Source organism: Coptis chinensis, chromosome 6 (genome assembly GCF_015680905.1).
Source record: "Coptis chinensis isolate HL-2020 chromosome 6, ASM1568090v1, whole genome shotgun sequence".
In the NCBI taxonomy this organism is placed as follows: Eukaryota; Viridiplantae; Streptophyta; class Magnoliopsida; order Ranunculales; family Ranunculaceae; genus Coptis; species Coptis chinensis.
Genome location: NC_141461.1, coordinates 71,570,545 through 71,642,633, shown reverse-complemented (window position 1 = coordinate 71,642,633; position 72,089 = coordinate 71,570,545). Strand labels below are relative to the sequence as shown.

The 72,089-nt window shown below is 36.8% G+C and overlaps 1 protein-coding gene, 2 long non-coding RNA genes and 2 pseudogenes across 15 annotated transcripts in view; all 5 read left to right on the top strand.

Annotated features, from left to right (window-relative positions):
• LOC147494288 (uncharacterized) overlaps nucleotides 1–13,916 on the top strand; it is a 20,338-nt gene extending 6,422 nt beyond the window's left edge. For 9 of the 12 annotated variants that reach the window (XM_086567012.1, XM_086567015.1, XM_086567011.1 and 6 more), the window contains 3 exons: nucleotides 11,709–11,762; nucleotides 12,285–12,373; nucleotides 13,447–13,916. In XM_086567012.1, the coding sequence (XP_086423138.1) occupies nucleotides 11,709–11,762; nucleotides 12,285–12,373; nucleotides 13,447–13,585 (282 nt within the window). In that variant the 3' untranslated portion in view covers nucleotides 13,586–13,916. Of the gene's footprint in view, nucleotides 1–11,708; nucleotides 11,763–12,284; nucleotides 12,374–12,496; nucleotides 12,601–12,820; nucleotides 13,168–13,446 lie in introns of all 12 variants that reach the window. The other 3 variants (XR_015199359.1, XM_086567016.1, XM_086567013.1) reach the window with 3 other exon arrangements.
• A 32,711-nt stretch (nucleotides 13,917–46,627) lies between these two features.
• On the top strand, nucleotides 46,628–50,288 carry LOC147494287 (F-box protein At5g46170 pseudogene; annotated as a pseudogene). Its single transcript, XR_015199524.1, has 5 exons — nucleotides 46,628–46,634; nucleotides 48,419–49,259; nucleotides 49,844–49,866; nucleotides 49,956–50,032; nucleotides 50,216–50,288. The product of XR_015199524.1 is annotated as an F-box protein At5g46170 pseudogene (transcript).
• Nucleotides 50,289–55,876: 5,588 nt separating this feature from the next.
• Nucleotides 55,877–57,103, top strand: LOC147494286 (uncharacterized). The gene is made up of 3 exons (XR_015198065.1): nucleotides 55,877–55,949; nucleotides 56,146–56,286; nucleotides 56,976–57,103. It is a non-coding gene; the product is annotated as an uncharacterized LOC147494286 (long non-coding RNA).
• A 322-nt stretch (nucleotides 57,104–57,425) lies between these two features.
• LOC147494285 (uncharacterized) lies at nucleotides 57,426–58,687 on the top strand. The gene is made up of 2 exons (XR_015199207.1): nucleotides 57,426–57,736; nucleotides 57,948–58,687. It is a non-coding gene; the product is annotated as an uncharacterized LOC147494285 (long non-coding RNA).
• A 7,920-nt stretch (nucleotides 58,688–66,607) lies between these two features.
• LOC147494284 (U-box domain-containing protein 52-like) overlaps nucleotides 66,608–72,089 on the top strand; it is a 16,857-nt pseudogene continuing 11,375 nt past the window's right edge.

The window sequence follows — 72,089 nt, the reverse complement described above, 5'->3', positions numbered from 1 at the left end:
ACTATTGTTTTATTATTTATGTCTTAATTATCTATACATCTCACTAGCAATGAATACAAAATAATCAAGTCGAAATCTAAGCTAATATATGCATAATAATCAATCATATACGAATAAACATATACACAATGAGTAATACTATGAAATGCACTAACATGTCCGTTTTTGAAACTTTGGAATAGCGTCTTTAACTAGGTTCTCACATAAAAGTCAAAACAAAAACACTCTGATTTTTCCGCTCAAGTTTCGCAACTCCAGTGTGCAGTGGGCACACTTTACCTTGCAAACTCAATGATATATAAGGAAGCCGAAGTCGATCAAACACATCTGCTATTTACTATCACACTAACCTATTCATGCTAGAGGTCTTTATTATGTATTGCAGGGATTAGGTGATGGTTTAAGAATGAAGGAAATTAATATTAAAAAAGAAACAGTCTGAGATAATAGAATCTTCATATTCTGTAACTAGAGAAAACTTTGTTCTTTTGCTTCTACACTTTGTTTCCATATCTAGCTTTTATATTTTGGCTTTTTGGCTTTTTGACTCATTTTATTATATTTTTGGAGTTTGAGTTTGAGTTTTTATTTTTATTTTATTTTATTTTCTTTGGATGAAAACTTTTTTTTTTCTTTTCGGAAGCAACTAACTAATTTTTGTTTACACATATTTTTTTATTCTTTTTTTTTTCACTCATTCTATGTTCAGACTTGTTCTAAAATAGGTAGGTTGATTTTTTATTTTGTTTTGTTTTTGTAAAAGGGTAAAGGAATTGTGGTTTATGAAAAAATTTAAAGAAAGCGAGAGGAGGCTTACTAGCGGAAAATAATTCATAGGTTTGAATTTTTGGCTATATCGATCCAAAGAGGGTCTAAATTCTCGCTTAGGATATAGTATAGTGATCAAGCAAGTGGACGTGTGATTTCTTTATCCGGAATTTACTTCTCCCTTGTGTCATTTTTCAAATATTTCACTCGTATAAGACTTTAGGTTATATTCTCACAGGATTTGTGGAATAAGTATTCTAGCTGAAATTTCAGAAACTTACTGTCAAACAATCATGAATACTCATGTAATATATTTATAGAAAGATGCAAAATACCTACATATTAACCTAAGTTTCTAAAACTATTCTAATGCAAAAGCTAACGTGAGACTTCTAGATTATTAAAAGCATAGAGAAAGAAAACAATACCAATACTCCTAAGTGTATAGTATAATTTTTTATTTATTTATTTATTTTATTTTTATTTTTTATTTTTTTGAATTTTTGAATTTTTTACTAGAAAACAAGTACATATTGTACATATCTATATCCTAACAGGTGCTTTAATTTATGCGTGTTTCTATGCCACTCCCAAACAAAAACATGCTTTGTTTTCAAAATAAAGAATTAAGGAGGATATGAGTTACCATTGAAACGCGTGAAAATTTAGAACATCTGTAAAATAAAGTTAAAACATACTAATATAGATAAAAAAAAACAGACGCAACTCTATATGAGTTTCACCCGTTATGGGGATAACAAGAATCAAATTGTTTGGGATATAAACAGACACTAACTGAAACTAAAAAAAAAACTTACCTTAACTCTAGTGTTTAAGCGTCATCACTCTCCTCTTCATAGGACCAAGGTTTTTTTGCGTCCTGCCACACTATGATAATTTGCCAAGCCTTTCGCCGTGTTTCATCAACCCGTGCTAACCTGTCAAATGTTACTCGGTCTGATGGGGTGTAAGGAGCAACCAAATGAGGTCAGACCGCCATCCCGGCCAAGTCATAACTTCGAAATGAGCGAACCACGCAATTGGTGGGTCTCATGATTTCAACCCCAACCCAATCGCGGAACCGGGTACATAATTCGGTAAAAATAACAAGATAATGGGGAAAACCAAAACAGGCATAAGAAGATACTTATGCCTCATGCTATGGGCTCTCGCTAGACTAGCCACTAAAACTTTGAGAATGTTGTATAAGAAATGTCCCTCGGCTAAAGCAAGGAAAACGTCACCAGCTATATTATTTGCAGAAGTAAACCGCTACTCTCCTAAAATATTCATCAATATAAATAACATGGTGGTGCCTACGTTCAGAAACAGGCTACCAAGGGTTATGTTATATTGCCCTTGGTCCATTACACGAAACACCCCTCCCCTATAATACTCGTGAAAATATGCATAGTTATAAATGTATGCATTATTAGTCATATATCCCCACGTGTTTGTAGGATCAGGCAAATGCATTCCCACAACCAACGCTATCAAAGACTTACTAAATTCCATTATCGTGTCATTAACTACGACGGAGAATTTTTGTTATCCATCAGGTTGACAAAAGAATTTAGCATTATTATAGAAATATGCAGTAAGTTGAGGTGAATACGAGTCGTCAGGACTTACTAGTAGATGCCGCCATCCTAACTGCACGATCCTCTCGCGGAACGATCCTTCATAGGTCTCGCTTTCCAACAAGTTTTCGAAAGACTGCTCAAGTATGACTGTAGGAGATGTCATCACAATAACTACTCTCTAGAAGTGCTGCAAACAACCTTGGAACAACTAAAAAAAAATCAGAAATTTTAGTGGCTACGAGGGTAGGGCGCGGGGTGCGCTCCGAAATGGCCTTTGGCGCGGGTCGCGCTCCTTTCTAACTTTCAGCGTTCAGGCGTTTGTTGATAGGGCTTCGTAATTAGCCTATATAGTAGCGTTGGTGTGCTCTCGAAAGCGGGATGAAGTGAAAAACAAAAAGAAAAATTTAGAGGTTCAAGGTGAGAGATGCAAGTAAAATGTGTGGGTTGTGAGTGTAGAATGAATCAAGTATATATAGGGTTTTAGTTTCTAAAATGAATATCAACAAGTTGCCAAAAATTTTAAAGCAATTGCTGGAAACAAAATATTTTCAAAACCTAAAACGGAAACAACTTAGATTCATTATCCCAAAGCAAACCTAATATCTTTTGGATTGAATTTAGAATAACAACTTCCTAACTCATTGAAATTTCATCTTACCACAATATCTAATCCTAGCCATTCCAATATTGGCAACTTTCTCAACCAACTCATTGCAAAATTACTTCTAAAATGGTGTATCAGATAAAAGCAATGTTAAAAATAATAATATCACCCTCAAACAATTCGGGAAGGTGGGATTTATGCAAAACTCATCGCATGCTTAGACAAAACCCAATTTAAATTAAAATAGAAATTCAAATAACAATTAACTACAGAATTTAAATTTAACTACTGAATTTAACAACTTAACATCCAATCTACTAAAAATAATAAAAACATCAAAACAACAAATTTCCTAAACTACTAGCCACGAGATGAAGATGGGCCCTGGGATGAAGATGGGTCTGAGCCATCCGTCTTTCGGCGACGACGCTCATGCCTCACAGACTTCTCTGAGAAAGAACCCCTCATGGGTGGCATGTGTTCTAGAATTTCCACTTGGAACTGGCGTTGTGCCTCCATAAATGCCTTTATCTCTACCTAACGCTCATCCTCACATTGGACGATAGTCTCTTGTTTAGTTTGGAGATCATCCTCACACTGGACGATAGTCTCTTGTTAGCTTGGAGATCCGTTTGACCATTGTTGAGCAATTCAAAATTCGTCTGAAGGTTCTTTTGGTTACGTTGAATGTTAACTTGTTTAGTCCGTAAGTCTTCACAAATATTATTAAGGGAACGCAAGCCACGATGCTGCACTGACATGCATTCTACATCAGAAATACACCTTTCCAAGGCATTGACATCAAAATATGCCGTATCTTCCTCCTCATCATCTGAATCAACTACCTTATCCTCCGGCAACTTCCAAGTCTTCTAGATACACTCCGTATAAATAGTTGTATTTGAATGCAATTTTAACATAATACGATCAGATTTTGTAACAGCTCCAAAAGATATCAGGATCTTAGTGATCAATACAGGGAAGGGTGCAATACTTTTTCCAACTCCTCTAGTCATATTTAATATAAAATCGAGGATGCAGAATTTATACCTCTTCTCCTGCAATATCCAGAGAATGTGCAGACAGTTCAAACCGATGTCGTTGACTTTCTCTTTCCCAATGACGTTCTTACTAATCCATCGAGCTCTGAAATTTGGTTGGTTAGCAGAGACGTTGTGGACCACAATGTGAATTGGATTATCTTGTCCATGACAATGTCTCTCATCAATGTAGGAACTTTACCATACTAGGATTCCTGCAAGGTGGCTTCAAGATGACGTTTTGGCGTAATGTCTAAAATATCAGCCAACAACTCTCTAGAAACTTTTCTCCTTTTCCCAGTCACCTTCACAAAAAATTTCTGACCCTCCAACTCCTTATAGAATTGTTCGACCAAATCGGAGTGATAAAAGTCGTTCTCCGAATACCACAAACCTTTCCAATTCCGTTGAATCATTTCATTACTGTAAAACAACGCGAAGTGGTCGGCTTTAAAAGTTTGTTCCAGCAAAATTCTTCGTTTTTGAGCCATTGAAGTTTGGAGTCGATCTGTGGGCTTGAGTGCAATGTTGGGAATGAGTTTGAATCAAACTCACTCAAAATTTTGGAGTGGGCGCGGTGGTGGTTGGAATTTGTTGGTTTTTTCTTTTAATATATTTTTAGTGGTTTAAACTGTTGAGAATGGTGGTGGAGATGATGTGGAGAAGATTTGGAGTGGGGGAAACCTTTTTGGCGTGGTGGTATTTGGATTTTTTTTTTTTTTTTTATTTTTTATTTTTTTGTTAGGGTTTGGTTGATGCTAATGGTGGAATTGGAGAAACTCGTGATTTGTTTTCGTGTTTGAGGAAAGAGACGCACGTGCGCTGCACATGCGTCGAGATTTGGGCCCAAACCCAATTCGATTTTTAACAACTTCGTTTTTATGCGCGCAAACTTAAACTGAAATTCTTGATTCGTTACCGGTTCGATTTTTGCGAATGAGTTATGAAAACGATCAACAAAGGATTTCCAATCCAATGATCCATAAAACACTCTATTCTAACCGTGGTTGACATATAAAAATGGTAAAATATCTCGAAGTGCGTGAATAACGTAAATTATGCGAACAAATAAAATCTAAATTCATAGATAATGTCAACCCGAAGCAAAATATGATTAAACGGCATAAGCAACAAAAAGGGAAAGTTGAGCAATCAAGGATGGAAATGCCAATACCCCACCCCCAAACAAATTTTATAGAGGTAAAAAAATTGTAGTTTAAGTTTAAGTTTAAGTTTGTGCGCATAAAAACGAAATTGTTAAAAATCGAATTGGTCTTGGGCCCAAATCTTGCACGCATGTGTGTCTCCTTCCTCAAACACAAAACACAGATCGCGAGTTTCTCCAATTCCGCCATTAACATCAACCAAACCCTAACCAAGAAAAAGAAAAAAAAAGAAATCCAAATACCACCACGCCAAAAAGGTTTCCCCCACTCCAAATCTTCTCCACATCATCTCCACCACCATTCTCAACAGTTTAAATCACCGAAAATATATATATATATAAAAAAAGCAACAAATTCCAACCACCACCGCCCCTACTCCAAAATTTTGAGTGAGTTTGATTCAAACTCATTCCTCACATTGCACTCAAGCCCACAGATCGACTCCAAACTTCAATGACTAAAAAACGACGAATTTTGCCGGAACAAGTTTTTAAAGTCGACCACTTTGTGCTGTTTTACAGTAACAAAATGATTCAGCGGAATTGGAAAGGTTTGTGGTATTCGGAGAACGACTTTTATCACTCCGATTTGGTCGAACAATTCTATAAGAAGAGGGAGTTGGAGGGTCAGAATTTTTTTGTGAAGGTGACTGGGAAGAGGAGAGAAGTTTCTAGAGAGTTGTTGGTTGATATTTTAGGCATTACGCCAGAACACCATCTCGAAGCCACCTTGCAAGAATCCCAGTATGGTGGAGTTCCTACATTGATGAGAGACACTGTCATTGGAGGGACAGTACAATCCGAATTCATATTGTGGTCCGACAGTCATCTCTGCAAACCAACCAGCTGGTTGTAGCTCAGTGGATTGGCAAGAACGTCATTGGGAAAGAGAAAGTCAAAAAGATCGGTTTGAACTGTCTGCACGTTCTCTGGATATTGCAGGAGAAAAGGTATAAATTCTGCATCCTCGATAATATATTAAATATGATTAGACGAGTTGGAAAAAGTATTGCACCCTTCCCTGTATTGATCACTAAGATCATGATGTCTTTTGGGACTGTTACAAAATCTGATAATATTATGTTAAAGTTGCATTCAAATGCAACTATTTATATGGAGTGTATCCAGAAGACTTTGAAGGTTGCCGGAGGATAGGGTAGTTGATTTAGATGATGAGGAGGAGGATACGGCATGTTTTGAAGCCAATGCCTTGGAAAGGTGTATTTCTGATGTAGAACACATGTTAGTGCTGCATCGTGGTTTGCGTTCCCTTAATAATATTTGTGAAGACTTACAGACTAAGCAGGTTAACATTTAACGTAACCAAAAGAACCTTTAAACGAATTTTGAAATTCTCAACGATGGTCAAACGGATCTCCAGGCTAACATGGAGACTATTGTCCAGCTTGAGGATGAGCGTTGGGTAGAGATGAAGGCATTTATGGAGGCACAGTGCCGGTTCCAATTGGAAATTCTAGAACGCATGCCACTCATGGGGGGTTCTTCCTCAGAGGAGTCTGTGAGGCATGAGTGTCGTCGCCGAAGGACGGATGGCTCGGGCCCATCTTCATATCGTTGCTAGTAGTTTAGGAAATTTGTTGTTTTATTGTTTTTAGTAGATTGGATGTTAAGTTGTTAAATTCAGTAGTTAAATTTGAATTATGTAGTTAATTTATATTTGAATTTAATTTGGTTCTTGTCTAAGCATGCAATGATTTTTGAATGAATCCCACCTTCCCGAAGTGTTTGGGGGTGGTATTATTGTTTTTCGCATTGTTTTTATCTTGTCCACCGTTTTAGAAGTTAAATTTTGCAAATTATGGAAATATGAGTTGTTGGGAATGTTGCCGATATGGGTGTGCCTAAGATTAGATATTGTTGTAGAATGAAATTTCAATGAATAGAATTAGGAAGTTGCTATTTTGAAATTAACCAAAAAGCTATTGGTTTATATTTGGAATATGCACCTAACTTGTTTCCGTTTTGGTTTTAGAATATTTTGTTTCCGGCAATTGCCTTAAAATTTTTTGGCAACTTGTTGATATTCGTTTTAGAAACTAAAACCCTATATATACTTGATTCACTCTACACTTATAACCCACACCCCTCACTTGCTTCTCTCACCTTAAACTTCTAAATTTTTCTTTTTGTTTTTTACTTCATCCTTTCGAGTACATGGGCGTGCCCGCGCTTTTACACACCACCATAGAAGCGGCGCCAAAGCCTACCAAGCCAATTAAGGAGCGCGAGGAGGAGGTGCGCCTCGCTCTCATCGAAGCACCCGACCGACCCGTAGCCACTTTAATTTTCTGATTTTTTGTGAGTTTTTCCAGGGTTGTTTGCATCACTTTTAGAGAGTATTTATTGTGATGACATCTCCTACAGTCATACCTGATCTTTCGAAGACTTGTTGGGTAGCGAGACCTATGAAGGATCGTTCCGCGAGAGGATCGTGTAGTTAGGATGACGACATCTACTGGTAAGTCCTGACGACTCGTATTCACTTCAACTTACTGCATATTTCTATAATAATGCTAAATTCTTTTATCAACCTGATGGATAACAAAAATTATCCGTCGTAGTTAATAACAAGATAATGGAATTCAGTAAGTCTTTGGTAGCGTTGGTTGTGGGAATGCTTTTGCCTGATCCTACAAACACGTGGGGATATATGACTAATAATACATACCTCTATAACTATGTGTATTTTCACGAGTTTTATGGGGGAGGGGTGTTTCGTGTAATGGACCAAGGGCAATATAATATAGCCCTTGGTAACCTGTCCCTGAACGTAGGCACCACTATATTATTTATCTTGATAAATATTTTAGAGGAGTGGCGGTTTATACGCAAATAAATATAGGCGGTGGCGTTTTCTTTGCTTTAGCAAGGGGCGTTTCTTTATCTGACATTCGCAGAGTTTTAGTGGCTAGTCTAGCGAGAGCCCATAAGATAAGGCATAAGTATCATGCGCGGTTGTTTATTCAATTACCCGGTTCCGCGGATTGGGTTGGGGTTGAAATCATGAGACCCACCAATTGCGTGGTTCGTTCATTTCGAGTTATGACTTGGCCGGGGTGGCAGGTACAACCTCATTTGGTTGCTCCTTACACCCCATTAGACCGAGTAACATTTGACAGGTTAGCACGGGTTGATGATACACGGCGAAGGGCTTGGCAAATTATCATAGCGTGACAGGACGCAAAAAAACTTTGGTCCTATGAAGAGGAGAGTGATGACGCTTAAACGCTGGAGTTGAGATAAGTTTTTTTTTTAGTTTCAATTAGTGTCTGCTTATGTCCTAAGCAATTTGACTCTTGTTATCCTCATAACGGGTGGAACTCATATAGAGTTGCGTCTGTTTTTCTTTATCTATATTAGTATGTTTTAACTTTGTTTTGCAGATACTCTAAACTTTCACGCGTTTCATTGGTAACTCCTATCCTCTTTAATTCTTTACTTTGAGGACAAAACATGTTTTTGTTTGGGGGTGACATAGTAACACGCGTAAATTAAGGCACCTGTTAGGATATAGATATGTACAATATGCACTTGTTTTCTAGTAAAAAGTTCAAAAATTCAAAAAAATAAAAAATAAAAAAAATAAAAAGTTATGATATACACTTAGAAATATTGGTATTGTTTTCTTTCTCTATGCTTTTAGTAATCTAGAAGTCTCACGTTAGCTTTTGCATTAGAATAGTTTTTAGAAACTTAGGTTGATATATATGTAATAATCTTTGCATCTTTCTATAAATATATTACATGAATATTTATGATTGTTTGGCAGTAAGTTTATGAAATTTAGGCTAGAGTACTTATTCTACAAATCCTGTGAGAATATAGCCTAAAACCTTATATGAGTGAAATATTTGAGAAATGACACAAGGAAAAAGTAAATTCGGGATAGAGAAATCACACGTCCACTTGCTTGATCACTATACCATATCATAAGCGAGAATTTAGGCCATCTTTGGATCGATATAGCCAAAAATTGAAACCTATGAATTATTTTCCGCTAGTCGCCCCTCTGAGCCTTTCATAAACCACAATTCCTTTACCTTTTTACAAAAACAAAACAAAATAAAAAATCAACCCACCCATTTTAGAACGAGTCTGAGAATAGGATGAGTGAAAAAAAAAAATTGTGGAATAGGTTAGTTGCTTCCGAAAAGAAAAAGAAAAGAAGTTTTCATCCAAAGAAAAGAAAATAAAATAAAAATAAAAATAAAAATAAAAACAAAAAAAAAGCTCCAAAAATAGAATAAAAAGAGTCAAAAAGCCAAAATAAAAAGGCTAAAGATGGAAACAAAGTGTAGAAGCAAAAAAACAAGGTTTTCTCTAGTTATAAAATATGAAGATTCTATTATCTCAGACTGGTTTTTTTTTAATATCCATTTCCTTCATTATTAAACCATCACCTAATCCCGCAATATCTAATAAAGACCTTTAGCTCAATTAGGAATAGGTTAGTGTGATAGTAAGTGGCAGATGTGTTTGATCGACTTCGGCTTCCTTGTGTGTCATTGAGTTTGTAAGGTAAAGTGTACCACCCACATTACCACCTTTGGAATAAGCGTAACTTGGAGCGGAAAAATCGTGAGTGTTTTTTGTCTTGACTTTTATGTGAGGACATACTTAAGGACGCTTATTCCAAAGTTTCAAAACGGACTGTTAGTGCATTTCATAGTATTATTCATTGTATATATGTTTATTAAGTAGATGATTGATTATTGCATATATTAGCTTAGGTTTTGGCTTGATTATTACAGTATTCATTCTTAGTGAGATGTATAGATAATTGAGACATAAATAAGGAAATAATAGTTTTATTTCTTAGTCGTTATAGTATAGATGAAGTTTGTGAGTATCTTCTTTGGAAAACTCTTATGAGGCTATAACTTCGGCCCACTAGGGAATTCTTAATGGTTTAAGGTTTTGTTGCGATATGGTCAATACAATAATCGACTCGTGAAAACGAGATTAGTTAGAACTCCATTTTTGGTCACTTATTCTAATTTCTCATATTTGCTTGAGGACAAACAAAATCTTTGTTTGGAGGTGGTTTGATAAGAGCCAAAACCGTAGTTTTAACCCTTTAACAATATCGCTTTTGACCAATTATGTGATTAATAAGTAAAAGAGTTAAGTATTGTTATCGTGTTCTTATGTATTTCGGGCATTTATTTCGGGCATTGGAGTCAAAATATAATAAGAAATGCCTTTTTCTTGAGATAAAGGAGCAAAGGTTGGTTGCTAAGAAATTATATGATAAAAGGCCAAGATTCAAGGAGAAAAAACCTTTTAAAGCCCACGGTTAAAATTTGAAAAGTCAAAGATATAAAGCATGACTTCACAAAAGTTAGCAGAACTTCTAAAGGCCGTATCTTTAGACTCAGACTTCGGAATTGGGCCTACCTTATGTCAAAACGATCCGCTTGGAAAGAGGTTTCCAATGGTCCAAGTCTTGACCCAGTCAGAGGAGCAGAAGTGGACGAAAAGGGCTGTTGAAGTAATTTCTAGTTGAGAAGCCTTTGTGGATTGAAGTATTGAGGTTTTGGGCTCGATTTCAGCCCATGCACGAATTTGTGGATCTTGTCTCCTCCATATGAGAGACAAAGACTTAGCTCTTAAGATATAGAGTTTTTACTTAGTAATGATCCAATAACTTAGTTTTAGATCTAGTTTTTTTTTACATTCAGCTAATTAGTTTTAGAACAAAGAATGAGTTTTATTTTAGAATCAGATTTAGTTTTATAATAAAGAATTAGTTTTTCATTTCAATTTAGTTTTATGATTCAATTCTTGTTTAGCTTTAGTTTCTCCTAAATTCATACTTAGTTTGTTTTACTTTCATTTCCTAAATTCTGTTTTAATTTCAGTTTAATTCTTAGACTATTGTTAAATTAGATTTATAAAGTTTAATTGTTTATTCAATAATGAGTTGTTCTATTTGTTCTTGTGTTAGAAATGATAGTATAATGATTCAAGGCTAAAACCTCCATTAGAGGGGTTTGAGGAAGCCTTGATGAAATTTGATTGTTATTAGCATAGAATTATTGGTAATGATCTATTCCATTCTAAAAAGTAGTTAGTTTACCATTAGAATGAGTTTGATTGTTTCACATTTTAGTTGTTAGTTGGTAGAGATTACCATGAACAATTAGGGATTAGAAAGACCCAATTGTTATGCGAAAGCATTGCAATTCGAATTACGACAATTCTTGGTAGTTTAGTAAGTCGAATTAAGGTGGAATCAAATCCCCCTAATTCTTTATCTAGATTCGAACCTTAGTATTTTAATTGTCATATTATTGTTTAGAACATTTCGATTACGTTATTTCCCTCGTTGTTAGCATAATTACATTAATCCGTACTCATTGATTTTGATAGAATTGATAATCGTCGTTAATGTTAATTATAAATAACTAGGAGTAGAACGAATTCTCTACTCTACTTATTGCAATAGCATCGAGAGTGTAGAACTTTGATATATAGAATAGGAATTAGCTTTAGTTTTACTTACCTTGTCGTAATTGTATTTGTAGGTAAAATTTTTGAGCCCTGGAATATGTGAGAAGCAGCCATTGCATGTGCTGATGGTAAGGAAATGAACATAGCCATCATCCTAGATTGATCTACTTATACTATCTCTTTTGGCTCTGGATCAAAACAGAAATTTTTTAATTTCAAATAAAAAGTTAAACCAAGATAATTTGAACTTTATTGCAATTTTGATTGTTTTTGTTCTAATATTCTCGAATGAATTTATGAAATGAAACCGGAATTGTTCTAACATCTTTTTCAGTTTTGTTGATAATAAAACTTATTTTTTGTGGTTCCGAAAAATAACGGACAAGATAAATGAATTTTTTTGTGCGGTTTTGTACTTTTATTTAAATTCCAAATACTGCTAGGGTGAACTGGAACCTTGATATTTGAAATTTATTCCTAATCAAAAGTTCAAAACCTTGTGGTTCTTGTTCCATTTCTTGAAAAGATTCCCCCGTGATGGTGTTTTTATACAAGGGCCTGGAAGAATCACTAATATTTGTTGTTCGCGCTGTCATATTGCTTCATCTCTTAACTGGGATACTCATCTTATATACCTTTTCACTTATTAGGTTGATCCTAAAGCATCAAACTGTTCAACACGCTTTGCTCAAGAGCTCATCTCCACTCTTATGTTTACAGTCGTCGTTGGCTTGATGTGGTATGTCCTTCCTATGTCCCTACTTATATGTAGTTTTTAGTTCTGTTTTTTTTTTTTTTTTGGAATGATTATGAGGTTAGGCAGACCTCAACCAGTATTGATCAAATTCTGTCATAGATACAGCCATTTGCATCCTCCTCCAACCACAATACATAACAACCTATCATCTCGGGGAGGGGAGTAATACTTATAGACCAACAAGTTCTATTGCGCTCATGATTTGCACGGTGAGACATGATGGCATTTCTTTGATTTTGAATCTTGGCATCTGCCTTTTGAGACTCACTCACTTGCCAATAAGACCTTAAAATGTTATATGGTATCACCAATTTGCCAAATGACAATCTTGAAAACTGAATCGGATGGGAACTTAAACCCACCCATTGACCACTAGACTAAACAACTGAATGATTTTTTTTTTTTTTCTTTTCTTTTCTTTTTGAAAAGTTAAGCTGAGGTTAAGGCAGACCCCCACCTGTATATTAAACCAAAGCTTGAAGCTTACATTCCTCCCTAAGAGTATAATCATTAGAGGGAGATACAAAACAAAGATGCAACATGAGTACAAGGCCTGACCCGAAGGCACAATTCCTACAAGCTATTGTACTTACAGGAAAGTACAACTCAAAACATGATGTGTTTCCTTTTCAAGAGTAAGAAAGTAGTCATAGGGATGCTCTCATTCTGCTACTTTCTAGTCATGAGTTGCTTCACTGTCTTAGGATGATCTCCTAAGATGAAGCTGCGCTTTTTCATAAGTACAAAAGAAACACCCGCAACATCAACACCCGCAGGTGAGTCCTAAAGTGTCATCCCAAAAGTCTTTGGTACATTCCTCAAGATTCTTCATCTTTTTGTTTTTCATTAATAACTTTACTTTCTTAATCCTTGCGAGGGTAGGCTCTATCCCTCCTAAATGAGATGTTATTCATTGAAAAAGCCTTTAAAACAGATCTCCCCCCCCCCCCCAGGAGCAGTAGAAAACATATCTATTGTTGACTGACTTTGGCATGAATGAAAATGTTTTATATAGTAATTGGTCCAAATTTTATTTTGGATGGTGGCTATGACAGGGGAACAAGCAGGGGAGCAGCAGCATCATTGTGTAGAAGACAAGTTGGTAGAATATACTTGGAACAGTCTATGGCAAGTTCAGGTGTCAGACTGCCCTTCAAACAGAATGTGTTAGATCAGAACTTGTTGCAGTCTTAGCAAAGAAGCTGCAGACAACCAACAAAGTGGATATAGGAGATAAGCAGCAACTGATGAAAGCTCTATAGCAGCAAAGAATGAGAATCTAGACTGGAAGCTTGAAGACAACCACAGCAGGATACATACAGGTTTTGCTGATTGTACTACAATTGCTACTTTTTTTTTTTAAAAAAAAAGAAGTTTTTCTGGATTTCCAGTTCTTGTAATAGGGAGGCTTATAAATTAGCAATATGGGCCAATAGGTATGCAGGAATTAGTCCTCCTACTTGGACCTATGATCTATTAGAACATTTGTTTAAAGTTTAATTTTAATAGAAATTTCTTATAGAAAGGGGAAATTATTTGTTGGTCAGAATCCAGATTCCAGAAGGCCTTTACTCCCTTTAGTCCTTTACCAACAAACAAAATAGAAAGCCCCGGGATTTAACCAGTTGGCAACAAACAAAAGAATGGGTTTTGACCTCATTTGTTGTTGGGCGTATTGAAGACAGGTTTTTCTCAAAGCATTCTTTTCAAATACTCACAATAGACATAAACAAATAAACAATGCTTGCGAGCTGGCTGCTGGCGAAGTTCCCCAAGTGTTTGAACTTTGAACTGTAGACTTCCCTCTTTCACCGTGTATTACTTTCTTCCCATAAATCTAAACCTCTCTTCCTTAAGCCCATGCATCATTCGCAACGAGGGAAAACCAAGAATGTCGAATCCTCCACGTATCATTACAAACATCCTTTTGAGGCTTCCTGTGAAGCTCCTCTTGGGATTAGAAGTTCATCATTTGGCATGAAAATCTTGGTACTCTTTAATCAATGATCCTAACTTTGTTAAAATGCACTTCAGTCAAGCTTTTTGATGTGGATGTGCTGGGAGGTCACTTTTTATACTCAATGATTTTAATGAGATCCGATCAGATGTATGGGTGGTGAAGGAATATGGTGTAAAAAGTTAACGGACAAAATTGTTTTCCATCTCTGAGACGCTTAAAGATCTAGGATTGCTATGCTTTTCTAGGGACGAACAAATTTGATCTTGTTTTGTACGACCTAGAACTTGAAAAGGCAGAGACTCTTGAGTTTCATGGTGTTACAGATTGGTCTAGTGCAGGGGTATATGTGGGGAGCCTTATATCGCAAACTGGTATGTATGTGGGGCAAGAACAGGGAAAATGATATATATATAGCATAAGAACAACGGATATACTTATTATGTACTTTTTCCTCCAATGTAAATAGGATAATATTTGCTATTCTGCAAGGTTTTAGTCTATCTATTGCCCTTGTTAGATCAAGAAGGTGGGCTTAATCGAAATGATCATTGTTCTCCAGAGACACTCATCACATGCTGTATTTGCTTCATCCTTTATCACTAGATCTGTGCTGAAGTATGTTGCTGCTGGTAAGTCCCAGAATTTCCGCATAAACAACAGAATAGACGCATATAGAAGAGTAGAACAAGAAGGTTATGCTGCTGCTCTATCAAGGTTAACTGAAGCCTGCCTTCCACGAGAACTTGAAGGTTATGCTGCTGCTCTTTTACAGTGTTACGCATTGCAAAAATGAAATAGGTTGGATCCTCTTCCTCTATGACTTCAGATTCCATGGGAACACTTCTTACCAGTTTTTGTTCGTACTCATCATAGAGAAACAATAAATATCTAATGCGACCCTCTTCCAAAACACTGGATGATCTCATGATCCTCTTCAACAAATCAAGATCCAAGAGTTACATTGTTGTCCCAAGACGTAATCTTGGTTCGCTTTGAGCAAGAACTTGGTTGGCTTTTACTAGTTCTCTTACGCAGGCACTGCAGTAAAAACCTTGGCCGGTGAGACCTCGTTCTTGGTCTGCAGCCACTTCAGCTGCAGAGGCTGCCAGGATTCCTGACTCTGCTAACATTCCCCCCTCTGCAACTGCAGCTGCAGCAGCCACAATTCTGGCTCATTGTTCCCTCTAACTTGACACCTGATTATCTTGCAATAGACGGCAAAACACAAGAGTTGTGTGATTCTTTTGTTTGGGGCAGCTCCCTCCTCAAACAAGGGCCAAACTTCCATCGTATACTTATGCTCAAGGCAATCGTTCTGGTACCGATAATTGGTTCTGTGCCCGAGTAGTTGATTTTCGTTGTTAAATATTGACTTCCTCTCTGTTGTCCACCTCCAATAACCACCAAATTCATCGTTACATCTGAACCTGTGAGCACCGGTACTCGATGTACGTGTAAAAGTACTCCCCCACTTGAATGATGTAATCAGGTCAGGTCAAGTAGATACTCACAGGGGAATTGATAATGTACGGGGATTGGGACAGAATCTCTCTTCCTCAGAAACAACAGACAGTATTCATCTCTAATGAGGAACGCGACTCCTTCAGATGCAAGAATGGGCATCTCCAACAAGCACTTAAAAAATTAAACTCCATAGCAAAATGTCTTTAAAATTATCTGAAATTAAGTACTTAAATCACTGGGTGCTCGTGTTCAATTGGATTTAATTAATATCAATCAGATGCAAATTTAACATATTAGTAAAATTATATACTAGCTATTGAAAAAGAGAACAAGAACAAGAAAGTCTGAAGAAGACAAAAAAAGAGAGCATATAAGGCCTTAATTAGTTTTGGTCTTTTCTCACATATATCTATCTCTACACTATATGAGAGGCGGGTCTTTCGGAATCCTCCTCAACTCTCGATTAGGCAAATTGCAAACTCTCTTTTGTTATTATTTAGCCATTTCTCATTTTTTTTTGTTATTATTTAGCCATTCCTCCCTTATGTCTTACAATCGAAATCAAACACATGTTCCTTTGCAATCGAAATCAAACACCAATTCCTCAATGTCCAACTCCACACCCTTTATGTCTTGCAATCGAAATCAAACACTGGTGTTCTCTTGCAATCGAAATCAAACACCAATTCCTCAATGTCTCTATATATATTCTTGAGAGGTATAAGGTTTTTTGAAGCGATTATCAAGACAAGGTTCTTTCTTGCGAATAAGGATAGATTGGAGGAAGAGTCATATAAGGTTAGCTAGAATTTTTTATTTTTCATTTTATTTTTTTTTAAAGTTTGATGTGTATTATTTACTATAAAACGTAAGATATGATTAGAATTTGTCAACAGAATGACTCATGTTCTTGATATAACACAATATTAACTAGGAAGTAGGACTTGGATTCTAAATATGTTACTCTAAATTCTAAATATTTTGAGATGTGTTGTTCGAAGTATGTGTGATCAATATGTTAATGTTGCGATACCGTATTTGAATAATGGTACTTGAACTTGCAGGAACTTCCTAAGGATATATAGTATTAAAATTAATTTAAAAAATCCATATAGAAACAGAATCAGGAACAATGACAAGCCCTACCTTTGTTTCAGGCCTCGTTAGATATACCAACTGACTCCATGTCTCTGTCAAAATTTTGGTATGTCTGAGCAGCAACTTGCAACTTTTCTATCAGCCATTCAAATTCAGAATGATCTGCAAGAAAAGAAAAGAGAACAATAATGTATACATAAAACAATAAGTTTCAAGCATGCTAATTCCTAGGAAGATATCCACAGATAAACCACTCACTAAATTCTGCTTACTTTGTTTTCTTCATACAAAGCCCCACAGTGATGTACAAACAAATGTGTTTATGTCCCCGAGTAAAGGAGTATCAAATGTCAACCATAGTCGTAATGCCAAGGCTTAGTTTGCAATGAACTAAGCTTTGACATTACATTATGCTTTAAAAGTAAAACCATTCTTTACTGAGTCGGACCTGCAATTGGTTGAATGAACTATACTCTTCAGAAGGCAATTTGTTGATTTGGGTGCACTTGCCTATGGTATGACTCATCCTCAAATGTAGGCCCAACCACCTCCGAAAACGTATGCAACACCATTGCCTTATGGAGCTGAAAGAAATGGAGATAATAGCATTGCTCCTGCAAGCAGTGTCACTGGCTCCACTGTGCGGGAAGGGGCTCATGCTCAAAGCTGAAAGTATAGTGTCTTTAACAGTTTAACCAACATTTTTTGGGGTTAGAACTATTCCATAGACTGTTTTAGGAAATCGTTTTGTGGTCATAGAGTGATGGGCATGGTGCTGACCATAGACTAAGCAAGATTAGCACCAACTTTTTTATGGGATGCATGCATTTTAAAAGGATCAGAACATGGCATTGTTAATAGTTGAAAAAACAGTCATGTTTCTTCTTTTATTGGGTTCATATAACAGCAGAACAATCTATGTTGGCAGTTTAAATATGGTAGACCTAAACCTTGCATCTAGGACGAAACTACAATACTGAGTGGTATGCTTCTCAGATGATTCAATTCAGTGAAATGAACACATTTGTTTTTTTTATCGTGCTAAGATATTTTTTATTTCTAGGATTTTTGTGTTTTGTTTATTTTCAAAGTGGCAATTTGTAGCCATTCTGGAGATGTTGTTTGATTTGTCTATCACATATTTATTCTCTATCCATTGCCGCGGAAGGATACTTATTTTCTACTTCTTCTCTGTGCATCATGCTCTGAGTGTTACTGCTTGACTTCATGAGCATCGTATCATTACTTAAGTAATTCCTTTTCTTATCTTTTTTGTTGAGGGCGGCTGAGAGGGCTGCGACTCTTTTGTTTTGGACACTTCCATTTGAGGGGTTCGCCTTTGCCTCAGACAGAAGAACAACGGATTGAACAGGATAGGACAATCGGGAAGGGATGGCTGACATAGATATTGATTTGAACAAAGGAACTAAAACCTGTACCAGAAACCAAACAAGAGATGGAATTCCAGATAGATGACCGACCTAGCTAGGAAGTAGAGCTAACCTAAGAAAGAAAAGATGTTTACTTACAGAGGGGACCGGTGAGGGAGTGGGAAGAAAAAAGAGGGAATTGTATAGAAAATATGGAAACATATAGGAATTAGGAAGCATATGGGAATGCCACAACAGAGATCAACTAGACCTTATGCCTTGCGAATGAGTGTCATAGTAGTGTACAAGTATGCAAACTGTGCTACGCACCGAGGTTTTTTTTCCTGAAGTCTTGAAACCTGTCATTGAGATCGATAATTAGTATGGTTTCTTTGGATTCTAATTGTAATTACATAGGGGAGGCTCATCTAATATATATATATATATATATAGTGCCACTCTTATTGTGCCACTCTTATCTCACACTCCTCCTGGTCCGTCAGATCTCAAGATGAGATTGATAAGCACCCAAAAGTGTATTATGAAACCCCATTGAGACATATAAATTTGGTTCATTATGTGTTTAATAATCATGAAATAAATATGTTTTCATACTTTTGCGTGTATTTGCATTAAACATGGAAATATTGGTTAAACTCGCAATAAAGCCACGAGGAACGGCGTATATATGAATTCTCCCAAATCCACGTTGAAGCATCAAACTTCCAAAGCTCCTACCCTCTCGAACCCGGGACTCGAATCGACAAGAGAGCTGCTTTCGGACAATCGTAGGGCGATGAACTCTACGCGATAGGGGGAAGTTGTAAACCGCCCAAAATACCGGATCGCCATCGATCGCACATGGACCCACTATATGGGGGCCACAAGATTGGATGAGTCATCAATCATGGAGCATGTCAAGACAAAGATAACAAATTATTGGTGCAAAGTTGACACCTTGCATGTAATAAATTAGATTAGGTGTTAATAGTGAAAAAAAGGCAAGGTGTCACTTTGTTTTAATGTGGTAGATAAAAATGAATCAATGTGGTTTGATAATTCACGTGGGAGGAAATGAGATTTCTCTCAAATGGAGAAGAAATTAGACAAATGTGGGGACACTCCAATTACTCCCTTGACTTATTTTTCTCACATGACATTATTTTAGTTCCTTAGTGAAAATGAGAAGTTAGTTTTGGATTTTATTGAAAAAAGCTTGTAATAGTTTTAATGGAGGAACACTTGTTCTTCTAAGAAATAATAGAAGTGAGTTGGTTGTGGATTTTCTTCTCTCTCTCTCTCTTTCTCTTTTGAGTTTTCATTAGTTCATAAGTCCTTGTCCCAAGGATCATGAGCTAACTTCCCTTTTGGGGAGTTAATCCAACTCATGTGAGGGAAAAACATTGGTTGTGAGTTTGGTAGGTTCTTAGGATGAACAACTAACACTACATCCTATCCCAAAATGATAGTTGGTGTAGTGTCTAGTTAGGAATCAAACAATGAGCTTAGAGATAAGTCATTGTTTGGTTTCACTTGCTAGCATGTATGAGCTCTTAAGTGAGCCATGCATGCTAGGGATCAATTCTATTTTTCCATGAGGGACTTGTCTATGAGTCTAGGAAGAATCAAAACCTTTTTCAAATAAACAACTAATGATAGTTTCACATGAGGAGGATTAACTCTCCACCTTTCTTTTTTCAGAATTGTATTTTGTTTAAGTGCATGATTTCAAACTTAAATGTTTTGCTTTAATGTTTGTTAGGAAGAAACCTAGTATTATAACCTTACTCCTTAGTTCCTTTATTGTAACATCCAATTTGTAGTTGTTCTATACTTTAGGTAGTTCGAATCCTTATTCTAACTCTACTCAACGAAGATCGTGAGTAAGGTACTTTGAGTGCTTTTACATCAAACTTAGAGAGTTCAAATCTCTAAGTAGTGTTCTCCAAGCGTATATCAAATGGCGCCGCTGCTGTTCTAAAGCCATAGAACTTGTGCTAAAGATCGGAAGTTGCATCAAGGGGGAACTCCCATTCTCTTTCTTCCTTTACGTTTCATTTGTTTTTACGTTTTTTTTTTTTTTTTTTCGTATTTTTTGCCTCGTAAACAACCTGTTCGCTAAAAAAATTTTCGTTCCACTGCCAGGTTCCAAAAGTTAGGACTGGGAAACATCATTGCAGCAAATTATAAGACTTCTGTGAAAATTCGAAGTCATTCTGAAAAAAAAGACCCGCGTGCGCCTGGGTGGAGTCGCGTGCGCGAGTGGGACCCGCGTCCTCGGGTGAATTTCTTCTGTTATTGCTCATTTTCAGCCACCAGCATCTCCTGATCCACCTTGATCCATTTCCAGGCCTAAATATTTGGTCCAGTACCGGAAAAATTCGATAATCCTTTGGGATTAATCGCGTCGACGGATCGAAACGTCTGTTTCATATCTTTTTTAATTGGGAAGCTACTGAGGTTCTAATTTTCAGTATTATTGTAATTTATTTATATTATTATTATTATGTTTTTCTGCATGTATGCCATGTATATAGTATTAGGAAAAATTTATGGATTATTATTTAAGCTTTAGCCTCGAATTATGCATGAATCAAATTCGTATACCGGTAAATATTTATATACGATTACACGGACATGAATTGCATATGAATGTATATTTACATATTAATGGTATTGTATTGCATGGGTATATGTCTTTTTACATTATAAATGTTGCTTGTTAAATGTTTGATATTTTTCACGATATCGCATTACCGGTATTGTCTAATATGTCGATTTTGTCAAGAAAGAGGAGAACATTCCAACGAGGGTTAAAATCTTAGTTGGGTAAGTTGTTTCTAAACCCTACGGGGTAAAGCTGCTCTCTCTATAGGACATTCGCGAAATCTCAATGAGTATTGTCGAAATCGATTTATTATGCAATACAAGAGTCGATTTTAGTTTAGGTATAAAACTTTGCATGTTTAGTTTTGTCATCTATTCTAGCATTATGTATAATTGTATTTGGTATGCTAATGTATTTAGATAATTATGAGTGATTCAAATTCACATTCTTGTTGATATACATTTACGTAATATCGATTTACAAATTAGCGTACATATCATTATTCTTATCGATGTATATTTGCCATGCATTATGGAAATATTTATCGATGACACAAGTTTGCCTATTCGTATAGCTATACGTATGAGTAGAGTACCTTCACATGCTACTGCACCTAGTATTGTATGAGTAGATCGTATTTGTATGTTTGTATTTTAAACCTTGCATAAATCTTAAAAAAAAAAAAAAAAAAAAAAAAAAAAAATAAATAAATAAATAAATTAAATTAAATTAAAATTAATTTAATACCACCTTTGCATAAATTTTAATTCCATAAATCTTAATCATATTCCAATGGTGTCTAGGAAACTTGAAAGATTGAGGTTACTTAATTAGAACCGTGCTTGCACGGAAATCCTCCCTCATATCTATCTTGTGACCTGGCTGTTGGTTTATGCACACGTATTCCTAGCTTCACTGCTACGTTAGTAGCAACTTAGGCATATGTTGTTCAACCCTAATGCTTAAGATAATAATAAAATTCGAGTCCTCATAATTCCTTCTGTAAGTTAGATCTAATTTTATGCTTGCATGAGATTAAGGTCTGGTTCCACTAAAGAAATTGAACAAACCTATCGTCGAAAAAAATACGATAAGCAATTGCGTAAGTTCTCACATAAAAATTGTTCTTCTTCTGCTAATTACCTTCATCACAATCCTTCGTCGCCATCAACTTCGTCATTATGGCCGACGATCCTCCACCAGCAGAGAGAAGCCCCTCTCGGACTTCTATCTTTGCATTACGGGAAGGACCTTCTTCCCCGCATCAAACTTGAGGACATTGTCGGTGATTTTCGTATCCCACCAAACGTCTTCAGTTTGTTACCAATATATCATGGTTTGGAGCACGAAAAACTGTACAATCATCTTCGTAGACTTCAACAAGTGGCAACAACATTTCATCATCCAGCAGTCTCTAAGGAACAACTCTTGCTTCGATTGTTTCCATTCACTTTAGCGGAAAAAGCATCAATCTGGCTAGCAGGACAACAATCACAATCCATAGACACATGGAATAAACTAGTTCAAGCTTTTATGCTTCAATTTTACACTCAGAAAAAAACAACTGAAATGCTTCAGAAAATTCAATTCTTCCGTCAAAATCCTCATGAATCCTTTACGGAAGCATGGAGTCGTTTTACTGATCTGCTCTGTTAGAATGTCCTCACCACCAACTAGAAAAAGTCGTCCTTGTTCGTTCATTCTTTAATGGTGCGTGCGATCATCAAAAAAGAAACTCTTGATATAATGAGCGGAGGTTGCTTCATGGACAAAGGAGCTCCGGAAGCTTATACTTTTCTTGAAAAACAAAGCGAAAAAAGGTACACTTTGGGGTAACACCGAGCCGCCTAGATCATCAAAGGATCCGTTACAAAAGCCACATCTATTTTTGAGGTAAAACCCGATCCCGAAATAAAAATTTGATAGAATCCCTAACTAAAAAGTAGATGCCCTTGCGGTTCAAGTAAGCGATCAACTACCAAAAACCGGTCATGAGCGTTGACACCACTCCTTGTGTCCTTTGTCTTAGTCCCGATAATCCCGATGCATATTGTCCTTTGTTATATGCTTCCCTACTCAACAAGCGGAGGAGGCATGTGCATTCAAAATTCCCAATGCACCGTGGAGACAACATCCAATTTAAAGCGGCGTCAAAAATAACCAACAAATGGGGGCTCCTCCGGTTTCGCTAATCAACTTTGTTCGACCTACCAATAATTTTATTCCATACCGCCAAGGAAATAATCAACAATACCAACAAGGTCAATTTCAAAATAATTCTAATGCTAATTATCGGACCAACCGCTGAGCTTGTTCGGCTAATCCAAATCCCAACTATAATCAACAACTTCTAAGCAATAATCGAGACCTACTACTACCTGTTGCACAACCGCCAACCATTTACGGATAGGACAAATGAGACTTTCCCGGCTTACATGAACCAACAATCTCAAATTTTAACGCGTCTATCCAACAATCACTTCAAAGCAATTGGCGCAAGAAAAGAGTCGAAGAAGCGTGTTTCTGCTGCAAGCGGTTCCAAACCCTAAACCGGCAAACACGACCTTTGAACTCACCAATGCCCTCGGTACAAGCACCCCAACCAAGGTGAGGTGCATGCAATCACTACTTTACGATCGGAAAACCGCCGACAATCGATACGTATGCGGATAATCAACCAAAAGAACGGAGAGGGTTCCAAGGAATCTATTTCTAATAATGAACCTACGGAAGATTCCCTAGATTCAACAGAGTCAACACCTCGAATGTAGGAACCAAGCAGGTAGACCCTTTTTTGCCAAATTCGCCCTAAGGCACGTTTCAAAAAGACGCTTTAGCAAAGAATAAACCCCGATGACATTTTTTTGAAATTCGAGAGACTTTTCAAAATTTAACAATAAACTTACCTTTTTCTCGATGCCTTAAAATTATTACCAAAACATGCAAAATTTCTGAAAGATATGTGCACCACAAAAGGAGAACTAATGTTCCTCAACAAAGCGTTCCTCACTGAGCGGTTTCCCTCCATCACCGAACACAATGGTATAGTAAAATACAAGGACCCGGTAGACCAAGCGGTTCCATGCACCTTAGGTGACAAATACACCGCGGCCATCTTGCTCTACTAGACCTAGGAGCTAGTGTGAACTTACTTCCATATTATTTATTTAAACAACTAGGTCTTCATGAACTTAAACCTACCACCATGACTCTACGGTTAGCGGATCATTCCATAAAGTATCCAAAAGGAATTGTGGAAAACGCCCTTGTAAAAGTCCAAGATTTCTTCTATCCCGTAGACTTTGTTATTTTGGATCTGAGAGGTTGCATGTGATTCCATTCCTATCATCTTAGGACGTCCGTTCCTTGCCACTGCTAATGCTCTTATTAATTGTCGAGATGGTTCCATGACCATGTCCTTCGGAAATCTTTCGGTCGAGGTGAATGTGTTCAAGTTGATGAAACAACTTCCAGAGCCTGACATTGATGGTGAGGTTAATGGGGGTTGACAAAGATTCCATAAAGAGTATTTTACAAACTCTTTTCCTGAAGATGAAGTGTACCAATTTCTTTCCTTTAGCGACTCTGAGTTTGAGGACGATGATTATACACAAGAAGTAAATGAGTTATTAGAGTCAGTACCATTATTTGACCCTACAACAGTGATGTCAAGTAACTTGGATGATCATCAATCTGTTTACTACATGGATGATGACCTTCCTCAAGAATCTTTAATACCCAATCCACCACCCCTGAATTAAAACCACTTCCTTCGAATTAAAATACGTCTGACTTGATCTTTGATGGTCGTCCACCCGGTTATTATTTCTTCACAATTAACTGACGATCAAGAAGCTCGTTTAATTAATGTCATTCAACAACATCGTTCTGCTATTGGATGGTCCCTCGATGACATTAAAGGCATTGAACCTAATGTGTGCACCCATCGCGATACACGGAAGAAAATGCAAAGACGTCGCGTGAACCACAGCGTCGCCTAAACCCTACCATGAAAGATGTGGTCCGAGAGGAAGTGTTCAAATTACTAGATGCGGGTATTATTTACCCTATCTCTGATAGTGTTTGGGTGAGTCCCTGTACCGCGTAGTTCCAAAGAAATCGGCATTACGGTTGTGCGAAATGATAAAGATGAATGCATTTCGCCGTATCCCAAGAAATGGCTTAATATGCATTGACTATCGCAAACTTAATGCCGTTACTCGTAAGGATCACTTTCCACTTCCATTCATCGATCGGATGCTTTCGAACGTTTTAGCCGGTCATGCCTATTACTGCTTTCTTGATGGTTATTCCGGTTATTTTCAGATAGTCATAGACCCTGCTGATCAAGAAAAGACAACGTTCACCTGTCCATTTGGTACATTTGCATATAGACGAATGCCTTTTGGCCTTTGCAATGCACCTGGTACTTTCCAACGCTGCATGCTTCATATTTTCAGTGATATGGTTGAACGGTTTATGGAGGTATTCATGGACGACTTCTCAATTTATGGAGATTCTTTCGATAGCTGTTTATCAAATCTTGAAAAAGTATTTACACGTTGTGAAGAGAAAAACCTTGTTCTTAATTGGGAAAAATGCCATTTCATGGTTACTAAAGGAATAGTTTTAGGACATATCGTTTCAAAGGACGGAATCGAAGTCGACAAAGCTAAGATAGAAAAAATTGCTTCACTTCCTATACCAAAAACAGTTCGAGACATTCGCGCATTCTTAGGACACGCTGGTTTCTATAGGAGATTTATTCAAGATTTCTCAAAGGTTGCTAGACCTTTAACCAATCTCCCGCTTAAAGATGCCGCTTTTGATTTTCGGCCGGTTGCAAACAAGCCTTTGAGGTATTAAAACCGCATTAACTACCGCTCCCATAATTCAACCCACGATTGGTCTAAACCTTTTGAATTAATGTGTGAAGCGGCGACTATGCTATTGAGCTGTACTAGGGCAACACCGGAAGATAAGCCAGTTGTCATTTACTATGCAAGTAAAACCCTTAATGAAGCTCAACGAAACTATACCACCACCGAGAAAGAGTTTCGCCGTTGTATATCGTTAGATAAGTTTCGATCCTTACCTAGTGGGTTCTCCAACTATTGTCTACATCGACCATGCGGCACCGTTATCTATTAGCGAAAAAAGATGCAAAACAAAGGTTGATCCGATGGATTCTCCTTTTGCAAGAGTTTTACTCGAAATTAGAGATAAAAAGGTAGCGAAATGTGGTTGCGGACCATTTATCAAGACTTGTCGATTGATGTTGATATCGACATCTTGAACCTATCTCGTGATTCCTTTCCGGATGAACACTTGTACTCTATTTTTTTCGTCCCCTGGTGGTACGACATAGTAAATTACTTAGTTACCGAGGAAGTTCCTTTATCTTGGTCTCGTAATGACCGGAAAAAGTTTTTTATCCACTTTGTGAAATTCTATTTCGGGATGATCCCTACCTCTTCAAGTATTGTTCGGACCAACTAATCCGCCGTTGCATCCCGACCGGGAACACAACGATGTGTTATCCTTCCGCCATGAACAATCTTGTGGTGGTCATTTTAGTGGTAAGAAAACTGCGGAAAAGGTTCTACAATGTGGTTTCTATTGGCCAACACCTTTGTTTAGAGATGCACATGAGCATTGCAAAGCATGCAATCGCTTGCCCGCCAAAATTAGGTCGCATTACTCAACGTAATATGATGCCCTTAAATCCCATTCTAATTGTGGAAATCTTTGATGTATGTATGGGGCATCGACTTCATGGGTCCATTTCCAAATTCTCATGGCTTCCTATACATACTTGTAGCAGTTGACTATGTGTCAAAATGGATTGAGGCATTGGCATGTCGTGCTAACGATCATAAAACGGTCGTTTTGTTTGTAAAAGAAAATATTTTTCTCGATTTGGTATTCCAAAAGCTATAATTAGTGATGGGGAAAACATTTCTGCAATAAAATTTTGAATCATTAGTAAAGAAATATGGAGTCACGCACAAAGTGGCAACTCCGTATCATCCTCAAACCAAATTGGTCAAGTAGAAGTCTCTAATCGAGAAATAAAATCCATTTTGGAAAAACTGTCAATCCATCTAGGAAAGATCGGGTTCTACGATTATCGATGCCTTGTGGGCATCTGAGCAAGCGACTTTTAAGACACCTATAGGGATGTCTCCGTATCGCCTCGTTTTTGGAAAACCTTGTCATCTGCCGGTTGAACTTGAGCACCGCGGCTCTATGGGCCATCAAAAGCCAAATTATAACACTAACATGGCAGGCGAAAAAAGAAAATTGCAGTTAAATGAGCTTGAGGAAATTCGGAGTGATGCCTATGATCTCTCGAAATCCTATAAAGCCAACATGAAAAGAGTGCATGACAAGCACATATTGCGAAAAGAGTTCAAAGTCGGTCAAAAAGTTTTGATGTACAACTCAAGATTACACATTTTTCCAGGAAAATTAAAAACTCGATGGTCTGGTCCTTTTACTGTCTCTGCTGTCACCCCTTATGGGGCTATCTCTGTGAACAACGAAAATGATGGTAGCGAATTCCAAGTAAATGGCCAGCGCCTTAAACATTATCATGAGTTGCGCTCTCCAGATGTCGAAGAGACTCTTCTCAATGATCCAGTCTACACAGACTAATAGATTCGCTGGTGTACTTCTTTCCATGTATTTAAACAGGAAAAGTATGCCATTAGGGTAGCCGGGCCCTCTTCTATTTTCTTTTCTAAAATTCCTTAGAGTGTGTGGTTGCAAGCGCCGGAACCTTAGTCCACGAAAACTCTACTTCAGAACTGAGTATAAATGTCTTCTGATAATCGAGCAAACGTGCCTCCAGGAAAACAATGGGTACCAAAATTTCAACTCCTTCTTTTTCTCCTCCCCTTTTCTATTCTCTTCCTCGCGAACTCCAACTCATCATTTGGTCCAAATCTCACCCATCTCGAATTGGTAATGGTCGTAGTACTTTTGCTCGAAAGCGACGAGCGAAAAGGATGGGGTGGTGTATGAACTGTCAAACTCCTTTCTGTCCAGGTCTTGATCTTTTATCCGAGATGAGCCGGTATAAGGTATATTATTGTCTGACACCAGCTCAACAGGATAAACTTCGTCGTCGTCCCGTTGCTCCCACAGGTTGGGATTCGTCTTGAGGATCTGACGTTAAAAGACTCACATTCGTCTTGAGGATCTGACGTTAAAAGACTCAACATGTATATACACGTTTTGTTTTATTAGCACCCCAGCATGGTGCCCAAAGAGAGTCGTGATATGCACCATCGGATATTTCATAGTTAAATGACGGGCAATGGATTCCCCAGTGCCAACCCATTCAGTTTTCTATGTGACTGTTTCGGGCGGTTTGAGGCTATACCATATGTACTAAGGGTAATATTATTATTAGACCATTGCACATTGGTCAAGGATGGTACCGCCCTAAACCCTAGGCCCCCAAAACATAAAGGATAAGCCACGCGATCGGCTGGATTGGGTTCACCCGAAGCTGACATGAAAGTTGCCTGAGTTAAGCTGTTTGTGATGTGTTGTTTTATTTGGATTTCCGGTGTTGTCGACACGTTCTTCTCGACTTGTACATTTGTATATAAAGGATAAATAAATAAAAACCAAAGATTGTTAAAAATAAAAAAATAAAAAAATAAAAATAAATTGATGTTTGAATGTGATTTTTCATATTCTAGTGGATGACATTTTTAATATCGATCGTTTTCGATATCTCATCCGTTAAATTCGAGTTGAAACGAATCAATTTCCACGTTTTGAAATTTCGAACTTTTCGGGACATAAGAGGAATTTCTGTAATTCATTTGTACTTGGGCCAAAATTTTGACCCGACCCAAAACCCAAGATCGGAATTTACAAAGCCCCACGCGGGGCACCCACGCGTCCACCCCCCTCACTTCTTCTTCCACAAAAAACGGATCTTGGTCCCCTCACCATCCACTTTCGCATGCATACAAAGAGAATTAGACCAGCCAAGACGCGTGGGCCAAACTCCACCAACCTCAACCCCCTTCCTCCAGCACCACCTCCTCCACCTCCTCTTGCCATTTGCACCATCAAAATTTAAATTATACCGCGCTATGGCAGCACGAAGACGAATTTCAGTCGAGAGAAATTTCACAAATCTCTATAATTCCGGGATGTTTCACCCATTTTTTGATGAGGAAATTGAAAGTAGAGAGTGGGAATATCTATTGCATCGAATCCCAGCTCAATATTCTGAAGAATTGGTGTTGAAATTTTATAATAATGGAGGTTTCCGGGGTGACGAATTTTGGATTACGGCGGATGGGATAGAAGCGTGAACTCCTTATTTGGAGTTAATTTGAATACCGCGCGCAGATTCCGATTAACTCGATAGCCCGACCCGTTATTGTCGAGTATCCGACCACGAGGGATTTGATGTTTGACACGCTTCTCGAGGGGAGTACAACACTGGCTCGAATCGCGCGTATACCAAAGATTCGCCGACGTAACCAATTAGCGCCCACTCAATGGTTGGCGACAACGCGTCATTGGAACTTCAAAGGCGTCGGCGTGAACAAGACTTTCTTGCACCTACCGTGGATCCTACAGGAGAGGAAGCACACTTTCGTATGGTCCACTTCCGGGCCATATTCTTACGACGCGTCAAATAGGTCAGCTCCTCTTTGTGTACTTGTTACTTTCGGCTTATGCTTAACTTAGGGTTCCAAATCTGCTACTCCTTTCATTGAAACAAGGTCTTTCGAGAATTTTGGAATTTTTGAGACTTGTGTTTTAGACCATTGGGAAGGTAGCTAGAGATGACATTGAGCATGATAACGCACCTCCTCCTCCGCCTTCACCACCGATTTGTTTTAATGAAGATACCATCGCCCGAATCAATACTCCTATGGATGCCTTGAGGAACATGAATTCTAGTATCTTGCAGGATGTTTCTTCGCCAGGAAGAGATGATTACTTCCCCTGAATGAATTCCAAAGAAGAAATGAGAAATCGCCAAGGCCAATTCAGGAGAATGATGATGGCTAATCGCCAGCAATTCCAAGATCGGTTACTTCTGATCTATAGGCCACATTCCCTTGATCATTTCGGCTGAAGTTCGTCGTGGCGTCAAGACATAGAAACCGGGTTCTTCTTCTGCTAACCCGGAGGATTCCCAGTAGATGTTTATTTTCTTTGGTTTAGAAATGACTATGTCATTTATTTCCCTAATGCATTGTTTTTTTTAATTTTTAGTGCTAAATTATTATATATCGGTTGATTTCTCATAATTTTGTATCTCCAGACGGTTTAAATGAGAAATTATTTATGTTATGCGAATATAGTACTTTCAAAAATATGAGTTTGCTCCTTGATTCATTGGGCCTACTCTCAAAGCCCAACGGTCAGAACCCAACGGACTGATCCAAACGGTCACATGCCCAACGGTCAGAAACCAAGTTATAAATACAACTCTCCTTTCCTCTTTCACTCATTCCCTTCTCTCAATCTTCACAACTTCTTCTTCACAAATTTTCAATTTCTTGACAATAATGAATAAACTAGAGCGATGGGAAAAGGAGCAACGAGAATGGGCTATCACGTTAATCGTGATAACAGTGTTTATCATTATTCTCTTGTCACTCATGCATAACTTGATCCAGAACATCTAGATCTATGTAACCCTCCCTTTTTCTGTTTTTCATTTTGTATATTAGTATGGTGTGTTAAATAATTCTCACACATTTGTACGGGTTACGTATTAAATGGAGAAGTTCCGTATTAATTAGTTGTGTATATTAGTTGTCTTTTCCTCTCTAAAAAATATATATATATATATATATATATATAACAATAAAAATTAAATAAAAAAATAAAAAATAAAAAATAAAAAATAAAAAATAAAAAAAAATATAAAATATATATATATATATATATATATATATATATATAAATAAAATAAAAAATAAAAATAAAAATAAAAAATATTAATAATAATAATAAGTAAATAAATAAATAAACCATAACAAAGAAAGGCCATCCAGAACTCACCGAAATAATTAATGGATACACATAGTGTTCAGAGAAAATCACAAGACGCTACAAGGTACACATAACACTTGTCACACATGCACTCGATTATTCTATCCATATTCTATTCTTGAGTTATGATCATCATTTCTGAAATTACGTGTAAGTCTAACTACCCCTGTGAAACTTTCCTCCGTTATTTTCTAAACATTAAACCATCTCATTAATTGTATTTGGATATCGACATGACAAAGACTTACTGTGGATCCCCTATGATGCTGTTCATAATCACATGGGTCATTAAATACACTTGGACTCCAGATTGGTATAGCCTCATAGATTGCCTATAAATCTCTTCTTTTTAAGCCATTCTTATTCATACAATTTTCACTATCCTTCCCTCAGCAATGGCTCAACCAAGAAAAATAACGGCAGAGAAAGACTACCTAAAAACTTTCGAAGAAGGCCGGTTTTCTCCTTATTTTGACACTGAAATCATACGTCGAGGATGGACGCCTCTTCTATATCATTCAGCAGCTAGTTATTCCCGAGAATTGGTTTTGATGTTCTACCAATTTAGCGGTTATGAAGATGGGAAATTCTACTTCAATGCCTATGGACAACGATTGGAATTGAATAAGGAAATGATCTCCGACATACTTCAAATCCCAATAAAAACCCAGGAGTCCCTTGTTCAAGAGTCATCATTCGATTCGCAAAAAACTTTACTGCGAGCTACCGTATCTCATGGCGACGTCGAACATACACATCACATGGTTCTTCAACGCTCTTTGAAACAGAATCAACGTGTTGTGCTCCACTGGTTGGGACATAATGTGGTAGGTACATCACACCAAACTGAAGTCACAAAGCCTCAACTTCACCTACTTTGGATTTTGCAAACTCAAAGAGATGATTTTTGTCTGATCCAACACCTCTGGAACGTAATCACCAAGAAAACAAGAAGGTCAGCAGTTCTACCCACTTTGGTTACGCAGATTATGATTCGTTGGGGTTATCCAATAATATCTCCAGAGACACCCCTTCAAAGAGCATATATAAAGGTACTTCAAACAGACTACTCCGTTGGTTTTTGGACCCCTGATGCTCTGATAGATGAGCAGAACACCTCAAGCTCAAATTCTGACAGTTTATTTGATGAAAATGCCATGCTGAATATTATTAATCCCATGGAAGGCATTAAACTTCTTCATCAGGGTTTGAGGGAACTACACGCTCGTCAGAATATCATCATCACAACTCTTCAGGATTTCCAAGATCGTCAAGCAACGCATGATGTTGAACAGGGAGGAGATCTTGGAAAATCATTCTCAATTCTTGCAAAATCATGCTCTCTAATGGAAAATCAAAAACTACTCTCTGCCCGACCAAGGGGACATTCGGATGCAGCTTCGCCAACAAATAGATGACCTAAACGAAACAGGTGCAAAATATGCATCTCCTAGATCAATATCAGAATCCATGATATTACTAAGTCAATAAGTATATAATCATATATGTTATTACGTTTTTCCGTCGTACTATGTATTTTATCTTATCTTTTGTTTTATTTTGTATGAAATGCTTAGTAGGATTGTCATCATTTCCATTGTGACTAATATAATTTTAACATGTGCTTCTGGGGAGGGTCTATTTTCTTACATACTCATTTTTCCATCCAGTTGCGGTACCTAGTTTATTACTTCATCCACTATGGCATCTTCATCAAACACAAGACATCTTCATCATCCATGGTCCCTCCCAAAATCATTCCCCGAAAGCAATCTTTTTCGGTCTATGATGGATTCCAATGCCTATGGCCATCTCTTCCATGATTACATCACAAACATTGGGTGGTCTTCCCTAATTCTTCAACCCGACCAAACTTATTCTCCTAGTTTGGCTGCATACTTTTATGCTAATATGGATGACACACCAAAGATTCAACCATGCGCATGGTTTCTACTTAGACGGATTCACAATCCGAAGTTGGTGACACACCTCATATCTTTTTCGAACAACAACTTGCTCTAACTTTGGACCTTCCATATCACTTAACCGGCCGTGATCTTGGCATTACATCTTTCATAATTCTTACCGTTCCTTTTTCGGTGGCAAGCGTTTCGCGACTCTTATGGTGATGGTCTTGAGATCAAACGAGAAGGAGATGGCCATGTGCCATGGCGCAACATCACCATTCCATTAGCAAGCATGACCATGAACATGGGGACCGCCATGTTATTTGTACTCCTAAACATTATGGGAGATTGGCATTTTTACCGCCAATGAGGTCGCTTTGCGTTGTATTCAGTGCACTAGCTTCGGGGTCATGCATTATTTAACATTTTAGGTTGTGTTGTCTCCAACCAAACGAGCTCGCGACTTTTCAGGATAAGTATATACTTTTACGACCACCGCTTGCGAATCATGAAGACACATTTCCCACGGTTTGCGGCTACTTTTCATGATCGGGTCAAGGTGGATTCCATGTGCCCAAAAAACGTAATCATTTCGCTCATTAAGGTTTCGGCAATGGAAGCGTCCCGCTCGATACCTGAGGCATGTTCGATGTTACCCAAAGGACTAAAAGATGAAGACCAATTTGAGAGACTCCGGAGACAAGGAATGGGCAGAAATTTGGCGGACTATTATCTATTGGCGCGATGCTAAGGAAATGCATTTCCTTAAAGAGGGCCTTGAACCTTCACGATCCTTTGGATGGTAAACTTGAGTTTGCCATTGTACATATATCTAGCTAAACCTTCTATTTGGTGTGCTATTGTTTTTTCATGTTTAGGTATCTTTGTGGTTTATTATATCGCGGTGTGCTATGTTTAGTGTGCTATTGAACATTTTCTTGTTCTTTCTAAATAATATATTATGATCTCCAACCTCTCGTTTCTAGCAATCTAGCCCTAATTTTGCTCACGGTTCTCGGTGTACTTTCTCTCTTTAATTATTGATCCTTCGAGGACTAAGCATCATTCGTTTGGGGGTGCTTTAAACCTATAGCAAGAATTAGGCATCTTGTAGCCTATATATAGTTTTATTTTCATATTAATAATTGTACTTAGTGACAAAGTCTTGTTTCCTTTTCAATGATGAAAATTGTCTAGAAATCTCACATTAGTATCCGAATTAGGATTTGTTTTTAAGAAACTTTAGATAATAATGACGCAATAGTTTATACATCTTTTCATGAATATTCATGTATCGAGTATCATTGATTGTACATAGAAGTAAGTTTTCGGAAACAACGGTTAGTTACTTAAACTATAAACCCGTGGAGAATCTAACCAAAAGCCTTGATATGAGTGATTTGTGTGTGATGACACGGAGGAGTAGTTTTTCCGATTAGAGGAAATTACGATCTACTTACTTGATCACCACCAACCCTAGAGAATTTAGGCCTTCTTTGGATCGACATAGCTAAAAATTCTTACTGTTACAAATATTACCGCTAGTCACTCCAACTGAACCTTTCATCAAACCTTTCACTTTCACCACAAAAATTCCTTACCCATCTATTAAACCAAATAAAAGAACCTACCTAAGTGATGAGTATGATGAAGAAAGGATGAAATGTGGAAAGAATAAAGAGAAAGACTTGTCCCAAATATAAGTCAGTTACTTGCTTGAAAAGGAAAATAGAATCATGTTCTTAAGCCTTATAAAAAAAAAAAAAAAAAAAAATCCTTAGTATCCAGAGGCTTAAGAACAAGGTTGGAAAAACTCAGTTAGAAGAAGGAAAGGAAAAAAGGATTTCTCTAGTATAAATATATGAAGACCCTATTCTCTCATACTCGTAAATTTTGATTATCCATTTCCATTTTCTTGTACACTATCACCTATGCCCCACAATACCTAATAAAGACCTCTAGCTCAATTAGGAGTAGGGTGGTGTGATAATAAGTAGTAGACGTGATTGATCGACATCGGCTCCTCTGACTGTCATTGAGATGTAAGGAAACGTGTGCCCACTGCACACTGGAGTTAACAAAACCTGAGTGGAAAATTTTTGAGTGAATATGTGTTTCAACACATACCTGTGAGAACCCATTTAGGTATGCTCTCCAAGGATCCAGAAACAACCCTGCTAGTATATTTCAATGAAAAGTTCACTGCATGAATAATCATATGTAGATGTTTTAATTATTGAATACATATTAACTTGAGTTTCAAAGAAATAAATCCTCGTTCCCTGCTAAGGAGATGTATGGATATCTGAGATTAATTTAGGAAACAAGTTTCTGTCACTGAGTCGTTGTAGTATAAATAAAGTTTGTGAGTATCTTTTCTGGAAAACTCTCACGAGGCTATAACTCGTCCACTAGGGAATTCCTAGTGGTTTAAGGCCTTGTTGCATATGGTCAATGCAATCGCACTCTGCGAAACGAGAATTAGTTTAGGACTACACATTTTTGGCCACTTATCTATTTTAGTGTCTCTTCTTTGCTTGAGGACAAGCAAAGTGCTGTTTGGGGGTAGTGTGATAAGCACCCAAAAGTGTATTATGAAACCCCATTGAGACATATAAATTTGGTTCATTATGTGTTTAATAATCATGAAATAAATATGTTTTCATACTTTTGCAGGTATTTGCAGTAAACATGGAAATATTGGTTAAACCTGCAATAAAGCACGAGGAACGGCGTATATATGAATTCTCCCAAATCCACGTTGAAGCATCAAACTTCCAAAGCTCCTACCTCTCGAACCAGGACTCCGAATGCGACAAGAGAGCTGCTCAGACAATCAGGGCGATGAACTCTACGCATAGGCGGGAAGTTGTAAAACTGCCCAAAATACCGGATCGCCATCTGGCACATGGACCCACTATCTTGGGGCCACAAGATTGGATGAGTCATCAATCATGGAGCATGTCAAGACAAAGATAACAAATTATTGGTGCAAAGTTGACACCTTGCATGTAATAAATTAGATTAGGTGTTAATAGTGAAAAAAAAGGCAAGGTGTCACTTTGTTTTAATGTGGTAGATAAAAATGAATCAATGTGGTTTGATAATTCAATGGGAGGAAATGAGATTTCTCTCAAATGGAGAAGAAATTAGACAAATGTGGGGACACTCCAATTACTCCCTTGACTTACTTTTTTCTCACATGACATTATTTTAGTTCCTTAGTGAAAATGAGAAGTTAGTTTTGGATTTTATTGAAAAAAGCTTGTAATAGTTTTAATGGAGGAACACTTGTTCTTCTAAGAAATAATAGAAGTGAGTTGGTTGTGGATTTTCTTCTCTCTCTCTCTCTTTCTCTTTTGAGTTTTCATTAGTTCATAAGTCCTTGTCCCAAGGATCATGAGCTAACTTCCCTTTTGGGGAGTTAATCCAACTCATGTGAGGGAAAAACATTGGTTGTGAGTTTGGTAGGTTCTTAGGATGAACAACTAACACTACATCCTATCCCAAAATGATAGTTGGTGTAGTGTCTAGTTAGGAATCAAACAATGAGCTTAGAGATAAGTCATTGTTTGGTTTCACTTGCTAGCATGTATGAGCTCTTAAGTGAGCCATGCATGCTAGGGATCAATTCTATTTTTCCATTAGGGACTTGTCTATGAGTCTAGGAAGAATCAAAACCTTTTTCAAATAAACAACTAATGATAGTTTCACATGAGGAGGATTAACTCTCCACCTTTCTTTTTCGTAAATTGTATTTTGTTTAAGTGCATGATTTCAAACTTAAATGTTTTGCTTTAATGTTTGTTAGGAAGAAACCTAGTATTATAACCTTACTCCTTAGTTCCTTTATTGTAACATCCAATTTGTAGTTGTTCTATACTTTAGGTAGTTCGAATCCTTATTCTAACTCTACTCAACGAAGATCGTGAGTAAGGTACTTTGAGTGCTTTTACATCAAACTTAGAGAGTTCAAATCTCTAAGTAGTGTTCTCCAAGCGTATATCAGAGATCATCAGATCTAATTCTGATAAAAATGCGAAATTTCAAAATGTCGGAAACCAAAAAACGAAAAAATGTGAAATTTTTTATCATCTCTCATGGTCTTCTTCTTCTCCACTCCAGAAGCTCAAACCAAAATGTGAAATCAACTTGTTCAACTCTCACTACCACCGAACTAGGTTCTTCTTCATCTCCAATTGTTAAAAAAATATTCAAGGTCAATTTTATTTAAATCTCTGTTTGTTCTGTTTTTCAATTTTCAGTTCAGATCTAATTTCAACCAATCGTTTGTTATTTACAGGTAATTAGAAGGTGTTCATATCTACACTTGGATAGTTGTTTATACTTACTCTCATCATTGTAATAAATCTAACTTTATCTTATTTTTTTTTGGTTGGTAAGCTGGGTTTTTTAATTAAGAGGTCCCCTACCCCTTCCTCATAGAGGAGAAAAAATATTTTGAACTATTACAATCTTAAATACTCTTTCCCTCTAGCATCTTCAAACACAATTTTCTTTATATCTTCAGAAAAAGAGCTAGGGGTGAGTTGAATGAAATAAATAGCTGGGATAGCGGCAGCTAAGCTATCCGCTAACCTATTACATTCTCTAAACACATGCATTATAGAAAAATATTCTAACATACTAATCCTCTTCCTGATGTCTTCCAGTAGCTTCTTTATCCTCCATGGCTGCTGTCCAGTTTTTTTTAGGTAGCTCATAACATTTGTAGAGTCTGTTTGGGCTTTCACTCTCCTTATATTATTCCTCTTTGCTAGTTCTAACCCTTGCTGTAGCCCTTCAAGTTCAATGAATGCAATTGTAGTAAAGTGTGATTTGCCTCTTGCTACCGCCATGACCATACCTTGATTATCTCTGAGTGCTGCCGCCCACCCACCTTCTATCCCTTGAAGCGTTCCATCTGTGCTTAAGTTCACTATGTCTGGTCCCGCGCGCTCCCACTTTACCTTCTTAGCTGTTGATTCTGCTGTTCCCACAAACAAATTCCATCTTCCCATGAAATCATCTCTTTCCAATCCTGCTGGTATCTTTGTTGTGATTGAACTCAGCTTAGTTCTCACATCTCTTATGATTCGATGAACCACCTGATCCAAATATCGAGTTTCGCGTTTGAAAATTCTGATGCATCTTTCCCGCCAAATCCAGTATATGAATGCATTCATCGTCAACTTCAGAGCATCTTGCTTAATACCTTTCCCACTCGATTTCTGCACCAACCATTCCACTTCATCCTGCCATGTTGTTTGTCTCCTCCTAACATAACCTGCAAATGCCATAATCGACACCCAAATATTCAGAGAATAACTACACTCAAAAAACAGATGCGTCACCATCTCCACTTCTCTCCAACAGAGCACGCAGACATCTGAGTTCGTCACCTTCCATTGTTTCATCTTATCCCTCGTTTTCAGCCCCTTAGAGAAGAACATCCATCCTATAAATGAGTGTCGAGGTATTTTATTAGTAAACCAAACTAACCCATTCCATGCCGTGGCCTGTCTGATGCTCCTCATTCCTTCATAGGTTTCCTTCAGCGAAAATTCACCGCTCTGTGCAACAGCCCAAAATACTTCATCCTCACCCCCTTCTATTGGTACTTCCTCCTCCATTTGTTGTGCTATATCCATGATATGATGTCTAATGTGCTGAGGCACAGCCCAAACCCCATTCTCAATAAGATTCGCTACTGGTACCGAGATGTTACATGTGGAGTTATATCGAAGTGCTTGAGGGAACTTATCCTTTAATAGCCCTGATGGATGCCACGGTTCATGCCACATCTTTGTTCTTTCCCCATTCCCAATCTGATAAAGAATGAATGTGGTTGCTTCAGTTCTTAGCTTGAGTATATTCCTCCAGCTACTTGAGCAATCAGCTGGTATTGTCATGTGCCAGAATTCCTTGTTTTTGATGTGATTCTTCTTTACCCAATCCACCCATAAAGTCTTCTTGTCACTTACTATCTGCCATACATGCTTAAGTGTCGCAGCTTTGTTAGCAGTTCTGAGATCTCGGATCCCAAGCCCTCTCTCTTCATAGGGGTAACACATATCATCCCAACTAATTAGTGCATGAGATGTTTGCATGTCTGGTCCTTTCCAGAGGAAGTTCTTGCACAGTCTGTTTATATCTTCAATAGTCTTCATTGGCAGTATGAAAGAAGCAGTCCAATAGATGCTAAGATTATTCAGCACTGCCTTTACCAGTTGCAATCTGCCTGCATAAGATAGAGATTTCCCTCTCCAGCTTTGTATTCTTTTCTCCACCCTCGCATACAAGGCCACACAATCTGTTGCTCTCAGCCTTGTAGTTATAAGAGGCAATCCTAAGTACTTCACTGGCAAGTCCCCCGCTGGGAATTGTAAAGCATTATGAATTTCATTACATTCTGTCTGCCCTAGGCCTGCAAAAAATACTTGACTTTTGTTGACATTCACTTTTAGCCTTGAGCACTGCTTGAATTTTATCAGGTTCTGTTGTAAGCAAATAGCTGTCTCCTTTTCTCCATGCATAAAGGCTAGTAAGTCATCTGCAAATGAGAGATGAGTGATAATAGGATCATGACATTTATTGTGTAACTTGTACCTTCCATCCTCTACACTCTGCATCATAATATCAGTGAACAGATCCATAACCAGCACAAACAAGTATGGTGACATGGGGTCTCCTTGTCTTATTCCTCTAGTTCCTTTGAAGTGCCCATATGGTGAGCCATTCATCATGATAGAGTAGCTTGCAGTCTTCATACATTCCTTTACACACTCAATAAAAATGCCTGGTACCCCAATCCTTTGTAGAGCAAACAAAACAGCTTCCCATCTTACACAGTTATAAGCCTTCCTTAAATCGATCTTAGCCATACATCTTGGTGGGCCTGTGTCTCTGTGGTAATTATGAACCAGCTCATGAGACAATAGAATGTTGTCTTGTATACTTCTTCCAGTGATAAAAGCTGATTGGTTATGATGTATAACCCTTGGCATAAAAGCTTTCATTCTACTAGTAAGAGTCTTCGTTATGCACTTGTAAACAACAGAGCAACATGCAATAGGCCTATAATCACTAAGGGATAAAAGGCTTTGTGTTTTAGGAACTAAAGTAATACATGTAGTATTTACCTCAGAGAGCATTCGGCCAGACCTGAAGAAATTTTGGATAGCTTTAGTGAAGTCATCCCCCACAATTCTCCAACATGCCTTAAAGAACAAAGCACTAAACCCATCTATTCCCGGAGCTTTATCATTATCAATATCAGCCAATGCTTCAATGATCTCATCTCTGGTCACTTGCTCTTGCTCATGTTGTGTAATCCTCTCTGTAGGCTGTGCATTTGCAAAATCAGCAAAGCTAACATCTGGCAAATCAACAGGACTAAACAGCAGCTTATAGTACTTAACACACTCCTCACCTATGTCGCATAAATCTTCTATGACATTCCCACTTCCATCTTTCAAGCAAGTGATCCTATTTGTACTTCTTCTAGCCTTGATAGACTTAAAGAAATATTCTGTATTATTATCTCCCAAAACAATTACCTGATCTCTCGACTTTTGCTTATGCATTGATTCTTCTGACATGGCAGCTTTCACATACTCTCCAATAGCTCTCCTCTCCTCCAGTCCTAGATCATGATTTGTAGGGTCCATTTGCAAGTCAGTTTGAACCCTATCCATCACTTTCTTTGTGTCATCAGCTCTTGATTGCACATTACCCACTTGTTCTCTGTTCCACCCAATCAACTCAGCTTTGACTTGTTTCAACCTCCTCATGAAAGGTGTACATCGGGTTTCCTACTACCTCCACAGCCCAAGCATTTTTTACAACTTCCTTAAACCCCTCCTCCTCCACCCAGAAATTGAAGAATCTGAATGTTTTCTTCTTCTGATTTCTTTGAGTGCATGGGTACACCACCATAGGTGAGTGGTCAGATGTGGCGCCAGGGTTCAAGAATTCTGCCTCAGTGTCTTCAAACTCACTGATCCATTCTCCATTCACTAACACCCTGTCCAGCTTTCTCCAAACTCTTATGCGCTGCTTGTTATTCCACGTAAATCGGTGCCCTTTGTATCTCATATCAACCAGCCCTGCCATTGTTACACATTCAAGTAAATCTTGGTAATGAATCGTTCTTGTTTTAGTTCCTCCAATCCTTTCTTGTTCATTTAGCACTGAATTGTAATCTCCCATTGCTATCCACGGGAGTGTAGTAGCAGAGATATTGACAAGATTATTCCACAGTTCCCTTCTTTCATTCCTATCATTCGAGGCATACACTACAGTGATTATGAATTTCTTACCATTGGACAAAATGCCCTCCATCGTAATGCTTTGTCTATCCTTCAGAATCACCTGCATTTTACACAGCTGAGGATCCCAGACCACCCATATTCTGCCCAGCCTATCTTCACTGTAGTTATGTATCCGTTCCCATCCACTGCATACTTTATTAAGTATTCCCTCCATATTCTCTTCTTTCACTCTTGTTTCCAGCAGTCCCATAATTCCTAATTCAAACTTTCGAATCAGTTCCTTCACTTCATAGTGCTTAAAACCCATGCTAAACCCCCGCATGTTCCAGCATCCTAGTCTTATCATCATTCAGAGGAGTTTAGAGTGTCAAGGGAGTTAAACCGATTCCCTTCGTTTACAGTTCCTATCTCCGTCTTCTTATCTGTTATGTCATCTTCTCTATGTTCCCTCTTTCCTGATGCTGCCAGTTCCAGTTCAACTGTGGTGCTTCCCTTTGGCCTTTGTTCATTTCCATTGTTCACTCGTGCTTTATTTCCATTCAGTTCTCCTCTTCTGTCAGGCTCCTTTTTATTTTCAGCAGTGTTTTTGGCGTTGGCATTCTCTCCTACATTCTCATTTCGGTCCCTACATCTGTGTTTCTTGTTTGGTACCTGCCATTCTCCTTTATCTTCCACTTTATGTATCTCTTGTACATCCAATTCTGAAGCCGCATGTTGTGGCTGTTTTCCTACTGCCTAAACTTTCTCCTTTTTGATCCAAACTTCTGTTCTTGCTTGTGGTTTCTCTCTTCTTTGGTTTGCCTTAACACAATTGCTCAAAGTACGACCAAAAATCTTGCAATGGGACCAACAAGGCGGTCTCCAGTTATACTCGAATTCTATCTTTATTCCTCTCCTTCTGTCTATCACTACAGTTAAATCCTTCGGGTACGCACATTCTGCCTTAATCTCAATGCACACCCTCGCAAAACTTGTTCTTTTGCATTCTTCAGTAGGTTTATCAGTAAATAACGGTATCCCGATAGCACTAACCCCTCTTCATCCCATAATTCCATTGGGTATTTTTTCATCACCACCCAAATGGGCATTGTTTTCAGCACTGCGTCGTCGTCCTCCATGAACAGTTTCCATGGCCTGATTATTACTAGCTTGCTAGCAATATGGAAGGAGCCAATGTCCAAGACCTTCAGCCGATCCTCTTCACTTTTGAATTTAAAAGTGAACATAGTTTCCCCATATGGCAGCATGGTGAATCCATTCTGTAGTCTCCAAGTTCGACTAACCACCTCTCTGACATAAGAGAAATTTGGTCTCTTACCCACAAAACTACCCACCGCTAGCATTTCAAATCTCTTGTGCAGGTGAGCAAAGTTCTTTAATGTTGCTGAATTGCTTCAATGTATAATGTGGGTGTCATTTGAAATTCTAGTTTATGTTGTTTTTTGTCTGTGGATTTTTGGAATTTTTTGTTTTCATTGTTCATGTAGTACAAGTCATCCAGCATTTTATAGAGTAGTTCTTTCCCAGGACTAATGCTTTTCCAATTTGCCTTGCAAGCCACTTTCTCCTACATTTTACTTATTTTTTTGTCTTGAAGTATGGTATTGGACTATTAGTATTCTATCAATCTAAACTCAAGTTGCATGAATTCCCATAGAAAGATAAGTTTATATATTCATGGAACTGTAGCTTGTATTTGATCTTTGAATTAGGAATCTTAGCAGGTGCATCTTTTGAAGAAATGTGCTATATAAAAAAGAGAAAGAAAAAGATGAACATCTTTTGAAGCAATAACTAATCGACAAAGTAGCAGTTCCAACCAAAGTTTTAGATTGTCTATTTTCACTGATTTTGGTACCCGTAAACATCGTCCAACACCAACTCATATTGCATTGAGACTGTCATTTGGCGAGCCAGCTTTTTAAGTCTCTAGATTTGCTTGAATATTTTTTCTTGCTTTTAGTATATTGCTAATGAGAATTCTGATGCATTTACAGATTTCTCTATTGGAGTGGACAGATGAATACTTGAACTCTGTCAGAGTTTTAACTAGGATTTTTGGTGAACTCTGTCAGAGTTTTGAAAGGAAAACAAAGATGTTTTAGTTAATCACACTTGGACACTTGTCACGTACTATACATGCAGCTGGTTAGCCCCTAGAGAACTGCCCATTGGTATGTAGTTTCGTTTGGAATTCTTCTGATTTACTCTATTTTGGTGTCTTGGTAACTTGTGTTCTCGTCTAGGACTTTGGATTGGTTGGCCTGTCTACTTTGACTGTCAACATTTGTCGACTACTTACACTTCTTTTTTTGTATCTACAGATGCAGGGTATGGTGCAGAATCAAGTAAAGGTCCATTAGCAGAAGAAGATCACGAGATTGCTGCAAAAGTAACATTGCTTAATCACAAGATCTCCAGTAATATATCTGCAATGCCTAGTGCCTTGAAAAGGATGAATGATTGTAATTCCATGATGGAAAAGCTTGACACTTACAATGTAAACATACATCCTGCTTTTAAAAGGAAAGGGACACGCTGAACGTTATTTGTGCTGGATATGTGTCCATGTGGGTGGTAGTGTCATTTTTTTCTGTGTGAAGAAGTACATCTTGTTAAACATACACGAGGGAACAGTCGGCCTGATTGAAATGCAGAGACACAGTGTGACATTCTTCTTACTGGATTTATGTTGTTGTAGTTTGAAACACTATATAATTGTGTCATAATTTTTACTTTCATATATTTCTGAGCACAAAATAGCCAAGAAAGCTTAATAGAGGATCTTATCGAAGTTGTGTCATATTTTTAGCCAAGTATATAAAAGAGTTACATATGTACTTTATTTACCCTCTTTTCCTATTGCTAACTAACGAGAATGTTGTGGCTAAGGTTTCCAGCATTACTCTCATTGTCCATATGCAAGTTATATCTTTTGACGAACTCTTTACTCTTCATCTTGTATGTTGCTGGTGCTTAAAGACATCCGGGTGCTTGGGAAGTTGGATGTTGGGAATTTACTTGGGATAACAAGGGACCGTCAGTAATGTAATTGGGCATACAAAATCACTATTTTGTCCCAGAAAGCAATTCCTAATGACCTCGGTTCCCAAGGAGGCTTGAACCTCATTTACCTCCTTTAGGAGTAGTGGCTAATCCAAAGTTCCAAACAAGCTGCGACTGGTGTTGGTTACAAACTACGAGCATAATCATAGCAGCAACATCAGAGTCAAGACTCAAGACCATACTCTACCCACATATAATTTACAAAAAACAATCCCTACAAAGTCCGACAGAGTTCACTGAAAATGCTAGTTAAAACTCTGACAGAGTTCACTGAAAATGCTAGTTAAAACTCTGACAGAGTTCACTGAAAATGCTAGTTAAAACTCTGACAGAGTTCACCGAACAAGCTCATCAGTAATCCTTCGAGAGTTTCCAACAACTTATCAGTAATCCTTTGCACTTCAGGATACTCTGAAGATCTAGCAACACCAGTATCTTTACACCAATTATAAAACCCAACAAGCTCATCAATCTGTTTAGCAACACTAGCATAAGCTTTAAAAACTTTCACACATTCCACATACTCCATATTGAAAAATTTATCAAGTAACACTGACAACACTTCACATATATCTCCATACAACTTAAAACTTTCTTGAACAATTGGATACAATGCAATAAGCACCATTCGACAACTCTTCGCCATACCCATCGGTCTACAAGCTAAAAATCGATCAAGAAGAAGCTGCAAATTGGAAAAGCATTAGTCCTGGGAAAGAACTACTCTATAAAATGCTGGATGACTTGTACTACATGAACAATGAAAACAAAAAATTCCAAAAATCCACCGACAAAAACACCATAAACTAGAATTTCAAATGACACCCACATTATACATTGAAGCAATTCAGCAACATTAATAAGAGAAAGTTAGATTTATTACAATGATGAGAGTAAGTATAAACAGCTCTCCAAGTGTAGATATGAACACCTTCTAATTACCTGTAAATAACAAACGATTGGTTGAAATTAGATCTGAACTGAAAATTGAAAAACAGAACAAACAGAGATTTAAATAAAATTGACCTTGAATACTTTTTTAACAATTGGAGATGAAGAAGAAACTAGTTCGGTGGTAGTGAGAGTTGAACAAGTTGATTTCGCATTTTGGTCTAAGCTTCTGGAGTGGAAAAGAAGAAGACCATGAGAAATGATAAAAAATTTCGCGTTTTTTCGTTTTTTAGTTTCAGACATTTCAAAATTTTGCATTTTTATCAGAATTAGATCTGATGATTTCATCCTGAAATCTGACGGACCAGGAAGAGTATGAGATAAGAGTGGCACTCTAGCCTAACCGAGATATATATATATATATATATATATATATATATATATATATATATATATATATATATATATATATATATATATTAAATCTCCCTATTAAATCTCCCACAAGGGGTATTTTTCGAGCTCTATTAAAATTCCACGTCATCTCCTATTAAAACGAGAATTTCTCTCCTATTTGAAAAATAGGAATTCCTCTTCTATTATAACGAGAATTCTTATCCTATTAAAATAAATTCTAACACTTCTAATTAAAGCGGGAATCCTTCTCCTATTAAAACAAAATCTATTTTCCAATTGAAAAACGGGTTTAAAACTTAATTAAAATTTCATTTAAAACAATTTGTTAAAAAATTCAAACGGGTTATCGACTAAAACGATAATCAATGGGTTAGAAAAAAAATCTAAATGTTTTCAAAAGAGCTGGTGCGTATACACGGGCCTACAAGCTAGTCTTATCTTATATCTTATCAAAGACCATTAATACTGAGTAGTTGAGAATGCTCCCAGTGACCCACGTCAGCCTCCCTTTTTTCTTTGAGACTGACACATCAAATTTTTCATAAAAAAAAGAATTCTACGTCCTTTTTTGGCAATTTCAATTGTTCGTCACCCAAAATAGATAAAAACCTCTTTCCATACTTTTTTTTTTCAATTCTACAAAACACTCCGAACTCTCCAAAAAAAATTCGTCTCTTCAAACCCTCTCTCTTATTCAACTCTTCTTCCAAAATTAAACGAGGTCAAAAAGAATGATAGAGTGATGAAAGCATTCTCCAAAAAAAAATTCATCTCTTCAAACCCTCTCTTTTATTCTTCTCTTCTTCCAAGATCAATCTCATTTGGATCGTTTGTTCTCCTCAACAACACCAGCCTAACCTCAACAACAGCAGAGAAAACAGAAGAATTTTCGTTCTTTTTATCTTCTCCAAAGACTCTTCGTCAATTCTATATATTTTATTATCTATCTCATCAATTGTTTTCTTCTTCATATTCAAACAGTGAATTTTGCTCCATCAATCAAATACCCCGTGGTTGTATTGGATATCCAAACTATTTTTGTATCGTGAAGTGGTCCCTCACTTGCTACCACAAGAAGCCAATCGAGCAGAAGAATCAATAAAAAGCTAAGCAAAATGGATTGGTTCATTTTCAATAGCACATGGCGGGTAAGTATTGTGTGCTGTGACCACCGTGCAAAACTGGTTCGATGTTACCAAAAGGGTTCTCGATTACTTAATTAATGGATTTTCGATGGTGCTTTACTTCATCAAGTATTGAAGATAGAAAAAAAAAATATCTTTTGAACTTAGACTGTGTGCTAATCACTGTTATGTATGATATCAACCACGGTGGTGGCACGGATGACAGATCGTCAATTTTGCCTCACGCTTTTGTGTTTCATACTATGCCCGATTCCTTTACTTGATTGAATCGAATAGTTGCCGGTCTTTTGTCGGTTCCGATGTTGGGAACGGTATTCTAGCAACCCAACTTGAACTCTTTGATAGCCAACCTTCACTATTCACTTTTCTTTTGTAACTGTTTGCGGGTTCTCGATTATCTTCGACTCCATCACCACGACCGCATCGAAGAAGCGGCATCTACACTACGTAGCCTTTCTTTTAAAAGCGTGGAGAACCAGCTCAAGACAATGATGAACTCCTACAGCAAGATGACCCTGCGGGGGATCTTGAAATGGCATTTGTAGCACACATTTCCTTAACATGGGAGACACTTCTTTGTCGGTACATGCTACCGAGCACGAAAATCCCACTGTTACAACCATGTTGCTTTCGGCCAGTTCGTGTTCTATTATAGAGGTAACTTATGGCGAAGTTTTTTTTTTTTAACAGTTTCATTTCTTTTTTCTCTAAGACAAATGTTAGCTTTTTTGTTATAATAATGCCCTCCATCGAGCCCAGGCCGCACATAATAAGCATGTGCCGAGAATAGTGTTGCGACAGAAGAGCTAACTAAATCTTTTGGATGGGATCAGATGATTCTTCCATGCAAGCATGGCGTGCAATAACTCAATAGGGTTCTTAAAAGCTTGAAGACAAAATGAAGGTATTGTATTGTGGTTTTATCTTTGAGGGAATGTTTGAGATGGTCCAAGTTGCTTTGAGGTGTTATTGTGGCCTTGGGGGGTGTGGTTTGTAAGGTAGTATGAGATATTTGTTTATTGATGCAAGGAACTATTGCAGAGGGTACCATATAACGGTTATTTGAAGGGGATCTCATAAATTTTATTCAATCCATGAACGTGGATCACAGTTCTATGACGAAGGAGTCATTTATGGTATTCTTTCTAGGCTAAAATCATATGCTAGGTGTGGCGACACCATATGGCATATGCTAACTTTTTCATTTTGAATGTCAATCGAGGTATGCCTTATAATTAATGCACATTTCCTATCAAAAGATGTTGCATAAGTGATGGCATAGCAATATGTTAGGATTTGGATTGGCATCTATATCTATTTAGGATTCTATATCAAAATTGTCAATTGGAAGCCCATGTCAGGTCTATAACTGGGTATCCGGCTATCACTTTAGATAGTCCCATTATTTGATCATCCACGAAGGGATGTGCGCATGCATGATTCAGTGAAAGCATATGTATAAGGGGTGTCATTTAGGGGTACGATGTCATTTAAAGTTTTATTGTCCTTACATTTTAAGAGAAAGGAAAACAAAAATACAGTTTCACTCAAGTACTTATGAAGTAAATTAGAGAATTTTCTTTTTGATATGTGCATAATGTACTGAGGTATATCTTAGGTAAATTATTGGTTTTTATATCTTTAATGTATATCTACAAGGTATTGACATTTGATCTACACTACTTAAGTATAATGTACTAAAGTGCTAAAGTACTGGACGGGAGTTCTCCAAATTTGACTTATAAATTCGTTAAAAAAATAGAAAAAGCTTCGAAGTTATTGATAAGTGAGAGACTTCAAATCAGGAGAAAAAAAAAAGTACTTCCATGACCGATTTTCTCCTCATTACCTTAACATAAACTCAAAAACTTTCATAGCTTCTCTTTCTTCAACCTCAACTTTAGTTCGAGGGGTGTTCTCGAGTTTTGTTAGATTCGTTTACGGTGGGATTGTTAAGCCACTACAATCTATTGGACAATTTCTTGGTTCGTCGAAAAGATCGAGTGATGGGTTTATAAATTTGACTACTGCTTCCACGTCGGATGATGGGATTGGATCATCATCAAGTGGTGTGATTCATCATTCGCTCACACAGGTGTTGAAGAATTTTAACGAGATTCGTAGTCTTCAAATTGAGCTACCCAGTGGGGAATTGGGGATAGGGACATAAGGGATGCTATTTTATTGAAATGGTGAGCTGATTTTGGTTCATCGCTTGATAACTGTTTCATTTTAGGCGTGTCGTCAGTTATTCCTAAGGAGAATAATGTTACTGGGGCTGTTGGTAATAGTTCAGATGATAATGGGAGTATTCCTTAATCGTTTTATACACATGGGGGTTTGAAATTGCGAGTGGTTTGGACTATTAGCTCTTTGATTGTTGCTTCGGCTAGGCATTATTTGCTACAGCCTATAATTCTTTGAGCATCGACGCTTTAAACAGTTTGGTTTTAAGCGATGTCTGACGGATGGGCAAGGGATGCTTTGTATGAATAAAGATTAGCTGGAGGAACTGAGGGTGAAGTCGTTATCGCCATCTACTACATTTGAGGAGCCTTATGGTACTGCGGTGAAAAGACCAACCTATTGTCTTGAGATGAATTCATTCTGAGAGGCATTCTAGCCAAGGTAAATTATATTGTTTCCTAATTATGTTAAAAAAAATATTACTGGCCAGTTTGTAGTTATGTGGTATGAACTGTAGTGTAATCTTAGATGCTAGTACAGAGACCATATCAAATAAGGAGAGAACAAAGGAATTATACGTTGAGTACCCTACAAATAAGATTCTAAACCCCACGAGTCCCCCAAAACCTTCTTTCTCCACCTCTAAATTCACGTAGAAAAGCACAGCTAAAACTCTAAGACCAAAAATTAACACCCCTGATGCAGTTTTTTATCCGGATTTTGCACGAGTAAAAAAAACATAAACATTACAATACCAAATTAAGAATTGAGCCCTCCTCTCCAAGGTGTACATTTTCTCTAATCTACACTTTGGATATCCAACAAAATTAAGAACTCGCAACCAGGTATGTCTTAAACTCTTAATCAATTTCTCCAAATTCTTTCCACTTAATTTATTGGATTGGGTTTATTTTTATTGAACCTTTACCCATTTTGGATTTCAATGATTTTAAATCTAATGATATGCATTCTGATACTAATGAGTTTTTCTTCTTCTAGGAATGTCTGTCTATTTTCTCATTCAGTTCTTCTGCCTTGCTCTCATTGGGTAAGCTCGATTTTTCATGAAAACAACATGCTACCCAAAAAAATAAGATTTGTTATATTAACTTAATGAATTGAGTTATTTGATTATAGAATAACTGCAAATCAAGGATTCTACTTGTTAGGATTGTTGTTACAGCCTTAACTTTCGGCATGGCTGTTGCACTTAGGTGAGTAACACTTTAAATTGTTGTTCACTCCTTTTATTATAAAGAACGTCATATTAATACTCTAAATTGTTGTTGTTGAAGAAACGTATGCTCCAGAGTGGGCTTTGTTAAACACTTCATAATTTCTATTGAAATCAGATTTTAATATACCGTATGGTAATTTCATCATGTTTTAAAGTGAAGGTAAAGCAGTTGGTTTGGTTTGACATATGAACTATGAGCTATTGATTCATGACTGCACTTCCAATAACATGTTAGTACGTGTACAAGTCATTTTGATTCCTCTTTTTTCCTTACATTTATTTTCTATTGAACTATTTTTTTAATCAGTTGATCATTTTAGATCAATAATCAGTTGATTACCTACATAATTACAACTACTACAGAATGACACTTATACCACTGTTTTTAAGTGTAGTATAAATATATTTACCACTGTTATGCAACCGTGACAATAGGTGGTGTGGTATATAATAATAACAAAACTGTGGTATATATGTTTAACGGATACTACGGTTTTTCAAAGAACCGTGGTTTGTATGCCCATTATATACCACAGTTGTCAACAGAACCGTGGCATATAAGCTATTGAAACCGTGGTTTATATTAGTGTATGTGTTATAATACCGTGGTATATAGTTATACTAAATACTACGGTTTATGCCAAACCGTGGTATATATATATTTTATTTATTTAATAATAATGCTAGTAACAGTCTTCCACTTAAAAACCGAACCTGCATAACAAAATTTACACAGCCTGCCTACGTACAATATTTTCATCTTCCCAACAAATTCCAAAATGTACAATAAACTATCAAACATTGCAAAAAAAGATAATAATAAAAAAATAAAAAAACTTCCATTAATTTTTTGAGTGCACTAAGAAAACAAACTTCAAATTTCTTTTCATAAATTAAAAAAGTAAGACTCATAAATTAAACTGGAGGGGTCCGAACATAGCTAAAACTCATCCTCATTCGCTTCCGGCTGAAACACTCCATTTTCCCGGATGAACTGAATAATATCGAGTTGAACACCGTCAAGTTCATATTACGGGTATGTCTCCTTCATAAAAAGAAAAAAAAAATCATTTCAACTAGACCTTAGTCAATACAAGCTAAGGAACCACTAAAACAAGATATTGACTAGTCAATATACACAATTTTCAATTATAAAGCATAGTACTAAAAGAAAATGTCTAATTTATTAGCCCAAAAGACTAACTAAACTTCTCAAGCATGCATCTAATACTACCAACATTCAATCTAATGACTTCCAAATCAAAACAAATCAACTTAGCGCGCACACACTCAACATGGATGTGCAATATGATTAAGCTATTTGTCGAAGCTTACATGCTTACACGAATGTGTAACACATACTAGTACCCACGACATGATTACTTTACATAATGATTAGAAAACCGATCAAATCATAAGACAAGTATTAACATAGAAGCATCTTATTCCAATTCAAAACCGTAATCTAGAAATCATAAGCTAAGACGAATATGAAGGTCATATGCGAATAAGAGAACCCATATGCATGCTTATATAATATTGGATATTTACTCAAGCTTAATATACTACCAATCACCTAAATTAGTGAAGAATTAGGGCATAAATGCTTGCTTGATCAGAAGTTTATTAGGATAAACAAAACTTTGAGTCTGAGGATCTAAAGTATAGGGATATCCATCAATAAAAACTATAATACATTTAATAAAAAAAATAGAATTCTACCTTAACATGCATCATAACTTTAACAAAATGAAATATATAAACCAACCCTTTAATAATTTATCACAATTAACAATTGTATAGATTACTATATTTAAAAGATGTATAACCTCAATTATACTGAGATATGAAAAAGGGTTTACGTGTATCACTTAGAACAATCAAACCATTCGCCATATTGACCCAACTAAGAGACAAAGGGACACAAAGCAATACAAGACAGATAGCAGCGTTGTACGTATAATTCCCAAGCTTTCGGTAGTGCTGCGTCCCATAGGCTTCACAGCATAGTGTGTCTAGTGCACCTTCCATGAAGAATTTCCACCTCATCTTCTGTAGAGCTTGGCCACATATATTCAATTCAATTCCTTTTACAGAAGTGAAGCTAGTGTAACTACTTTAAGAAAAATTACTACACAAGAACATGTCATAAGCACATACTTACCTTGAGTAATTTTTTGAAGCAATTAGACTTATGTTGTATCCAATGTGTAAAAAGTTAAGCCCATAAAAATTGTTGCAGCCGCAGTAGAACTTCGAGTGCATTCTTTCCTAGAATAAGAGTGCATTCTCAAAACCAAAATTGGCGCAATCTTAAACAAAATTTCTACTCAATAGTTATGTTTGCAGTACTTACCATTTTTTGCTTAAGTTAACAAGAGCCAAAGCGTAGTATATGGATATACTATCAAGACCAAGAAATGGCCCCATGTAATTCCAAATTAGCTGTATATTGATCGCAAAGTTGTTTAACTGAGCAAAAAAAAATCCAAATTAAATGCAAGGCCAATTATCCTCAAAGTATACAATAAGATCCTATTGTGTGGAGAGTGTAGGGCTGGAATGGGTGCATCAAATTATAGTGACCCATTCAAAAGCCTGAAAACAAAATAAGTATGTAACGTTGAACAGAAAAACAAACTTGAACAGAGGTACTAAAATTATCAAGCGAAACTAGAAAATCCAAGACAAAGGGAAACCTCACTAGATTTTGAGCCTTGTTATATCTTTAGTTGCACACATGTACATAAATGGACTATGCACATACATAGGTGTACTCACCAAACCAGTAAGTCAAATAGCTTTAAAAGTAGTCTCTCCTTCCAGCTGCATAAGCATTAACCTAATCAACTAATGTACATCTAATGTGAAACTAATTACAATAAGGAATAATAAAAATGATAGAGAAATCAAGTTTCCATATTCTGCAAATACCAATTTTGTATATCAAACTTCCATTTTGGTTTAACTTTAAAGAAACTTGAATATACTGTTAGAGTAAAAAAAAAAATGCAATAAGAACATATCAGACTTCATATTACATGAGTCAAACAAAAAAAATAGAAATTGCTCATCACAAAGTTGCTTGGTGTCCCAAGTTACTTGTGATTCGGCAGACAATAAAACCAACATTACCATACGTACTTAGTAGTCCAACTTAAAATAATGTGGGTCAGTAACTACAAGATAATTTTTTTGGTACCAGCTCATATCACCCTGTTACCAAATGGCTAATGCTATTTCCAAGGTGAAATGAATTTGCCTAAAAACCCTAGTATACTATTTGAGGCCTATAGATGAATGAAATTAGCCACTCTGGAAGATATCAAGATCATTTTAGATAAAAGAGAAAATATACAAACAATAAATGCCACAATGTGCTTAGCACAAACCTTTTACTAGTTACTCTCTGCTAGTTCTTCACAACTTCCGCAATTACAACAAATATATGTACTAATATACCAGAGACTCATAATAAAGGAAAAGACAAGGTCAACTTGAGCAAGGATCAAACCATGCATGATTCTTCAAAAGGGATATGGATCTCATCGAGGTAGAACATGCAGGGCATACAAAACCTGCTGGTGCAGTGTTCTGAGGATAACTCTTAATATGGGACACCAAGCAACTTGTGTGTATGACATCTGAAAGAAACGGGAGAAAGGGGAAAAGACGAGTTAAAACTTAAACGACCTTGCAAGTTAAACAAGCAACAAATATATGGAGAATGAGTAACATACGCAAGCAACCCAATCAAGTAGTGTGAGAGTCACTCCCATCTTCAAGCGTGGCCCGACACAAGCAGCATGCAGGAGGTCAATCATAATCCCCATCTATTACCCATTCTGAGTAAGTACGAACCTGAAAAAGTGATAAAATCAATACCACTAATTTGGACCAAACACTGATTAAAATTCTCTACTAATATCTGCATTTGTAGCTGAATGCAGCCAACCAAACAGGGAGATTGATGATAGAAATTCAGTGTGCAATAATTGGGCATGGAGATTACTGTTCAATGACATAATAAAATAAAATCTAGTAATAAATAAATATAAATTACCACAAAAATTTGGTGTTCTGGAAAACAAATGCGTTCTCCACAAACAGGTACTTCATATAGTACATGAGCCAAACAAATGCATTCTCCATAAACAAAAGAAGTAATGTGAAAAGTCATACCAGATGTATCTTTCGCCGCTTGGTTTTGTGCTTGCAGCATCCGAACAACAGTGAGCTTGAAAAGGGGGAAATTTCAAAACCCTAACATGATTAATCACAACAATTTCAAGGCTTGCATACCTTCTCCATCAAATTTGACGGCTGAAACAATCGACATTCATATTTAACCACAAATTTCATGTCTTGCCTACCTCTCCATCAAATCTATAACATTTATAAGTGTTTTTCCAAATCTATCGCCTTCAGTGTATTTGGTTTCGGTACCAGTAGAAGGAATTTTCGAGACTTACTTCAATCACGTGTTTATATAGTTTGTTCAGCCTTCAATTCTAGGGTTTCTGTATAATTTTTGGAGGCAGACCTGGTTTAGTGGTAGGAAGTCGAGAGAGATGGGAAGTTGGGAACTATATCGAAGAAAAGTGTTTGAGTTGTAATTTATATGAGAGTTGGTTTAGTGGAGGTAGACCGGTCCCTTTTTTGTAATTTATGGTATTCTAGACATCTTGACGCTCTCTTGCCGTCACATTATTTCTTACAAATCACCAAAATTTAATTAAAATAATGATCATATTATTAGTGGCGGTTTTAGTAGTTTTGTGACGCAAACGTGCCGTCACAACAGTCCTGACGCCAATTTGGCATCACTAATGAGAAAAATCCAATGTCACAAAAATCATGTTATGGTGTAGTGACGTTGTAATACTCGGTGCTTCATCTAGGTTTGTATCTAAAATTTTCTGTAATTCATCTGTAATGACTTCAAACCTCACTGCAGTAGCCATTCTTCCTCCCCTACGTTCTGACAAAGGTTTGGAATAAAGAAATGCCTCAAGATTTTGAAGAAAATGGTTTTGAAGAAAAAATATAGAACCGAGAAATCAAAATCTATATGAAAACGTTAGATTTTGATTAACTTTGATTATCATGTTGTATATATTTTGAAGAAATAATATAGACAGACATTATAATCATAATCAAAACAAACCATACATGAATTTCAAACCATAACGAGAAACCCTTCCTAGATAATTAGATGAAGCGAATTAATACACGAACCGAGAAGCAAATTAAAACACGAACAAGCTAAAAAGAGTGCCTTGGGTTAGAGTGGTAGAGTGGTAGAAGTTGGAAAAAGTTGAAAAGGTTAAGAGTCGTAGAACTGTAGAAGTTGTGGGGAGAGAATAGCGGGAATCCAATTTGAGTGAATTTTGTACGTGTATTTTTTTTTTCTATTTTTTTTTCCTTGTATTTGACTATTTGGCATAAACCACGGTAGAAAGTGGAAAATTTATATACCACTGATCTGTTTAAGGTAGTGGGGATGTGGAGTACTCTCAAAAAAAAAAAAAAAAAAAAAAAAAAAAAAAAAAAAAAAAAACTAACCATGGTATATGGCCCAACTTATCCCACGGTTTTCATGTAAATGTGGCATATACTAGTAAACCAATGACCAAAGAAGTTTCCGCCGTGGTATATAAGTATTTCCCACGATTTTTGAAAGAACCGTGGTATAAATGTTCTTATTGACCGTGGTATACGTGTCATTCTGTAGTTTATTGAAACTTTTGTGTTTTGTGTTTCATTTTTTCTCCCTGTTTGGCTATGGGTTTTGGTTTCTCTAATGCTATTTTCGTGTTAAAATAAGTTTCAATCTCATCTGTTGCGCTGCATCCATACATCATGGCAATGGTCATATGTGTTATGGACTTTTGGTAAGCTTTTATGGTTTTTGCACTAATAATTTCTTGCTAATTGATTTTCTCTCAACAACCAAATGCAATGTATGTATTTGGCATTTTATAAAAATTTGAGAAGTTTTGATAGTCGGTATCTTCTCATAAGTCGAACTGCACGGCGGAAACATAGCTGAAATATATGGCAGAATCTTATAATAAACTCGAAACACAGGCACAGGAGTTGGGTGGTGAAGTGAGCAATTTGCGTGCAAAAGTTGAGACTTTAGATGTTGAACTTCAAAAAGAAAAACAAAACCACCGGGATGCTTTAGCCACATGCAAATAACTTGAGGAACAATTACAAGTTACAAAGGTTAGAATAAACTTCTTTTAGTGAATTCATATTAATCATCTGAGTCAATATTACTTGGCTTGCTTGGTTTCAGTCTTGGTAACTGAGGTCTTTATTTGGGATCGAACGACTGTAATGTAATCTTGATTGACTATTCTTTGTTGAGCTCTTTGATTTTCTGATTCTAACTTGGTCATGGTTATAAATAACTGATTTTGTCGTCTTTCTGACAAAGCTCAACTCTTTGAATGTAGTTTTGCTCAGAGTGATTGAGAACCATATATATAGCTTCGTTCTTTTTCAATCTTAAACTTTTTTTGCCATTGGACTTACTTCAAGGTGCATATTTTGCAACCTCACAAATCTAACAAGTCCTGATTGAGAGACCTCTATTCAAGAAAAAGATTAGCCTTATAGGGTTTTAAGGAGATATGCTGAATTGATTAAATGAGCATGATTCTACGGGTTTACAATTCTACAAGTTAGTTCTACTCGCTTGAATCATCAAAACTCTGTTCAATAAGTAGAAGAAATGTATTATTTTCTTACTTATTGGCTGTTAAATGTTAATCATTCATAGGTCATGGGTCAGTTGTGATTCTAAGTTTTATTTAGCTCCAGCACCATCTTCGACCAATTTTTTTTTTAGATTTTTAGATTTTGATTGTGATTAATTGTTGCCTTTGATCAATTTCCTCATGGATAATAAGGACGATGTAGCAACTACTGCATAGGATGCAGTCACCATCATACATGGACTGGACGATAGATAGCTTATGGTTGTTCATGGACAATGTGGCATACAAGGCAGTTAAAGACATCACTTTATAGGTCCAGTCTTAATGTCTATATACATTTACATTATATTGTTTATTAAGACAAGGTGAATAAACTGTCTTTTGTTGTCCACAGTCCATGTCCATTACTCCTTTTTGGGAATAATGTTTTATCTTAAGGATGCACAAAGTGGAGGACATACTATTGAATGTCCATCTGTTCGTGAAATTAAAATTTAAAAAGCGTAAGATCCTTTTTCTTTCTTTCTTTTTTTCCAATTTTTATTTTTATAATTTCAAGTCTACATTTATTTTTTGGGTTTGTGGGGATTACTATACACTCGGCATAAGTCCCGTTTCGTTGTGTTCTTTTAAGCTTCTCATTTGTTATGTGACGAGGCTTTGAACTGCTACACAAGTGAAAAGTGTGATCTCATGAGTTAACATGACTTATGCCTATACGATTGTTAGCATTGTACAACAAGTTTACTCTTTCCACGAAGTATTCTCAAGAGGACTATGCCATTTCTTTTTGAAGTAGTTTGATAATCAGCTGATAGCAAAAATTTAAGCTGCAACCTTTTATAGCAAAATTATTCAATTTATGTATGATTATTCTAAACCAATTTTTATATAGAAACTAATTAAGTTTCTAATTGACAGCGGTCATTGGAGCTCGATTCTACAATACAAAGGTGACAAAGTTAATTAGCTCTGACTTCAACCAATATATCCGGTTTATTGTGCTCTAGCATTGTTGTGTCATGTTTTGCCACTTCATTGTTGTTCTTTATTCTGGCCTTTGGTTGAAACAAGTGGAAAGACAGGTTATGCCAATTAATAGGTGCAATACCAACAATCAACGAAACAGTTGATACTATGAGCTGCTTCTCCAATATAATGCAGGCTCAATTCTTCGCAGCCTTTCCAAAGATATATATTGGTTGGGGATAGTGGTAGATAATATTCCCCATGGAGCTAGAGCTGGAGCTGATCGATGAGTAGTGGATAACACGTGAGTGCAGTCATGGCTGATTCTAGAGGAGATGGAGGCAACAATCGAAGCAACACATGATGAGACAACATATGAGGCAAAAGGGCAGAACCCATCCCAGCAATATTAATCAAAGCACCTATAGCTAATTTAGTGAGTGTATACGGATTTGGTATTGCCACTGATTATGAAGCTAAGCCGCTGAAAGTAGTCCATTAGTCTTAGCAATGGAAATTGCCACTGGCAGGAATGATGGATAAACATGGATGAAATCTGATTTTAGGCGGTACAGGCTCTTACAAATCATTGAATCCCATAAGATCTTAGGGTGAGAAGGACCGAAGCGTGCTCAAATATCATACACTGGAAACTAAAAATCTTTAATTTGGTGTGAAAGAAACTACAGTGAAGCCATATATTGGAGTCGGCGGTGATAACTCTAAAGAATCTGAAGGCAACCAAAGGACGGACACCATGTGCATGCAATGAAGTAGACGAGATCAATTTATGCCAATGATGCATTATTATTATTCTTACACAAGTAAAGTTTTAATAAGAAGAATGTTATTGTTGATCTTTTCATTGAAACTGTGTGTTTGCACATGGATGTTTTACTGTAAACACTAAAATTTTAATATGGACTGTTGTTTGATTTTCAATGGTATTAGTAGTAATTTTGTGTTATATGTCATGGCATTCAGTTCAAATTCGTTTATTAAGTACCATATATCAGAGTGATGGATTGGCAGTGTACTTTTGCCATTCAGAAGACATTTTGTCTAATATGAAACCACTGCTCAACTAACGAATAGAAAACTTAAATAAATGCTATATTCCTTTTTATAATTAACATAGAATCAGAAATTATATGTAACTGAACTGAACTAACCTCAAATAATAATTAGTTAGAAATCGAAAAATAGATGCAAATGTATTGAACTAATCTCAGAGAATAATTAATAGAAAATCGGAAATTGTATGCAACTATATTAAACTAATCTCAAAAAAATAATTAACCGGAAATTAGAAACTGAATGCAATTGCATTGAGCTAACTTCAAAGAATAATTAACGGGATAACGTTGAACTAAGCTTAAGTAATAATTAATCGGAAATCTGTCAGAAACTAGAATTCAACTGCATTGAACTAACCTCAAAATATAATTAACGGGAAATCGGAAAATGATGCAAATGTATTGAACGAACTTCAAATAATAATTAACGGGAATTCAGAAACTAGATGCAAATGCATTGAACTAACCACATAGAATATTTAATGGAAAATTAGAAACTGGATGCAAATGCATTGAACTAACCTCTAAGAATAATTAACGGAAAATCGGAAATTAGATGCAAATGCATTGAACTGACCTTAAAGAATAATTAATCGAAAATTGGAAAATGGGTGCAAATACATGGAACTAACTTCAAAGAATAGTTAACGAAAAATCGGAAACTGGATGCAAATGCATTGAACTAACTTTAAAAAATAATTATCGAGAAATCGGAAACTGTGATACAAATTAAATGCATTGAACTAACTTTTTTTTTTGCTTAAAGGTGATTGATTAATGAATAAAATAAGGTTACAGCTCTACACTTTGGTTACAAGAGGAAAATAAGAAGATAACATTAAGTTACAAAGTTTAAAGTAGGTAGTATATGGATCTTCCACCCTTAGAAAGTCCGGGCGTCCATTCCACCATATTTTTGGCTCGTGATCGAAAGTGTCGCGACCATACTTAGACATCTTTGTCATGCCAATGAAAATTAGTTTCTCTCCATGTATGCGTGATGTTGATCCATCTAGCTTTCGCTTTAGTTGTTCCCACGCATCCCTCATGGACGATTTCTGAACCGTATTCTTATGAAAAAGCTGCTTTTACAACCTTAGAGTCTGTTTCCACCCATAAAGATGTCCTAAAACCCCATCTCGAAAAAGTGCTTTCTTGATCCCTTCCATGATTTGCTGCCTCTGCCAAATTATTTGTCGTTATACCCGGTCCTCCAAAAGCTACACCCAACACTTTGCCTTTATCATCTCGAAATACATTGCCCCACCCCTCGATCGACTGGATTCCCCGGTGAGCAGCCATCGGTGTTTATCTTGAGGGTGTTTGTTGTTAGCGAAGCCAAAAGCATTCAAAAATCCTCGGTACCTTTCGTACCTTATGCATTAGATGAAGGTCGTGAAGTAACCTCAAGTCTTGTATCTTTGTTTGCCATGTGCCCTTTTGATTTCCCCATGCTCCTCGCCATCTCTCTTCAGAATCTGTTGGCTTATGTACTTGAAGTTCGAGCTTTCTCCTCAAATATTACTCTATTTCTGTTCTTCCAAATACTCACCGGCAAGTAATGCACGCAGCTCTCCACATATCCAAAGAGAGAACTAAAATGCTTGCATTGAAGAATATCATTTGTTGCCTGAGGTACCCACGCTAAGCTAAACAGATTTGTTATCATGGTCCAAGCTCTCACAGCCATGGGGCATTGGAAAAGCAAGTGTGCTTTGTTTCTTCATTGCACTTACAGACTCCACATCTTGATCGCGAGCTTGATCTTCATTTTCTCTCTAACTCTATCATCGGTGTGCATTGCTCCATGAAATATTTTCCATCCGGTTCCTTTTATTTTTGGTGAGACAAATGAGTGCCAAAGAAATTTAGACCATCCTGTCTTTTGTGCTTTACCTCTGATATCCTCATAGGTATAATTAATGGTGAATTGAACGGTGGGAGATGAGATCCAAATTCTTCTATCTTCGATAAATGGCTTTGGCTGTTGCAAGGTTTCAGGATCAATACCCACTCGTGCTAGGATCTGCAACATGGAGTTGTTGAAAATCCATTGGTTACCTTGTATGCAGCTTTGAAGCGTGGCTTTGAGCTTTTGACAATGTCTTTTCTTTCTTCCTTGAAATAATCGCAGATTGGCTTTGACAAGGACCAGTTCTCTCTCCAAATGTTTATTGATTTCCCATTTCCTATCACCCATCCAATATGCGATCCCATCTCTTTTAGAGCCCATTTGATGCCAAGCCATACTGTGGAAGTTTTGGACTAACCTTAATAAATAATTAACATGTTTTGCATTTAGAGTGGTGTTTATCATATCTCTTTTCGTATAATTTGGAAATGTCTTGCTATTCAAGTAACTTCAGTATATATGATCTTCTCCTCACTGGGCATTCTAACAAAACTTCATTCAAATTTCTATTCTTAACCAACAAAAAGATGACGAAGGCTTTTATCAAGACTTGGATTTTCACGTTTCAAGAAATTTGTTTCTTCAGCCTCTCTGATTTGGTTGCGGATATCTTGCAAGTCCGACGAGGGATCACTCAACCCTGCTGGTAGACAAGCTTTAGTTAACTCAACTTGATTAGGCAAGCCTGGCACAACAAAAGGCTCAGACTCGGCTTTGGTGGTTGATCCTGTAATGGTACCTACAAGTGGAGATATATTGGCTGATCCATCTATTCTAATTGCGTTTTGGTATGTTATTTAATTATGTGAGTACGCTTTAGTTTGGCTCCTAAGTGTACCGGCTCATTTTGCTGATTTTGTTGCACTTACACGACTTTAATTTTTTAGCCCTGTACTGCAGGGAGGAGTTTCTCCCAATGGCTGATTTTGTTGCACTTACACGACTTTAATTTTTTAGACTTGTACTGCAGGGAGGAGCTTCTCCCATTTGAATTTGGAATTCGGGTGTTTTATTACTGGCGTAGTAGTATATTGTATAGTGGACTCAAATTGGAATTTTTGTTTGAACTATTATTTTCTTCAAAAATATGGAGGTGGCAATGGCGAATGTTAGTATAGGTTATGATTGTTAGTAGAATGATATATTTGATTTAAGTTCACAACCATCATCATTCTCTATTACCGATCACTTTTTGTGACAGGTTTTTAGATATGGCGATGGTGAGCCTAATGGATAATCTTTGGAAGATTTCATAAGTGGTTTACTCAGGTAAATATTGAACATACTAGATAAAGTCTGTCGTATCTCATGGAATTCTCATAAGTCGTACCTTCTTAAGCACTCTGACATGGGATACTTTCAACAATATCCTGGAGCAAACACCTCCACTAAATGGTTTGTAGATCTTATGTGATCAATGTAGTTGGATTTTTACCTAGCACATGTTCGTATGTTCTTTATTTCATCCATTTTGTGCGACAGGTGGGAAACTAGGCTTCTACTACAAGGAGCATGAAATTCTTCCTCCTCTTACAGGTTGGTTTCTTTCCTTGAAATTGAGTTCCTATATACTTGAGTGAGTGAGTACGAATGATCATATTTATGGTCAAATTTGATCAGCAGGATATGTAAAAAAAATTGAGTTGGTGGCATTCCTTTTCCAGTTCACACAAATTCATATAAATTAAAGTCAAGTAGGCTGTAGGTCGTTTATCGTTGCTTATGAGGTCTGGTTAATATAGTTTTGCTTAGACGGTTGTTTCTACCTTTCCATTAGTTGGCATAGTCAGGGATGTTAGCAGGTTGGTGTACACATCTTAATTAGATAATCGTATTGAAAGATTGTCAAAAGTCAAACACATGATCAAATAAACCCCTGCAAATCTACCCTTTTGAGGTCAAATCTGTATATCCCAAATTCCCAACTGAAATCGAACATGTATCTACTACTCCCATTTCCACAGGAGCTCAGGTAGTGGTATTTTTTTTTCTAGCAATATGTTCCTGAATTCAAAAGAAAATATTTAGTGTGATCTGCATATTACTTTGCAGAAAGCATGCCAACATATGCCCATTGTGAGAAGTCACCTTTAGAGAATGAGTATGAGTATATGAAACAGTTGAAAAAAAAAAAGGTTTGCATAAAGGCAATTGCATTGGCTTCGCAATTTGACTAAAATGCTAAAAATTTCATTGGCTTCGAAACGAGGAACGGATTTTAGATGATAAACGAAATAAGAATCTAGAGTATGTGGAATATGCTAACAAGAATAGAGTTTTTGGTTGCTAATTTGAGCAGTGCGTGAATACCAGATTTCTGATTTTGATAATTACAAAGTTTTTTTGATGACTTGCATCTTTATACAGGGGATATAAGCATTTCTTTAAAAGAACAACTTTAAAAGCCTCAGATTTTGTGAAGGATGATTGCGTCTGATATCACATTCGAGGTTGGCGAGGAAACAACAAGTTGATACTTGCCGCTGGCTCTCCTGTCTTTAGGGACCAATTTTATGGAGTGATTAGAAATACAAACATTGATAAAGTAATAGTAGAGGATGTTAAACCCCCCTTGTTTTTAAGGTGTTTTACTTGAATCTCATCTCAACTGTTTTATGTATACTCTGTATTATGATGTATAGTTAAGCATGTAGATTGCACCACAAGTTGTGCAACCTAAAGCAATTTTTTGTGTGGCTGGATTCTTTGAAATTATTTTTTCTGTCACTCAAGATCCTCTTCAGTGTCACATATCTTACGATAAACAAACTGCCGAAGTAGTAAACTCCCCAACGCCCTTAGCACCTCCAAGAGTTGTAACACCCGAAGCATAACTGACAATAGAAATAATTCCCCCAAACACCTGCAACTTGATCATAGCACTGATTATATCCTAAGGCTTCCAGTATAATATTTATACTAACACCATAAACCCTATAAGCAAGAAGGGCACTGGAAGCCAACCCAAACGTGGAACAAATCAGCGTCAAAATCGGCAAAGCAACACAACAAGCAATCACTCTCGGCGTCACAAGGTAATCCACTGGGTCAGTACCAAGAACTCTCAATGTATCAGTCTACTCCAAAACCTGCATTGTTCCCAACTCCACTGCAAATGCACTCCCTATACTCCCCAAAGGTTGTTGATACAGTCAAGTAAGTGTTGTCCAAGAAGACAATTTCTAAATCATTATCAGCTGCAGTGAATAATAACAGCAGCTATAAGAGGAGTTAAAGCTTTAGGCAAAGAGAGGAAGAGTTGTTCAGGTTTACCTTATGGATGACGAAAAAATATATACCTCAAGAATTGCTCGGTACAATAGACGATGTATTCTTGCACTGAAAAGGAATAATGGTACGAAGTGTTAATTTTTATTTTACACACTTGATAAATATTCTAACAAAATAATATATTGAAGGGTCTAACCTTATGCGAATATATTGAAGGTTCTAACCTTATGCGTCATAGAAGAATTATGATGTCTGCAAATACAAAGAGCATCCATAGAGAAAAAGTGCTAAAAGAGCATAGAAGAAAACATTTCAATCATATAGAAAGTTGTGTTAGAAAAAAGCCAGAAAAGTTAACAATAAGAAATATTTCGTGCAAAACTTTTATTTCTAAATTTCTTCCATAGATTACCTTGCAAAATAATTCCCCATAAGAGAAGCTTTATCATTCTAATGATAATTTTCTTAACCATATCTCCCACCTTTTGGATTCTCTGCAAATTAACAGTAGTATAACAGCTAAATATGAGATCATCTTCATTCGGTTTCAGAAATTAATCTTGCGCAGTAATGTAGACACATGGATACACTACTATGAAATATGCTAGCCAGGCAATGTTAATTCCATATGAACTAAGAAAATAACTCTATCTAATGGGCTTTAATTGTGTTTTTTAAATAAATAAACAACGAGGCCCAAACAATTTAAAAACACTTCAACAACTTAATGGACTATAGGCCCAATAAATGAAACATGAATGTCTGGCAGGATTGTCAAACTCTTATAGGAGGAAATCTTCATATAAGAAAGTCAGGAGATGTAACAATGTCGTCAGGCATGAACAATCTCTGATGCTCAATTCTACAAGAGAACTCCTTCCCACTTCTAGCAAACACTGCAACTCTATTTTAAGAATATATAAAACATTGTTCCACATAAATATATTAACTTTTAATAAGTTAATAAAAGTGGAATCCAATTAGAAAACTTACTAATAAAACAATATTTAAAAAGGAATCCAAGTTAACTCTATTTAGTTAATGGCTTTCATAAAATACATACATGCTTAAAATATTTATTCAATCATATATTGGACTATCAAGGTAGTAGGCCCGACCACAGGTCGGGCTTAATGGCTAGTATCTTATATATAATGCGGATAAAAATTTTTCCAGTTAGTTCCCGTATTCCTGGTTTTACATCAAAGTTTTTTATCCCAAGGGTACCGGAAAGTTGGACAGCCATTTTTCTTTTGCTCTCCGCATAAAGGGTAAATCGGTAATTTACATAATTTCTCAGGACTATAAAACTCAACGTCTTCACAGAGACATAGACATCATTTGGGCGGTTTCACAATAAACATAAAAAAAAAAACATTCCGTTCGTCTTCTCCGGTCTTGATATTTCCAATTAAAACCCGATAAGTTCGAAAGTTCAAATGCGACCAACGAATCATGCTACTGGGAGTGGTTACTTTTTCCCTCTCAATTTTTCTTTTTCTGTAAATCTGTTCTTCTGCACAGGAGACTTCCAACCGGTAAGATCACGATTGTGAATGTTTTCAGGCTTTTTTGTAGCAAAACCACATTCAATTATTTGATTTTCATTTGTAGGTAATCACAGAACAAGTTTTCTTCTTCTTCAAAAATAGCTTCGCTCCTCTTCTCGCGAATAATTCAAACCATTTCAAAGTAAATATCGGTGGTGTAGATGGCGATTTATTTGTATTTCTCTAGGTGTATGATGACAAATCTTTTTCTTATATTTACTTTCTTTCTTCTGTGGAAGCAGATCACTATTTTCTATGAAGATGACCAGTCGACAGAAAAATTCCGAAACCAGTCGATTATTCCGGTGGCATTCTTTGCTTTGTTATAAATGCAAGTGAGTAAATAAAACTCTTCGATACAATTCTTTGTTTCCAATTTGTAGGAAACCACACTAAATTCTTTGCACCGTTTCAACACCGTTTCCAGATTTTACAAAGAAAAGTAAAATTTCTAGGGAGTCCCAGTATCTTTCTTCTCATATTTTCTCTCCACGGGGCATTGCTTTTTTGCTTCTTCGAGTATTTTATATTCAAGTTTTTCATGTTGTCTGTACGAAAGAGTAAAATATTGTAGGACTTCTACTTCAGTGTCACTCCCTTGAAAGGCTTCAACATCGATTCTTCTAAGATTATTCCATACACTATTTTGACGAGACTTCTGTGATGGACAATATGTTTCTGCAATGGGAATTTCAGAAGTATCCAAGATTAGTAATTGAAGTTGTTCCAAGTTGGGACAGCTACTCAGAAAGAATTTTAAGGCTTTGACTTGGACTGTTGTAGGGTGAGTATGAAACATCAAATATCTTCCATTGGAGAATGATATATGCTCCCTTCCTAATGAATGTATACTCCCATGCCAGTAAGATAATACTCAACAAAGAACCCTTGCAACTCCAGTGTTATCACGTCACACACCGATAGAATCTTCATTACTCGATGAGAATTCTCAATAGATTTGGAAAGCGTATTAATCTTAAATGTTGCCTTGATAAAAGAAGAAAAAGCCCTTAAATGTCTCACCCCCTACTTCTCCCTCTAATTAGTCTCTCCCCCTGCATACTTTCCATTACCTCTGCAACCACAATGGAAGAGGTAATATTCCTATTTCCTAATTTCACTTTTACTTTCAGTTTGAATTTAATCTTAAACAGTGTATTGTACGTTGCCTCCTCTATTTTATTTTTATGCGTGATTTGAACCATTAATGCCGAAAGGACTTCATTTGTATCCATTGCAAAAAATGAGTTATGATTTCATATGTACTAATTCTTCATGCATCCTACAATTATATGTCACATCAAATTTGCAACGTTATTGATTTTAGTCAGATAGGTAGTCCATTACTTTCAAGGACGATAACTAATAAATACATCCTCCTTTCAACAGATAGAGGCTGAGATGAGGAGACTAAAAATGGAGCTAAAGCAAACCATGGACATGTACAACACAACCTGCAAAGAAGCAGTCTCAGCTAGACACAAGGTAAGATCTCTTCAGTTTGAACACCTAATCATATGTTGTTGAACTACAACAGTTTATAACTGAGGACCTGCTTATAACCCAAGTACCAAATATAAGTTAAGATCAATGGTTGCAACATTTAACTACCATTGACTCGCCAAGTTTGCATGAACCTTTCTTGATTTCCTTCAAAACCAAGTTACTAAGAAAATTGGTATCTGTGATGTTTGATATCAGGCTGTAGAGTTTCACCAATGGAAAATTAATGAAGCTCGCAAGTTTGAGGATGCAAAGCTCTTTGAAGAGGCAAAGACTTGCAATTGCCAAGATGCAAAAGGCGAGGGATGCAGGTGACGATGAAGCTGCTTTGTAGCATTGAAAAGGATAGCTGAACTGGAGACAAAGAGGAGGAAGGATGTCGAGATTAAGGCCCCGCCCCGAAGCGAGGTTTAAAACCAAAGTCTTATTTGCTTTGGCTTAAAAAAAGAACATACGATACAGAAAATACGACATAGAAGAGATCGAGATTGCTATCGATAACTTCTCGATTCTCCAAGATTGGTGAAGGTGGATATGGGCGGTTTATAGAGCCGAGCTTGATCACACACCGATTACCATTAAGGTCTTAAGATCGGATGCAAAAGACAAGGGATGAAACAATTCCAACAAGAAGTAACATATATAGTGCTAGTGGTGGTGGTAGCATAAGTAAATAACTATGCATTTATGTCTTTATCACTTAAATTTTGTATTCATGATGAACAAACATGACTACGCAGGTGGAAGTGTTAAGCTGCATTAGACATCCAAACATGGTTCTTTTGCTCGGCGCTTGTCCTGAGTCCGGATGCTTAGTCAACGAGTACATGGACAATGGTAGCTTAGAAGAAAGGCTCTTTAGGAGGGGAGGGACACCTACGATTCCATGGTGGACTCGATTCTAGATAGCAGCCGAGATTGCAACTGGACTTCTATTCCTTCACCAAACAAAACCAGAGCCCCTGGTGCACTGGGACCTTAAACCAGGCAATATTCTCCTAGATCACAACTATGTGACCAATATCAGTGACGTTGGGCTGGCACGTTTGGTCCCACCCTCGGTGGCCAACACGGTTACTCAATATCACATGACATCAGCAGCGGGGACATTTTGTTACATAGACCCAGAGTACCAACAAACGGGCATGCTAGGAACCAAGTCGATATATACTCTCTTGGGATTATGTTGCTCCAACTTATAACTGCAAAGCCGCAATGGGTCTCACTCACAATGTTGAAAGGTCAATTGAAAGAGGTACTTTTCGAGGGTTGCTTGATCTGCGCGGCGAGGCCGGCCAATGGAAGAAACGTTGGCATTTGCAAACTGGCATTTCGGTGCCGAAGTTTAGGAAAAAGGATCGACGACCTCGGTTCAAAAAAATATTACTGGAGCTCCTCCAGGTAAGAGCCCTAGGTGAATCAAGCACCATCAGAGAATTTAGGTCTCCTTCAAATTCTCTTCCATAGTCCCCAAGAGCTACTCAGGTTAGTTAGTGCGTAATTTGAGAGACAACATTGCTGTCTACTTTAGAAGGTTTGATTAACATTAAAATGGTGACAGAATACCAGTGTCTTCCTGGCATGCTTGCTTTCATAAACATGAAGAAGCAAAATGTTTCACAAAACATTCTTCCATGATTTAAATACCTTAGTCTAAATCGGTATATCAACTTACGAAGAAGACAAATTGAGTTTGTAGAAAATAATTCTCTTACACAATTTTAAATTTCATCCTCACTTTTATGTTTAGTTACAATTGAGTTTTGAGGCTTCACAAAACAGGATTGTTTAACATCAATCAATTTGCGTTCACAAAATCGGTTTGATGCTTTTGTATTTTTGCTTCGCTATTATTGGGGTGTAATGGTTTTGTCAAACACAGGTCGCTGTTTGGACTGTTTAATTACAATAGTCTCCATTCAAAATGGGATTCTGGACAGTCGATCGTAAATTTGCAAGTAATGATGGCATAATTCTTTTTCTTAAAAATAAATTAAATTCTTTTTAGATCTGGGAGTCCCACATATCTGTATAAATGAAGAACAAATGTATTCAATCTTTCTGATTTATCTTATTTTTCAAGTTTGAGCTGCTGTTAGTATATCAGCATTATTCTAGATTCACTAGAAATCTTTAAGGTGAAATAAATCTTTATGAGGACCATGTGAGTCGGATAACAATGTCCAGGGTAGCTTTTTTAATTATGAATTTAGATTTTATTTACTTTTAATGGAAGAGGGACCTTTCCAATGTTTCATTTGGTTGATAATGTTGTTGGCATAGCATCAAAATCACCAACGACTTTGGTGTTATTTTCTTTAACAAGCTTCCAAAACCACCCCTTTATAAGTACATTTTTCCATTCATTGTTCTCCTCAGTTTTCCATTCATTCACAACTATATATTCATCTCTCTTTGATTCTTCTAAAATAAACAAGAGCATGTCAATTGTTCCGCCTATTCTTTTGTTCTTTACTGTCATCTATGGCACCCTAGCTGATCCTGACATGCTCCAAGATATCTGTGTGGCTGATCCCTCCTCTGGTTGGTAACTTAATATTGTCTACTTTTCATTCTGTAAGTTTTCGTAGTACATAATGGGAATTGGCTGGTAGTTTTTTTTTTCTTCTAACTTTTTTGCACATCACATGCCCGCTGATTCCAAACCATTGTGCACTACTTCAGTTGTACACTACACCACTTCAGAGTTCAGAGAGAACATTGTACATTTTTATACTTAGCATCAGGCTGACATGGTGCAGTGTATAGACGAATTAAGGATTAGCGACTAATATTGATTTGAACTTCTATCCTAATGTAGCTTAAAAACTCCAAATTGTTTTGGAACTGAAACGTGTGAATGGGTTGGAGTGAAATATAATTGATCAATGGCAAATTGATTTCTCAAAATATAGATCTAACGGAGAGTGAATGCTATACTTTTTGGAAAGTTGTTTCACCGTTCACCTGCCTACTTTCAATGTATCTCACACACCATAATCTTAATTGACTGGTATTTTGGCTACAACTAATTGCAGGTGTGAAAATGGATTTGCATGTAAGCCGACGACAAATGTAACTGGGGCTGATTTTTTCTCTGCTGGACACGAACAGTACGTATACTCTTTCTACTTATTTGTCAAAGGAATACTCGACTGGAAATTCAAATGAAACTTCCCAGACTTCAGTTATAAGAACTCCATCTAAAAAGGTTCTCAAGATAAAATAGTATAAGGTATTTAAACTTAACTTAAGGTAAAAAAAAATTGTCATTCCACTATTATTCTACACAATAATTTGTACTTACTATAAGCATATCCAAATTCGTGTTTTTCATAGGTTTGAAAATTAAAGTCATCGTCACTGCAACATGCGATGAAGATCATTTGTTTTACTCCGCAGTTAATAGTTACTGTATGCTTCATGAGAATACTTTACATACTATTTTATGTAACTTTATAGCATTTAGAAATGACTATTTCGTATTTCTTTAATACCTCTCTATCATTCTGCGACTGAATAAATTATAAGAAAGATAGGCATTGCAATTTACAAGATCACGTCCTCTACTAATCGACTATATACCGCCACCGCTATTTGGTTTTGAGCTCACAATCTCCCACATATGGCGTGTAGAAGGATTCCAAAATAGGTTTTATATATATATATGTAGGAGATTTGTACTGGCCAAGATACACCATTTTTCCATTTCAAATGCAAAGGTATCGTCTGCCCACTCTTCTCTATATTATCTCTTTATATTCTTTTTCTGTTTGTTTTCGATTTTATGCCTTCATTTCGACCTTAATTTGGTAATACATAATGGTTGTTTCAACAGTCATGTTCCTTATACTCTTCTTTTTAGAGTTGGTATCATTGCTTTCATATTTATTTTTTCTTAACAATCACTATTGTTTTTATAAAAGATTGTGTTTAAATGTTAATTATCTAGGGGACATTAGAAGGCAGGTGGCAAATGCAAGTGATATATAAAACCCCACCACTTGAAGAGGAGTTTAGCGAGTGGGTACACGCAATTAAGCATGCTGGGTACGAATGCCAACCCACAAATAGTTACTGGTATTTTGTTTATTCATTTGCAACTGTTAACGCCTCGGGAAGGAGCTGGATTTGGCAGAGAGCGAGCTGAATAGGGAAGAAGTTGAGAGAATTAAGGCAAGTCTCTAGGAACTGGAGGCTTCTAGGCAGACAAAGGGAAAAAACCTTAAGGCTGTGAGATTGGCAGAGATGAACAAGAAAAATAGGTCTGAAAACTTCAAGAATGCCTCTGAAAAGAAACCAGTTAACACAAGTTTTACAACTGGTGAAGAAGGATATGATCCATTCTCCAGAAGATGGACAGAGTCAAGAAATTAATTTGTATCAAATCCTATAACAAAAGATTCCAAAAATGGGCATGTTGCTACTGGATCATTAATGTCAGGTGGAGGCAATGAGGCAGCAGAAGTAGCGGGGACAACTAATGTGGTTGTATTCCCACCAACAGCAGTAGTTGGTGCTCGGAAGTTGGTAGATACAACGGCCCCTGTTGAGGTACAGTGTCGAACTCATTGCACAATTTTAATCTGCCAATCTCACTGTCAGTGTTGAAGGAATTTGGAGGACCCGATAGATTCCATTTAGGATTCATGGCAAGGAAATAAAGGATAGAGGCATCAATTGGATGCAATATTAGAGTTTTTTTATACCAGTCCAACAATTTTTCTTTTATAAAGAACACTAGCATTTTTTCTAGTACACCAATCTGTATTATGGATGTTTCTATAATCAAAATTATTTCCGTATGACAAATTGTTTCCATTGCATTATGTTAATCAAGTGGAAGCCCGACATATGGAGTTGGGTGCTAATAACATTTTTAGAATAGGGACCAATAACCAATGCAAGAATTGATCAAAGGAGGACCAAATGAACAAGCCCGAGCAAATCTTCTACAGAACGTACCCTTTGTTTCTACTCTTTCCCTCTTTGAACATAATAATAAGAATCTTTTTTTTTTTCATTTATATTCTATTGACCCCTTGGACCTCTGACCAATGAGGTG